Source organism: Gymnoscopelus braueri (assembly GCF_963280865.1).
Source record: "Gymnoscopelus braueri genome assembly, chromosome: 22".
NCBI classification, from domain to species: Eukaryota; Metazoa; Chordata; class Actinopteri; order Myctophiformes; family Myctophidae; genus Gymnoscopelus; species Gymnoscopelus braueri.
The window spans coordinates 40,170,644-40,242,732 of NC_137624.1; the positions used below are offsets into that span (position 1 = coordinate 40,170,644).

General features: G+C 40.0%; 2 protein-coding genes across 2 annotated transcripts; both read left to right on the forward strand.

The window, feature by feature from the left end:
• Window positions 1-8,439: 8,439 nt before the first annotated feature.
• On the forward strand, window positions 8,440-37,092 carry thbs4b (thrombospondin 4b). Its single transcript, XM_080419623.1, has 22 exons — window positions 8,440-9,014; window positions 15,319-15,516; window positions 17,654-17,907; window positions 18,315-18,414; window positions 19,968-20,050; window positions 20,183-20,234; window positions 21,004-21,155; window positions 21,382-21,519; window positions 22,084-22,161; window positions 22,270-22,422; window positions 22,765-22,869; window positions 23,128-23,235; window positions 24,621-24,780; window positions 27,476-27,594; window positions 28,278-28,330; window positions 29,072-29,265; window positions 30,383-30,561; window positions 31,222-31,270; window positions 31,680-31,876; window positions 33,285-33,457; window positions 34,821-34,960; window positions 35,862-37,092. Exons 1-22 carry the CDS (start codon window positions 8,936-8,938, stop codon window positions 35,918-35,920), a joined length of 2,823 nt encoding a protein of 940 aa, XP_080275749.1. The 5' UTR covers window positions 8,440-8,935; the 3' UTR covers window positions 35,921-37,092.
• A 2,886-nt stretch (window positions 37,093-39,978) lies between these two features.
• Window positions 39,979-52,251, forward strand: LOC308078501 (urea transporter 1-like). The gene is made up of 10 exons (XM_080419689.1): window positions 39,979-40,020; window positions 40,557-40,715; window positions 41,561-41,753; window positions 42,316-42,444; window positions 43,890-44,019; window positions 45,579-45,644; window positions 46,095-46,242; window positions 48,681-48,815; window positions 49,780-49,829; window positions 50,289-52,251. The coding sequence occupies exons 2-10, from the start codon at window positions 40,604-40,606 to the stop codon at window positions 50,556-50,558; spliced, it is 1,233 nt and encodes a 410-aa protein (XP_080275815.1). The 5' UTR covers window positions 39,979-40,020; window positions 40,557-40,603; the 3' UTR covers window positions 50,559-52,251.
• The last annotated feature ends 19,838 nt before the right edge of the window (window positions 52,252-72,089 follow it).

The window sequence follows — 72,089 nt, forward strand, 5'->3', positions numbered from 1 at the left end:
ATGTGGCTTTTTTTACTGGTTTAATAAAAGGTTAAATAAGGTGGAAAAACATGATGGAAAGCAATTGTTTTGGGGGAGCAACACACTTGCTGGATGATTACATGAAAAAAACGTACACTTCATGCTGTTTGACTTGTTCAGAGTTGGCAGAGAGCCTGAGTCATTCAGGATGTGTAACATCCATACATAAAGAGTTCAGTGGTGGAAGAAGTACTCAGATATTTTACTTAAGTAAAAAGTAGCAATACCACAATGAAAAAAAATACTCTGTTACAGCAAAGTAAAAGGCCTGTGTTCAAAATGTTACTTGAGTAAAAGTACAAAAGTATTGGCATGAAAATATACTTAAAGTACCAAAAGTAAAAGTACTAGAATGTTTGAAAATAGCAGATCTAACAAGCTCACAACGCGTCGCACCGCGACGCGTTGTGAGCTTGTAGATCGGCTATTTTCAAAATAGCCTATGTATAAAATAGGGCTGAAGTGGTTAATGTATGTTTCATAAAATCATAATTTATATCTGAAAAGTAACTAGTAGCTGAAGTTTTCAAATAATTGTAGTGGAGTAAAAGTACAATATTTGCCTCGGAGATGTAGTGGAGTGGAAGTAAAAGTACTGAAAATTGGAAATACTCCAGTAACGTTAAAAAATACCTCAAGATTGTACATAAGTACAGTACTTGAGTAAATGTACTTAGTTACTTTACACCACTGGTATATAATAACAGAGAGTGAGATGCTCTGCTGGACTGGGCTGACGTTTTGATAGATGCTGGCGATAGGGTTGTTTAATTTAAATATCCCTGACCGACTCGCATGTGTAATTTACGTTAAATGGTACAGACCAAGGCATTACACCCCAGAGTCTTGCATTACACAGAATTTAACCACATGAACCCTGGCGTCCATATTTTTGGGCAATTTTCCAGTTTCTTTTTTCATTTTTTCAAAAATGGCAAAAATTGCTGCTCAACAGTCTCACAACATGGCATTGCAACTCATTGAGAGCTTGTTGATCTGCTGTTTTTTGCTATTTGCCGAACAACAGAGTCTTTAGTGGACAAAGTCGCCTAGAACTGGGATTAACGGTAAACAATCTGTATCAATTTTTACAGCGTGGTTCTGCAAGAGGCTAGCCGTCTGTGAGAGGGTCTGTGTGTGTGTGTGTCTGAGTGTCTGGTATCTTGTCTGTCAGCTAATATAGGAAACTGCTGGGCTGATGATCAAACTGTTCTATGCATGCTGCTAGCAGGCCACAGAAGTAGCTAACATTGTTTTATCGTTTTTTTCAAATGTTTAATTACATTTTATAATGGAAGTCAATGGGTCTCTGATTGTGCTGAACCAAATTTGGAGTCACATGTCATATAGATATGTCATAGACCAGCGGTTCTCAACCAGTGGCTATATTATAGCTATAGAAGTCTTGAGAGGGTAAAATGAAACCAAATGGACCCTTACGGGTCCATTTGGTTTCATTTTACGCTCTCAAGAGTTAGATTGTATTGTAAAAATCGTATCCAACGACAACAAAATATTCTAAGTTTTGGGTCTGAGAGGCTAAATCTCAAATGGTGGTTCTGTGGCTCAAATGCCAAATAAATAATGGACCTTGATATGAAAAGGGTTGAAAACCACTGACATAGACAAATGACATCATACAGTAGATGACTTATATGTCACAGGCTGGTCACGTGGAGTTCAAGATCCACACTGGAGCCACGCCGTTTCTATTTGGCTCCCAAGATCCACACGATTTCCTAGTTTAAGCAGTTAGTTGTGTCTAAAGAGACAAACTCTTGGATGGATTACCTTTATCTTATGAATATGTGTTGTTATTCTTTAACCTAAGTACTTGGGAGTGGAAGTTACAATGTGTAGTGATTTGTGCTGGGATCGATCTCGCTCTTACCTCTCGGCAACCCAGTCTCTCGACCCGCTGTTCCAGTGGAGCTGAGCTGTTATACGGTGTTGTTCGGGGTCGCTACACCGCCTCCTCGGTTCGCTGGAGCGCGTTCACACTTCACGCTCCACGCTCCACGGCCTCGATCGTGGCAGGCTGATACGAGGAATGAGAATGGCAACTGGTGTTAAAAAAAAGACTGAAACGTATACTTATACATGATGTACACATTAACTGATATGAATCTAAACGGGAAACAACATATGAGAACATGTAGCACAAAACACATATAATCAATCAATTTGTATATGCTGTACCACATGATAGTTCACTCAAAAAAAAAAATCTGTTATCGATTAGTGGATACTTTTTTAGTTTTTGTCGCATTCCTAAGCCAATAATTTGATGACCAGCGGCAGTGATTCCGGTAGGAGATACAAAGGAGACTCTTTGCGTCTCCTACCGGAACCGCTGCCGGTCATCAAATTATTGCCATAGGAATGCGACAAAAACCAAAAAATATCCATGAATTCATGTCTCCATGGGGTGACAAATCGATAGAAAAAAAGTCATTTAGGGTTGAACTATCCCTTTAAACAGCCCTGATAAGTAATTCTTGTAGTTTATCTAAATGTTTTATGTTGTTGCATCACTTGGCATCACTTTGAATCAACATGAAGTTGACGTTCTTTCTTGTTTTTTGTTTTGTTTTGTTTTGTTTTGTTCATTTTAAAATCTGCAAAGCTTTCAGGCTATAATTTCCAAGGACTTCTTCCAAAGCGCCCAGACATTCTTATTCCTTTGTGATTTTCTTTTTAAAAATCAGTATTGCAAACTCATCTTCCATTTTTGCTGCAAGGGTAATTATAGCAATAATATACGCTTTAGTCTCTGAACGCAACAAACAGCGCAGAAAAGAATAATCCTTAAAAATCAGTACAGTTAAACCTGAGATCCAGGCTCCTGGCTAATAACAAGGAGCCAGTTTCATAAGACAGTTTGGGGTTTGGCAGGGTTGGAAAATGTACTCAAATCTTTTACCTAAGTAAAAGTATCAATACTGCAATGTAGAAGTACTCTGTTACGAGTAAAAGTCTGGTGTTCAAAATTTACTTGCGTGAAAGTACAAAAGTATAGGCATCAAAATAAAGTATCAAAAGTCAAAGTACTGAAATGGTTGAAAATAGTCTAGGTATAAAATAGGACTAAAGTGGTAAATGTATGTTTTATAATGTCATAATTTATATCTCCAATGTAACTAGTAACTAAAGTTTTCAAATAATTGTAGTGGAGTAAAAGTACAATATTTGTAAGGTACAAATACCAAAAAATTGGACTTATAAGTACAGTACTTGAGTAAATGTACTTAGTTACTTTACACCACTGTGGGGTTTTGGTCTCATTCATTCAAAAAGTTGAACGTCTGATCTCATCAAACCACACCGTGACATGACGCAACCTCAAGGTCTCTGCAGAGCACACTGATGTGGTCTGTTCTACGGGTTGTTGGACTCCTGGCCCCCGCCCGCCAGAGAGGTCTATGGGGGCTTTTTCTCTGATCCAGAACCCCTGCTCTATGCCTGTAAAGTATCATTCTGTTAACCTCAAGTTTAATCGCAGCACAGGCTCAACGCTGTGAGGCTTTTCTGGACGAGGTCCATATCAGAGCCTCTACTAAAGAAAAAAGAGAGAGTTCTGCTGCAGCAGCATTCACTCTGTCTGCCCACATGAAACAGCTGTACCTGTGGTAGAGATATGGAAACCATGAGTCATGTGTGTGGTTGTTTGTTTCTATAGATACCGCCCGGTGTTTATATTCATTTAACCCATTAAGACCGGGAGCGCATCTCTGTGTAACCACTTTAACCATTATTTTATACTTTGGCTATTCAAAAATAGCAGATATACAAGCTTGCAGCGTGGCACATATAGTGCCACACTACGAGCTTGTAGATCTGCTATTTTAGAAAAATCTTGAAAATTTGTGCAATTCTTTGAATATATATATTTTTAAAGGGAATATTTTTTAACTAAAGTCTTTGCTTCTGGGGGGGGTCCCTGGAACCACATATATTTTAAGATGGGGGTCCGCGGCCAAATACATATCATTTCGGGGGTCCTTGACATGAAAAGGTTTGAGAACCACTGATTATAGCAGCATAGGTTTTTTTTTTATGTTAGGATTTAGAAGACATTTGTAGAATCCCCCCAGAAGCAAAGATTTGAGTTAAAAATGTTCTCTTTAAAATATATATATTCAAAGATTTGCAAAAAATGATCACGATTTTTCAAAAAATAGCAGATCTACAAGCTCATAGCGCGGCACTCGGTGCCGCGCTATGAGCTTGTATATCTGCTATTTTTGAATAGCCAAAGAAATCTCAAAATGACACAGATTATTTCCCGGTTTCAATAGGTTAAGCAGCTACTTCACATCCTGCAGCTATTTAGACTGAAGTTTAATATTGAATGGGTGAACGTTTCTCTGACCCCAGCAGCCACACAGTGGGTCTATATTACACAACCCTGCATTACTGAGCCCAGTCAGTAGATAGGAATAGGATAGGATAGGATAAGACTTTATTAATCCACCAATAAAGGGGGGTTTCAGGGGTGTCACTGCAGCACAGAATAAAAGAAGAGTAAAACTAAAGTTAAAAGTGCATAGTAGACAATAAATGTAGTATAGGCATGAGTAGGCAATAAATATAGTAAACCAATAAAACTATAACCATATAATACTGTACTAAACCATAATGCAGACACAAAGAAAACCCTGGCTACACACTCGCTCGCTCGCTCGCTCGCAAGTGCACACACACACACACACACACACACACACACACACACACACACACACACACACACACACACACACACAATACAAACAGCACCCCAAGGAGTACTTTGCGGACTCCCAGACATACACATAAAGCATACTCAGTGGCAAGTAAACTTACCCTGTTTGTTTTTCTGTTTGTTAAGCAGGCCATGATGGGCCGGGGGGGCTGAATGATAATATTTCAAGTAGCCTGGCATGGCCAGACTAATATCTACTACGCAGTGATATTAGTCTGGTCGTGCCAGGCCAATCTCTGAGTGGAACCTGCATTTCCGAGGGGCAAATTAAAAAAAAATGCCTCTGGTGATTGATTTTTGAATATTGATTGATTGATTGAAAATTGTATTAAGCAAAAAAAATTAAAACAGCACAGTTACATTTAAAATACTTTGTCTAACAGGTCCGTTCATAAAAGTCCTTGCGGACTTGTTTCCAATGAGGGCCTTGGTATTCAATTCATAGACATATATAGTGGCTGTGATAAACCTGCCCGGCGCCCCATATTTGCATACTAGGCTCTGATTGGTCCCTCACAACTTCGGAGGGAGAGAAATTGAGAGGGGCCAGACCTAATCTGCCGAGGGCAATTCTTTTTTTTTGCAACGGCAGATTTGTCTGGGAATGAAGCATAGCGTTAGTTCATGCAGGACACGGAAGTCTTGCACGCCAAAGCTGTAACTAGCTGTCAGTCAGCTGATGTGAACATCAGATTTCTATTCCCCATTCACAGCACTGCTGGTCATTACGTCACACACTCATTATCCAATCACAGCTCACGCGTTAGAAAAGAGGTTCCTTTAAATACGGTTCGAATTCTCTAGGTCTTTCTTGGTTGCTGAACCAATGCATTCTGCTAGCTCCTCCTCCACCCCAGCCTCCATCTTTTGATTAGAGTCTGCATGGCATCAATCTGGGAACCCAAAGCCAAATGAGAATGAAAAACAGCGCCCTCTGCTGTTTGTACTATCTCATCTTGGCTCTGGGCTAATGACAACGTGGCACCCGTGCGCAAAGGAAACCAGGGTTTTGGTCTGCCTTCAGCTTTCACTTCCGGTGGTGCCACTATTTTTTCATTCCCACTAACAATATTTCTACACGGAACACTAACACCACTTCTCCCAGAGAACATGGATCGTTTTGGTTATAAGCCCACTTGTTTCTATGATGAAAGAGTAAGTTAAAATGTGAATATCTTTCCGTGGTTTTGTCTGCTCCGCGGACGCTATTGTTAAATTAGTTTGGGTTTGTTTCGAGGGGGAAAGATCGACGGACACGTGAATCCCGCCCACTACATTTTATTGGGTAAAGCGCGGCCTGCTTCCTGATCTGAAGGCACGCCCACTTGTAGCCCAGTGCGTACATGTTATGACGAGCCTTCACAACAGATTCCAACGCAGAGCAGAATCTGTTCTTGAGAGATTAGCATGGCATAGGCTCAAATACTTGTGACTATCATTTATATCTGCTAATTCACACTAATATGTCAATGTACTGCTTATTGTTGACATTGTATCCCTATGGGGAGATTTGCTTAAGCATTCCCTGAATATATGCTTAGCAGGCTGCTTCGACAAAATTCAGTGAATATTCTCCCAAGAGCGGAGCTTTAACGCCAAGCTTAGCTATTCCATTTGTGGCAATAAATGGTTAAATCTACTTTGACGTGAGTGTTTCTGATTGAACCGCAGGCTAATATTTCAGAAGCCCTGCCTTCTTGTTCAATTGGTGGCCTGAACTCCTGTGAAGGATCATTCGGTTCAGTGTCTGAAACATGTGTCCAAATGGAAAGAAAAAGGCCCTGCACAGCCCCGGTCATTAACCACTTTAGACCTTGTATACTTTGTCTTAAATGACGGTGTCGCTTGAAAAATGGCGAAACATTTCTGGACCGTTTACCTTTATAAATGCAAGGGGCGCCAGGTTGAAAGTTGTTAACACGGAGGGGGAGGGAAAAACAAACACTATTTAGACCCGAGCTCTTCATTATTATGACAAATGGGGCGAGCAGTGTAGGTAGCGTGGTGCCAGACATGCTGACGACCTCCTCCTCGGGCCCGTCTGAAGCTCACGCACGCCGGTAAACACAAGCTTGTTAACCCATTAAGACCGGGAAAGAATCATTTGTGTCATTTTTTTGATTTCTTTGGGCTATTCAAAAATAGCAGATCTACAAGCTCATAGCGCGGCACCGAGTGCCGCGCTATGAGCTTGTAGATCTGCTATTTTTGTGAAAAATCATGAACATGTGCAAATCTTTGAATATATATATATTTTTTTTTAAAGCGAACATTTGTAACTCAAATCTTTGCTTCTGGGGGATTCTACAAATGTCTTCTAAATCCTATAACATTTTTTTGAAAAAAACATATGCTGCTATAACCAGTGGATGTCAAGGACTCCCCAAAATTATATGTATTCGGCCGCGGACCCCCCCCCATCTCAAAATATGTTGTTCCAGGGACCCCCCAGAAGCAAAGATTTTAGTTTAAAATGTTCCCTTTAAAAAAATACATATATATTCAAATATTTGCACACATTTTTCACGATCTTTCAAAAACAGCAACTCTACAAGCTCATATCATAGCGCGGCACTCTGAGCTTGTAGATCTGGTATTTTTTGAATAGCCCAAAGCATAAAGTAATGGTTAAAGTGGTTACACACAGATGCGTTCCCGGTTTTAACAGGTTAAGGCTCAGGGTTCCAGTCATTTCCTGCGCCGTTGCCCGGAGGAGGATGAAGGGGAAGCAAATGGATGCACGTGAGAAAGAGAGAGAGAGGTGTTACGTCTGAACCAACTGGGGAAGCAGAGAGTCAAAGAATCTCAGTGTGTTTGCAGTCAGAAGGTGTTTGTGTGGAAGAAGCTCATAAAACCAGAGGTTCTGCAGCGCCAGCCAGAGAGGTGGCTTTATTACGCCGTCTCCACACGTTTCTGAAGTCTCCAGAGTCCTGAAGGGACCTAAAAAGCCTGAGCACGAAAACATTTAACCCACTAAGACCGGGAACGCATCTGTGTCACTTTAAGAGCTTGAGCTTAAGCTTGTATAGATCTGCTATTTTTTTTAATAGCCAAAGATATTTGAAAATGACGTTAGATGCGTTCCCGCCGGTCTTAATGAGACCGGAACGCTTCTGTGTCACTTGAAATAAAAAAAATAGCAGATCTACAAGCTTGTGAGCTTGTAGATCTGCTATTTTTTTAAACGCAAATCGTGAAAATGTGTGAAAATCTTTGAATATATGTATATATACATTTTAACTCAAATCTTTGCTTCTGGGGGTCCCTGGAACAACATATTTTGAGATGGGGGGGTCCGTGGTCAATACATATCATCTTGGGGGTGATCTTTGACATGAAAAAAGTTTGAGAACCACTGATATTATAGCAACATATTTTTTTTTTAAAGGATTTAGAAGATATTTGTAGAATCCCCCAGAAGCAAAGATTTGAGTTCAAAATGTTTGCTTTAAAAAAACATATACCTCCAAAGATTAGCAAAAAAAACTATGTTTTTCAACAAAATAAATAGCAGATCTACAAGCTCTTAGCGCGGCACTCGGTGCCGCGCTACGAGCTTGTAAATCTGCTATTTTTGAATAGCCCAAGTATAAGATCATGGTTAAAGTGGTTAAAAATCTAAAATGACACAGATGCTCTCCCGTTCTTAATGGCTTAAGCGTCCTGTGTATAATAAAACATTGTGTTTTCTAGTGGCTAAAAGAATGTTTTCTAGATAGATTACACTGGAGAAGCCACACACATGCAGTGCATTTATTTAGAAGCCTGAGGGAGCTCACTAGGAGGATTTTTAAAGTGACTCCCACTTTGCAGGTTTTTTTCAGCAGGTCACTCCTTCTCTGCATGGGGCCTGTCTGAGGAACGCTTAAAAGCATCTGAGGAGTGTGTGCTCCTCCCTCAGAGCCTCTCCTCATTCACACACACACACACACATACAGTAGGCATGCATACAAATGCAGACACAAAGGACGGTCAGTAGGCTGGGCTGGCTGCTATTTAGGCTCACTGTGAAAGCCTAGTAGAGACAAACCTCACGCTATACATAATACTTATTAGATACAAACATATAGGCTACAAAGAAACTATATACAACTGGTCTCCGGGATTAGAAATCCAGTCACAGCTCAGATCAGAAAGTCCTGCTGATCTGGGATCAGTTTGGAAGATCTAAAAATGGGATTGTGGACATTGCTGATCGTGGCCTCGCAGCTGGTCTTGAATCTTTGGGGACGTGTGGACGCACAGGCTCAAGGTGAGTGATGTGACTTTAATGAGAGTTTATCGGAGTTAACCTAATGTGTTATTGAACGTTCATAGTGTGTTTAGCATTAAGCAAGTAAGTAATTAATAAAGCACATTAAATGACAAAGCCTCGTCAATGTTGGCGCGGCAAAACTTAAAGCCAGAAATGACTTGGGATGGGAAGTGAAAAGTGACAGTTTAAAAGGCCTCTTTTACTTTGGCCCGCGTTAAGATTGATTAAAGCATTTTATCTGACGCATAAAATGTGATTTTATCCTCCACTCCCATTATCTGTCAAATAAAGACTTCATTGTTGTGCCTTTGGGCATTCTAAAAAGCACACTCTGAGCTGCTGAATAATGGATCCAGCAGACCAACCGCTGTATAATGGAATAGACCGCATCCCGACCCAAAGTCCACACAGGAGGAGACAGCGTGCCATGTGATACTCAAAGCAGAAATAATGTTTTGATAGACATGATATCCTGTGGCGGTCAGGAGGAAATTTAGAGGACATGGCTACTGACGAGAATGTTATGTAATGGTTGGATACAGGTGACGGATGATGATAGCGTGTGTGTGTGTGTGTCTGTGTGTGTGTGTGTGTGTGTGTGTGTGTGTGTGTGTGTCATATCAAAACCACTTAAGGAGTACTTCATCCAAATAATGACTTATTTTCTATCAATTTACACAAACCCATGAAGCCTTGAATTCATGGAGATTTTTTAGGTTTTGTCTCATTCCTCAGAGAATAATTTGATGACCGGCGGAAAGATGCTAATGTATTCTGTAGGAGACTCAAAGGAGTCTCTTTGAGTCTCCGCCGGTCATCAAATTATTGTCTCCGGAATGCGACAAAAACTAAAGAATCTCCATGAATTCAAGGCTTCATGGGGTGTGTAATTGATAGAAAATAAGTCATTGTTTGGGTGAACTACTCCTTTAAGACTATTTTATACTTTGCTATTTGAAAATAGAACTTTCAAGAAAGAAGTGTGTAAGAAAGACACAGAGAGAGAGAGAGAGAGAGAGAGAGAGAGAGAGAGAGAGAGAGAGAGAGAGAGAGAGAGAGAGAGAGAGAGGAGGGAGAGAGAGACAGGGAGAAGAGAGAGAGGAGAGAGGGGGAGAGAGACAGGGAGAGAGAGAGAGAGAGAGAGAGAGAGAGAGAGAGAGAGAGAGAGAGAGAGAGAGAGTGGGGGAGGGAGAGGGGGGAGGGAGAGAGAGATTGCAAAACAATGGGAAAGGGAGACAATTTCAGTAACTACATCACAGCATGCTCCTCAAACCAAAACCAGATCTCCATGCCAGGTGACATGAGCTCACAGGGGGTTAAGCATGGTCTGGCATGGATTTAAAACACACTCCAAACTATCTGCACACACATGGGAGTAATCACTCTAATCAATGTCTCCAGTACGGCATGAACTTGAGGGAAACATACACACTTCTAAACATGCTATGTGATGTATGTATGTATGCATGGCACACATGTTAAATTGCTCTCTCTCTCTCTCTTGCACACACAGACATGTGCCTTTGAAAACGGCACATTGTCTGCATATGTGCTGAATTTCCTTTACTGCCATCAAAAGGAAGCGACACTGTAATAAAAATTAAGTTACAATAATATTTCCTGAAGTCTCAGGCGTCATGTCTGAACCTCTGAAGTCTACATACTTGCAGTGGTGGCCAGTAACCAAGTACATTTACTTGAATACTGCACTTAAGTTCATTTTTACATGCATGTAGTTGGATACTATATTTCAAAGACATATATTGTACTTTTGGCCTGCACTACATTTCTAGGAAGGGAAAAGTACATTATATTAACCACTTCTTAGCCCTATTTCAAATGTAGTGAAAATATCAGATCTACAAGCTCACTACGCGTTGTGATGTGAGTCATGTGACACACTATGAGCTTGCAGATCTGCTATTTTCACAATTTTTTGTTTTGTTTGGGGAAAATGTCTCAATTTAAATACAGAAATAAGGAAAACTTATTTTTTAAAGCAAGTACAACAATACTTTCACTCAAGTACAAATTTGACAGAAACGTACACTTGTAATTGAGTAATATTTGACCAGGAGTATCTATACTTTGACTGAAGCACTGTGGTTATGAGTACTCTGTCTACCTGTGCAAACTTTGTGAAAAGGGGAGAAATGAAGGACATTCCCCACTAACTAACAGCAAGAGGAGGCTTAGCTTTTATTTAAGGAAGAAGAAATGTCTTAATGGGATTCAGTTGGAGTAATTTTATGTACCTTGTAGTCTGAGGTTAACTGGGGGGTGAAATGAGAGGGTTTTCTGAGGGGTCCCACGGGTAAGAAACCTTGACCCTCACAATGGCCTCTGTCCAAAAGACAGATGACGTGTGTGTGTGTGTGTGTGTGTGTGTGTGTGTGTGTGTGTGTGTGTGTGTGTGTGTGTGTGTGTGTGTGTGTGTGTGCGTGTGCGTGTGTGTGCGTGTGCATGCATAGTTTCTTTAAAAAAATACTGATGGCAACCTTTAAACTCAAGCAGCCACAATTTATGGGCCAAGTCTAGTTGAGCAGTGGTGGAAGTACAAGTACTGGGATCAAAATATACTTAAAGTACCAAAAGCATAAGTACTCATTATACAGAATGTCCCATTTCAAGTTCTTAATGTATAAAAATCTTTTGAAAATAGCCGATCTACGAGCTCACAATGCGTCGCATAGATCTGCTATTTTCAAATAGCCAAAATATATATAGTACATATGTATAATGTATGTTTAGTAATAATAATCTAAATCTACAAAGTAACTAGTACGTTTTCAAATAATTGTAGTGGAGTAAAAGTATAATATTTGCCTCTGAGATGTAGTGGAGTAGAAGTAAAAGTACTTTAAAATACTCCAGTAAAGTAAAAGTACTTAAGTACGGTACTTGAGTACATGTACTTAGTTACTTTACACCACTGTCGTTGAGTCAGGCAGAGATAGGATAATAGTTTGTATGCGTCTCATCCAGTGAGATGGGTAGACAGTGTAGTGTTGAATGCTAGACTGGCATCACCAGACAGACAGACAGACAGACAGACAGACAGACACACACAGAGGGAATGAAACATGAGCTTGCAGATTCGCTCTGTTCCCAGGCTGTCTGAAAAGCCTTTCAGTAATCAGGACAGTCATGCTATTAAGGAAAGGTGAGGTCGAGCAGAGAAGATACAGCCCAAAGAATGGCTGGTTCTGTGGTACAGTCTGTGGTTAACTTAACATGCCCTTTTAAACGACTTGTCTTGCTTCCTAATGTGCTGCAGTATGCCCAGTGGTGGAAAAGGTACTACGTTTTTTAGTAAGTAAAAGTATCAATACTGCAATGTAGAAGTACTCTGTTACAAGTAAAAGTCCGGAATTCAAAATGTACTTGAGTAAAAGTACAACAGTATTGGAATCAAATTGTCCTTAAAGTATCAAAAGTAAAAGTACTCATTATGCAGAATGTCCCATTTCACAAAGTTTTTTGAAAATAGCAGATCTACAAGCTCACAATGCGAGCTTAGATCTGCTATTTTCAAATGGCTGAAATGTATAGGGCTGAAGTGGTTTTGTAATAATAATAAAAAATCTACAAAGTAACTAAAGTTTTCAAATAATTGTAGTGGCGTAAAAGTACAATATGTGCCTCTGAGATGTAGTGGAGTAGAAGTAAAAGTACAGAAAATGGGAAATGCTCCAGTAAAGTAAAAAAAATACCTCAAAATGGTATACTTAAGTTCAGTACTTGAGTACATGTACTTAGTTACTTTACAACACTGGCTGGAATGAAGAGGGGAACATTGGGGGCCGAAGGTATAAATAGAAAGAAAGAAAGAAAGAAGAAAAGAAAGTGAAAAGAAGAGAAAAGAACAGAAAAGAGCTCATGTGGGGATCAAGCTTTGTAGTCTTGGCTGAGAAAAGGCAATTTCTGGGAGCATTTGGGAGCAATTTGGTGGCTCACGACAGCAGCCCGTCGGACCGCTGTGAGGACACTTGTGTATTCACGTTGTGTTCTGATGCTGGAGCAGAAATTCACAGCACATCCTCCTGTGGCTCAGCCCAGTTCCTGACTCACTTTATTAAAAGACATTTCTAACCAAGTCAAGAAGGTCTCTCTTGCATTTAATCCCTGCCAAATACAGTACATTAATCCCTGTATTACAGTAAGTGACAAAATTCCATCACAATGGCATTTCTATAATAGCCTACGAGTACAATTTGAACAATGCATTTACTGAGAGAAACTCCGCTAAGTCAAGCTTTGAAAAACCTATAATGACACAATACAACAGTGGTGAACAAAGTACTGAACCCCTAGTACTTGAGTCAAAGTATAGATACTCCTGGTCGTAAGTTACTGTACTGTAAGTACTGTAAGTACAGGAGAACTTTTAGAAATACTTAAAGTACAAATTACAAAGTAATATTTAATTATTTAATATCAAAGCATTGCTGTATTGGCATTTTCCCCCAAAAATCGAAGATTTTCCAGTAATGTTCAGAAAACATCAATAATAGTGAATATAGCTGCTCTACAAGTTCACATCGCGTAACATCGCGACGCGTGGAGAGCTTTTAGATCGGCTATTTTCACTATACAGCATTGAAGACATTTTGTAGAATTGGCCTCAGGTCTTAATGGGTTAATTCATAATGGGAATACTTGTCCCCTTGCTAGAAAGGTAGTGGAGTCAAAAGTGCAATATTTGTCTTTGAAAGTAAATGTACTTGGTTACTGTCCACCCACTGCAATATAATAGTCACAGTTCTGTCTTGCCAAGGACAAGCTTATGTCTTTGAGACAGACAGACAGACAGACAGATAGAGTTTGGCTCAGACTCACAGAGTAAGCTTGTGTTGACTGATTATAACTGTATCTCACTGGAGCAACAAGCTCTCCCGCTCAATTATCATCATCTGTCTGTCTACTCAGCCTATGTTTACTCTCAACTCCGTGATGTGAATACACATCATGGGCTGTCTGGACAGAAACCTCATATCTCAGTGAAGTGGTGCTCCAACTTTTCCATGTCCAAGGACCACCAAAATGATATGTATTTGGCCACGGACCCCCATCTCAAAATATATTGTTCCAGGGACCCCCAGAAGCACAGAGTAAAACATGTTCGCTTTAAATATACATATATATTCAAAGACATAAAAAAATAGCAGATCTACAAGCTCATAGCGCGACAGTTTTTTTAACAGTTTTTGGACTTTCCTCCCAACAGCATCATTCATCATCCATTACTTATGTGCTTTAAAAATAATAATGATTGTTTTTGATAGTTTTGTTTAGACTGCATGCTAGGTTCTTGTTTTATGTTCCTGTGATCCTATAGTTTACTGAGGCACCACACTGTCTCCCTGATCCCTGCTTGTTGTCGCTCTGGATAAGAGAGCCTGCTAAAGGCCTAAATTATAATTACTGTAAAATTATAATAAAATTGTAATTATAACTTGGTGTAAAGCTACCATTTTGTCTTCCCATTTGTCTCTTCTTAACCCATTCAACACGGGAATGCGTCTGTGTCATTTTAGATCTATCAAAAACATATCAATAACCCATTATTTTATACTTTGGGCTATTCAAAAATAGCAGATATACAAGCAACAATATAGAATGCCACGCTATGAGCTTGTAGAGCTGCTATTTTTAGAAAAATCATGAAAATGTGTGCACATCTTTGAATGTATATATATTTTTAAAGCAAACATTTGTAACTCAAATCTTTGCTATAAGATAAGTTTAAAAATAATATATATATTTTTTATAGTTTTGTTAGACCAGGGGTCTTCAACGTTTTCAGGCCAAGGACCCCCTAGCTGAGAAAGAGATGAAGCAGGGACCACCTCTGTATTGTATAAAATTGTGTTTCAGATCAACTTTTGCTGCTCTTTTTTCCCTCTAAAGAGTTATAGGTGTAGAGTCTACACCTATAACTCTTTGCCAAAAATAGCCGATCTACAAGCTCACAACGCCTCGCGCTGCGAGGCGTTGTGAGCTTGTAGATCTGCTATTTTTGGCGAAAGTTCGCCTCAAAAAAGGGATGCTAGGGTTCAAGTGGTTAATGTAAAAAAAAAAAATCATATCACACAAAGATTTGGCGGACCCCCTGTTGAAGACCCCTGGTTTAGACTGATGCTAGGTTCTTGTTTTATGTTCCTGTGATCCTACAGTTTACTGAGGCACCACACTGTCTTCTCTGCATTTGATGTATGTTTACCTTGCTTGTTATCACTCTGGATAAGAGCTTCTGCTAAATGCCTAAATTATAATCCCCCCCCCCCCCGTCTCCCTGCAGTGTATGATCTGCTCACCTCGCCCGACTGCCTGCCAGACCTCCTCCAGGGGGGCCTGATCGAGCAGGGCGTGAACGAGGCGTTCATCCTGGCCACCTTCAAGCTGCAGCCCAAGACGGGCACCACGGTGTTCGGCCTGTACAACCCCCGGGACAACAGCAAGTACTTTGAGTTCACCGTGCTGGGCAAGCTCAACAGAGGTAAATGGAGGAGGAGGAGGGGAGAGAGAGAGAGAGAGAGAGAGAGAGAGAGAGAGAGAGAGAGAGAGAGAGAGAGAGAGAGAGAGAGAGAGAAGCGTGTATAATCTGGTTAGAGACAGTGCTGCATGGCAGTAAATGTATTCCGCTATGCTTCTAACTGAGGAGGAAATTTTGAGGATGTCACTGTGGTTCCAGTGGGAATCAAGATGTTTGAATTTCAAGGAGCCCCCATAACTCTGAGAGTGCACAAATGGATTTGTACCAGTGTGTGTAAAGTAACTAAGTACATTTAACTAAGTACTGAAGGCCTACTTAAGTACACTTTTGAGGAATCTTTTACTTTACTGGAGTATTTCCCACTTTCCATAATACTTTTACTTCTAGTCCACTACATCTCAGAGGCAAATATTGTACTTTTACTCCACTACAATTATTTGTCAGCTTTAGTTACTAGTTGCTTTGTAGATTTAGATTATTATTACAAAACATACATTAACCACTTCAGCTCTCTATATATTTCGTCCATTTGAAAATAGCTGATCTACAAGCTCACAATGTGTCGCATCGCGACGCATTGTGAGCTTGTAGATCTGCTATTTTCAAAAGATTTTTATAAATTTGAAAACCTGTGAAGCAGGATATTCTGCATAACCCCACTTTTGAGAACCACTTCTGTAGTAGTGTGTATTCCTCAGCATAGATCTGTGTTATTTATTTCCTTCTCAGTAACACCGTCACAGATCAATATTTCCTCCTCTCACCTGCATGTGCATTATTCATTTAATCAATTCTTCTTCTCATTTAAATGCACCCTTCCCCCATCCCGTCTTCATCTTGTCACCTTTCCCCCCAAACTGTCAACCTCTCTGTGTCACCTCCATTAGACCCCCCCCCCCCACACCTTTCTCACCACTCCCCCTCATCTTTGCTACATTCCGTGTTAATTCAATTCAAAGGAGCTTTGTGTTGGCAGGAGAAAGCACATGTTTACAAGCGAGTGTCAAATAAAAACAATACAAATTGGGGAAATTATGTGCAATTAAAAGGGAATAAAGAATCGCACAAACGGAGCTGTGTCACGTTGCAATTTAGGGGGGGGGGGGGATGGCATAAAAATGCCAATTTGCTGGCGAGAGTATCTTGACGACCATGCAGTCTTATGCCGAGGTTTCAATGTAATTTAGACAGCATGTTATTTAGACAGATGCCAGGTTCATTTGTTGACCTGGAATCCTATAGTTTTTTGGTATTGTCCTGTTTAGACTGATGCTTGGTTCCTGGTTTACCTCAAGGAAGTTATTTTAAAAGGAAGAGTCGCCGACGTAATTTTCTCTATCATGCAATTCCAGCTGGCAGATTCGTCGCACTAGGTGGCAGACTCACACCGGAAGTCGGTGAAATAACATTGTCGTCTATGAGAGCCGGCTGGACAGCTTATGAACAAACCGCATTTCTGAACGATTGATACCCTTTACAAAATACTCGGCTCAGGAAAATAAAAGACACATCACACATTGTTTTCTGCTGTGTTGCTTTTCGATGTGTACACCGTATAATTCTATAGAGGTATCTAAAGAGCACAAAGTATGTTTCTGAACGGCCAAAGTGTCATAAGACTGTACACCATCTCCTGTCTGACAGCCAAATCTGGCGATACCCTCGAGACAGAAACGATATCTGCCACTGTTTAGATGCCTCAATAAAAGTATGTACTGTGCACATTGAAAAGCTCTGCTTTTGTATTCCTGAACCAATTATATGACAAAGGTCGTAATCGTCCAGAAAATAATTTTGTTTGTTCCTGGTCCAGCCGGTTCCATCCACTGCAATGTATTTCATCAAACTTCCGGTGCGAGGTTTGCCACCAATGAGTCACATAAGAGTTATAATATATCTAGAGGGCTGACTGCACGACTCTTCCTTTCAAAACCTTCCTTGGTTTACCTGTGATCCTATAGCTGAGGTACTACACTGTCTCTATGCAGATGATGTATGTGATTACCTTGCTTATTGTAAGTCGCTCTGGATAAAGAGTGTCTGCTAAATGCCTATAAATTGTAATTGTAGCTTGGCATAAAGCTACCATTTGTCATCCCATTTGTGTCTTAATCACTTCCCTCCCTATCTTTCCCATTAGCCGTGTTGCGCTACCTGCGCAGTGACAGGAGGATGAGCTCGGTGACGTTCAACAACCTGGCGCTGGCCGACGGCCAGCGCCACCGGCTGCTGTTCCACCTGAGGGGCCTGCAGCAGAACCCGGGCCCCGGCGGCGTGGAGCTGCACCTGGACTGCAGGCTGGTGGAGACGGTCCGAGACCTGCCCGCCGTGTTCCAGGGTCTGCCGGCGGGCTACGGCATGGTGGAGCTCAAAGCCATGCAGAAGAAGGAGCAGGTAGACAAATAATAACGTTTCCCCCGAATAAATCCCGACAGGGTTGTGTGACGATTAATCCATTAAAGGGATAGTTCACCCCAAAAAAATCACGTCACAACAGCGGACCGGTGGGCAGCGGTTCCCGTAGGAGACACAAAGGAGACTCTTTGTGTCTCCTTTGTGTCATCAAATTATTGTCTTAGGAATGTGACAAAAACAAAACAATATCCATGTATTCAAGTCTCCGTGGGGTAACTAATCCATAGAAAATAATTCATTTTGGGGGTGAACTATCCCTTTAAGACCGGGAACAAATGAAAGTTTGCCATTTAAAGTTGTCTAGTTTGTACCACATCATCTCTTTCATGCTGCTGTTTTGTACACACACACATATTACTCAACCTGAGCATGTTTGATTCAAACAGGAAAGTTTAGAGGAGCTCAAGCTGGTGGTTGGAGACTCCTTTGAAAACATCGCAAGTTTACAAGACTGTCACCAACAAAGAGACTCTGTGCAAACTTTGGGTAAGTAATTCTCTCTTTGTAAATGACCATCTGTATGTCCTAATGTGCATCGACAACATATTACCATCAAAACCTCTGGACAGAAAACAACAGTCAGAGTTTTAACACTGCGACATGGCACCAGGCTCAGTAAACAGCTTCAGTTAAATACAATACAATGTTCCTTTCTCTAAGGTTATGATCTGGCAGCCCAAATCAGATTTTTGACATAATCCAGATTGGAATCAGATTGGTTTTGATCAAGTCTGAACAGAAAAAAACAAAAACATTTGCAAATCAGGTTTGAAATACGATTAAAATCTGATTTCAAAAGATGTGTCTCAGTCAACACTGAAGCCTGGTTTATAATTTGTTGTACGACTGTGTTTACTCGTCAAAAATATCTACAAGATAGCTGAATCAGATCTATGTTGCGATGCAACGCATTGTGAGCTTGTATATTAGTTCATTTCGACGAGGGACACATACGACAGAGTATAAGTTGTATAAGTTGTTGGACTTTTAAGACCTTTTTAATTACAAAAACAAAATGTATACTGAAAAAAAATAACTGCACCGGTCAAACATAGGCCAAATTGTCAAATATTATGGGAAAGAGGCAAATATTTATCTGTGGAACCGAGTCAAACAAAATGTAATGCCTCAAACTCCTACAATGCCAAGTGCTTGTCAGGGTGGGGGGTCCCCAATTCAAACATGATTATTTTGGAGGGTTCGTGGCCTGAAAAGGTTGAGAACCACTGAGTCATAAGCATTACTCATGCCTAAATGTCGTCGCCACAACAAACAATACAGGTCAAGTCCAAAGCCGAGGAGGAAAGGAACAGCACAAACACACCAACACGCTCCAATAGATTTTAATTACAGCGTTTTGAACCCCAGGCTCGTCGTTAGGTCAAACGGATGAGTAGCCTATAGGCTCCAAATGTTGTCATTAAAACGTATTGGAGCATGTTGGTGTTTGTGTTCTTCTTCCTGATCCTATAACCCAGCACCAGTGGTGGAAAGTAACTAAGTACATTTACTTAAGTACCGTGCTCAAGTAAAATTTTGAGGTATTTGTACTTCACTGGAGTATTTCCAGTTTCCAATACTTTTACTTCTACTCCACTACATCTCAGAGGCAAATATTGTACTTTTAGCCCACTACAATTGTTTGAAAACTTTAACTGCTAGTTACTTTGCAGATATAAATTGTTATATTATAAAACATGCATTAACCACTTCAGCCCTATTTTATAACAAGGCTATTTGAAAATAGCCGATCTGCAAGCTCACAACGCGTCGCATCGCGACGCGTTGTGAGCTTGTAGATCTGCTAATTTCAAACATTTTAGTACCTCTACTTTCAAGTATATTTAAGTATACTTTAAGTATATTTTGATACTTTTACTCAAGTCAACATTTTGAACACAGGCCTTTTACTTGTAACAGAGTATTTCTACATTGCAGTATTGATACTTTTACTTGAGTAAAACATTTGAGTACTTTTTCCACCCCTGCCCAGCAGCACCCTGACAAGTGATGTGCTTATTCTATCACCTTTTCTCCAGGAGTCAACACGAAGCAGCTGTCTAACCAAATGCTGGAGCTAACCAAAGTGATAAATGAGTTGAAAGATGTCCTCATTCAACAGGTAACATGTCTGCTACTATAATGACCCCAATGTGGGCCCTTAAACCTTGACCTCTTAACCCTTTGAAGTCCCTGACACCCTGTCTGACACCATAAACATATTTATATTGCCCCCCCCCCTCCCCCCTTCCAGGTTAAAGAGACGTCCTTTCTCAGGAACACCATTTCCGAGTGCCAAGCCTGTGGTAAGATAAACTCTATTCATGTTAATGTTAGCCAGTGGTTAATAAGGCTGCAATATGTACCTTCAATGTCCTATCCGGGAATTTGAATCCTGGTCCTACACAGAAAGCCTGTTTGGGCAGAGGATAAATTGCGTTTTGAGCTTCATACAAATACCTCTTGATAACCAGTATATAAGTTATATACTTTATTTCTCGTTGTGATATTGTGTTAACCTATTTGGTGAAAATAAAAATGTATTCACAAAAATGATGGCAGCTTTCATCTAATACAGTAACAATATTGTTGTACAGGGCTGTGGTTTGAAAACGTTTTGTGCCCAAGGCACACTAATAGGCAAGTCAAAGTCTCAAGGTACGCCTATATACTCATGCTGTAGGTGTATACCTTGAGATGAGACTATTTTTGAACATTTGTAGGAAAAAAATAAATGAACTATTTAAAATGACACATTTTCACATATGACATGCCCAAAATAGAGATGCCAGGTTGAACGCGGTTAAAACATGTTGAGATGAGACTATTTATTTTAAATTGTAGGAAATAAATTGATAAACTATTTATTTACATACATACATTTCATGCCCAAAATAGAGATGCCAGGTTAAAAGTGGTTAAAATATATATTGTTGGGGAATAGAATTTTTCTCTGTGTTGGGAAATGAGTTTGCACAATAGTAAATTAAAAGACAATTCCTATTTCTGTATAGTTGCATATATATTGAGTGGTCCAAGGTTCAAATGGATTGTCCCTGTTGTTTCCTTGTTCAGGACTTGGTGGCACGGAGGTGGAGAAACCAAAGTGTATGGCGGGTGTGTGTTTCCGTGAAGACATGTGCATCGAGACAGCGGACGGAGTGGAGTGTGGACCCTGTCCTGATGGATACACAGGAGACGGCTTCAGCTGCGACGATGTGGATGAGGTACGTCTGTGCGCGCACGTGTGCGTGTGTATGCTTTTGTGTGTGGCACGTATCAATAACCCCCTCATTTACAACTTAAGCCCTATCTTATACTGTACTTAAAGGTGTAGTTCACCCCCGAAACGACTTTTTTTCTATCGACTAGTCACCCCATGGAGACTTGAATTCATGGATATTTTTTTGATGTTTTATTAACTTTTCTTTAACGTGTCCTCTGTCTCTGCAGTGTCAGTTTGACCCCTGCTTCCCTGGCGTGACGTGTGTCAACATGGCCCCAGGGTACCGCTGTCAGGCCTGTCCACTGGGCTACACCGGGTTAGAGATAGAGGGGGTGGGAGTTCTGTTTGCTCAGACCAACAAACAAGTGAGTCTATAATATGTCAATATGACCCATTCAATCCGGGAACGCATCTATCTGTGTCACTTTAGATTTCTTTGGCTATTCAAAAATAGCAGATATACAAGCTCATAGCGCGGCACCGAGTGCCGCGCTATGAGCTTGTAGATCTGCTATTTTTGAAAGTGACACATATTATGCGTTCCTGGATTTTACGGGTTAAGGGTCGTCCACACCAAGAATGATAAGTATGAAGTTAACATAACGAGTGAGGATGCTAAGAGCATCCACACTTATGAACAATAACGTTCTGTAAACATGTTGAATTGTGATATCATGTTGACCGTGGAGCCCTGTAAATCTGGATGCATTTTTGATAGGCTGTCAAGTGTTTCTGTCTCTGATTTATAAAACAAATGTTTAAGTCAATTCATAGTTATTGTTATAGTGATCATTCTTGGGGTGGATGGCCCTTTATACTGTAGTTCCAGAGAGACCGTGAAACATTAAGAAAATACATGGCATTTACTGGTGGGGGTGGTAAAAATTCAGATGAAAATATATTAAGTATGTCGCTCTGTCTTCATTTAGATGTGCGATGACGTGGATGAATGCAAAGCACCCAACAATGGAGGCTGTACGGCAAACTCTCAATGCCACAACTCAATGGTGAGACAAATACATCACCCAACCGGCTCACAACTGCTCAATACTTACTATAACTATATATTATTTTTTTACGTATATAACGTTATGCATTTCCTCTGGTCCCTGTAGGGCTCGTATCAGTGTGGTACGTGTAAGACAGGCTTCACAGGAGATCAGGCCAAGGGTTGTAAACCACAGATCAGCTGTGGAAACAGTCTGACCAACCCCTGTGACCCCAACGCACAGTGTACTATGGAGAGAGATGGATCCATCACATGCCAGGTACACACACACACACACACACACAGGAATAATTATACATTACACCATATTGTTATTATGGTTGTTCATATCTAACCTTTATATTCTACCATCACTTATATTACACATTATGATATGAGAAGATTTCGTAGGGGACAAGATGTCTCTTCTAGGCTTGATAGCCATTGTTTTTGTACAGCCTGTCTTGTTATGGTTTGTCCTTGGAGCAGCTAGAGTATAACTATGATCCCTGAGCTCGTTGGACACACACATGCGCCCACACCCACCCCCACACCCCCACACACACACACACACACACACACACACACACACACGCCTGACACGTTTCTGGTATGTTGACAGTGTGGGATCGGCTGGGCTGGTAACGGCTACCTGTGTGGGAAGGACACGGACATCGATGGGTACCCCGATGACAGACTCAAATGCAAGGATACCTACTGTAAAAAGGTAATGACGCGGTATACTTCTTAAATCCTTGAGTGAGCGTCCATTTAACTCTGCGAGTGCATTTGGTTCCATTGGTACACTCGTAAAGTTACGGGGTCCATTTTGGTCCATTCGAACACTCTCAGAGGTACAAATGTTACATGGAGTTGCACATGTATAAATTGTGTCTGTGCCAGATATATAATCGACCTCTCTTGTACTTTCGAGTCCGTTTAGCTGTATTGATGGGACTAATGTTGACACATGTTCTGTTGACAGGATAACTGCATGTATGTCCCCAACTCTGGCCAAGAGGACGCCGACAAGGACGGCATGGGAGACACCTGTGACGAGGACGCTGATGGAGACGGCATTCTAAATGAGCAGGTCGGTTAGTGTGCACAAACACGTGTATACGCCGTACGCACACTGATGCATACATACATCATGTATGTCTGTATGATGTATGCATGCATGTAGTATGTATGTAATGTGTGTATCATGCATTGCAAACATAGCTTGCAGGCGGCCGTAGTTGAGTGGGTAGAGACTGAGGCCGTCTGGGAAAACGTCACTGGTTCCAGTCTTTGCTCGTCTGTCTATGTGTCCAAGTATCCCTGAGCAAGACACTTAACCCATTCAATCCGGGAACGCATCTCTGTCATTTTAGATTTCTTTGGCTATTACAGTAGATCTGCTATTTTTGAAAAATCGTGAAAATGTGTGCAAATCTTTAAATATATATTTTTTTAAAGCATTTGTAAACATTTGTGAAATATTTTGTTCAAGAGACCCCCAGAAGCAAAGGTTTGTTACAAATGTTCGCTTTAAAAAAATATATACTCAAAGATTTGCACGAATGTTCACGATTTTTCTAAAATAGCAGATCTACAAGCTCATAGCGCAGCACTCGGCGCCGTGCTATGAGCTTGTAGATCTGCCATTTTTGAATAGGCAAAGAAATCTAAAATTGACATAGATGCGTCTCCGGATTGAATGGGTTAAAAACCACAAATACTGTTTATATTTCGTCATGTGAATAGCAAAAACAGCACATCTACAAGCTAACAATGCATATAGTCAGGGGATATTAGCAGAAAGATTTCCAATCTTGGAATAAATTCCTTACCAAAAAAAATCTTCACCAATGTGTTTGTAAAGGTGTCTAGTAACACATTTCACAAAGACTGAAATTCATTTCCCCTAGGAGAATTTTTGACAGCTGCTGAAAGTTGGGGTACCCACCATTTCCCTGCATTTCCATGCAGGGCAAAAAAATCCAATTTTAATTCTGTTTTAAGTAGCATGTGAGGGGTCAAACTAAGGTGTTTTTATGATTCTGAATCCATTGCAAGCATTTGTTTTGCACCAAAACCACTCCTTGGGCTAAAAACGGCCATAGCCATCCTGGTCCAGGTATACTTTTTGTGTAAAAAGCCCATTGAGATTGGGCTGTTTTTAGCCGCAGGGAAATGGTGGGTACCCCAACTTTCAGCAGCTGTCAAAAATTCTCCTAGGGAAACTGAATTTCAGTCTTTGTGAGATGTGTTACTAGATACCTTTACAAACACATTGGTGAAGATTTTTTTTGGTAAGGAATTTATTCCAAGATTGGAAATCTTTCTGCTAATATCCCCTGACTAATAGCATTGTGACACATAGTGAGCTTGTCTGATCAGTTTGGCTTGAAAGGATTGATGATTATTTTATATATCTATTAAATCGATTAGTTCCATTAACTTGCTGCTCTGATCACCTTGTTGGATCAACAGGACAACTGCTGGCTGAGGCCCAACGTGGACCAGAGGAACAGTGACAAGGACAGCCACGGCGACGCCTGTGACAACTGCCGCACGGTGGAGAACCCCGACCAGAGGGACACCGACGGCGACGGCAAAGGAGACGCGTGTGACGACGACATGGACGGAGACGGTACGAGAGAAAGAGATCTAACACCTACTGTAACACCAACTGACACTCATCCAGGGGGCGTAGGGCTACTTTTAGAAGTGGGGGGGAGCGCATTTGTACGGCTTTTTTTCCACCTCTACACCAAATCTCTTCACCAAAAATAACAGATCTACAAGCAATGTTGCCAGATTCTGTGAGAGAAACAAGCAACCATGTCTAGGAAAACCAGCCCAAAAGAAGCGACTATGGACCACATGAGCACTTTAAACATGTACATCAGCTATTTGAAAATAGCAGATCTACAAGCTCACAACGCGTCGCATCGCGACGCGTTGTGAGCTTGTAGATCGGCTATTTTCAAATAAAATCTTGCGGGGAAATTATGATAAGCAGATCTGGCAACCCTGTCTACAAGAGCTTGTAGATCTGCTATTTTTGGCTAATACCCCCCCACCTCCAGAATGTGTCAAATAGGGCTGTCACGATTACAAATTTAAGTTGACGATTAATTGTGACTCAAATAATTGCGATTTACGACTTAATTGTGCGTTTGGTCACTGAACGTGGCATATGAACATATGAACATTTTTAAACATGGAAACGATTATGGCGATTATGCAAAAATAATTGCGAATATCTCAAATAATTGCGATTAGACGATTATGCAATAATTGTGACAGGCCTAGTGTCAATTATTCTACTACAGTAGAAAAATCCTATTTTTAGAAAGTGGGGGAGCATAGCTATCCCCACGGCTACGCTCCCCTTTACTCCCCCACCACTACAACCCCCCCCCCCCCAAACACACACTCATCTTCATATTATGTAACAAGAGAGATACACACGTTGCTATGATGACTTATTTATTAAGCCCGATTCATAGTTTAGTCATACGGCAGTTTCTCACGCTGAAAACAGCCGATGTACAAGCTCACAAGTCGTGGCATCATGACACGTTAGTGAGCGTATAGATCTGCTATCTTCGCCGAGCGGCGAGCGTCACTCGGAAGTATAACTTAAGCACGATGCTGCCCTTTCACTCGCATTTCCAATTCTGTTCTAACATTATTTATACCGGCACAGATTATCTCTGACCTTTTGAAGTAAAGTGGATTGCAGTCAAGCTTTTGAGGTGAAAAAAAAAAACTAAATTCTGTTACACCATTACTATTATGGTTTTGATGTTTGACCAAATTGCCTTAGAGAACTGAATTACAAACAGCCAGTCACGTGATAGACCAGAACAAGCATTTATGTTTAGATGTTTAGACTTTTTTACAGCAGTTTCACTGTAATAAGGTATTTTATTGGTGCTGTTCTGTACAGCCAGCTGCTGTACAGACAGCTGTACAGACAGCTGCTGCTCGACCTTTATGCAAGTGCAGTTCTGCTTCAATCTGCTGCTGTCTCTGTCTGAGATTCATGAGGAGTAACAGCTCAACTGACATCCACTGAAATGACAACAGTGCCCCCAAGTGGTGGAAAGTGTGAACATGACCTTACTGTCAGTGTAACTCAATATTGACATCAGTTTGTGTTTGTGCAGTGGTGTAAAGTAACTAACTACATTTACTCAAGTACTGTACTTAAGTACAATTTTGAGGTACTTTTACTTTACTGGAGTATTTCTAATTGTCTATACTTTTACTTCTACTCCACTACATCTCAGAGGCAAATATTGTACTTATACTCCACTACAATTATTTGAAAACCTTAGTTACTTGTTACTTTGCAGATATCAATTGTTACATTATAGAACATACATTAACCACTTTAGCTCTATTTTATACCTTGGCTATTTGAAAATAGCCGATCTACAAGCTCGCATCGCGACGCGTTGTGAGCTTGTATATCTGCTATTTTCAAACATTTTAGTACTCTTACATTTGGTACTTTAAGTACATTTTAATACCAATACTTTTGTACTTTTACTCAAGTAAATTTTGAATTTGGGACTTTTAGTTGTAACAGAGTACTTCTACATTGCAGTATTGATACTTTTACTTAAGTAAAACATTTGAGTACTTTTTCCACCACTGTATTCGTGTGCATGAATCATGCATTAAGTAGAATACAACAGAACAGAGAAGAAATGTGCTTACAGCAAGGAAATTACTCAACTGTAGCAAACCGCAATTCCTGTCTACTATAACGAGAACAAAAATAATTAAGCATCCGAGTCTTGTGGTTTGTGGTAAATTTCAGGTCTGATGGTTCTCAGTAATACAACACTATCCAAATTAATAAAATAGCGTACAATATCTCCAACACACATATTAGGTAATGTGCTTAAAATGCTACTTTGCCACAGAATTGTTATATACAGTAGATACATATAGGCTATACTTATATGTATCCCAAAAGGAAATTTGTCCCAGTTGCAATATTGTAGGACAGTAAGGAGACAGACACACACACACACACACACACACACACACACACACACACACACACACACACACACACACACACACACACACACACACACACACACACACACACACACACACACACACACACACACACACACACACACACACACACACACACACACACACACACACACACACACACACACACACACGTGTGTAGCTAGCTAGCAACCTCTAAATAGGTTAATCAAAGCGTCTTTTAGAACAACTTTGCTCAGAGCCTAGTACTATATGCATACATAAACACCAACCAACCAACTGTTTTTTTGCTGACTGCTCACCAGGTCTGAAGAACTTCCTGGACAACTGTCAGCGTGTGAAGAACAGGGACCAGTTGGACCGGGACGGAGACGGAGTGGGCGATGCCTGTGACAGCTGCCCCGACATCCCCAACCCAAACCAGGTCAGAGCCAACACAACACAACACAGTCCTGTTGATTTTGACAGCAAATTTTGATTCAGTTTTAGTCATAGTCTTTTGAATCAAATTCCATTTCGTATTTGGTCATATTTTAGTCATCTGAAATGTTTTACTGTTGGTCTAGTTTTAGTCGACTAAATCTACAGTTGATTTAGTCGACTAAAATGTATTTTGGCGGTGCCTTGATGGCGTCGTGATGACTGATTTTACACTTGGTTGCATGATGAAAATAGCCGATCTACAAGCTCACAACGCGTCGCAGTGAGCTTTTAAATCTGCTATTTTCAGAGCTCAACACCCGAGTGCAACCAAGCATAAAATGTATTTTAGTTCTACTGGATCTCTTCTCCACTAGATCCCTCACTAACATTTTAGTCTAGTTTTTATTTGTTGACGAAAATTGTCAATATATTTAGTCTTAGTTTTAAGTCATCATAGCTTAGTTTTTATTTAGTTTGTATTTTGTTTTTATTTAGTTTTCGTCAGTGAAAAAAGGTAGTCGACCAACATTTATAGTCATAGTTTTAGTCGACGAAATCAACAACACAACACAGTCCTCAGTGTTTCATCGCAAACTCAGAGGGTGTTCAACAGTGGTGGAAAAAGTACTCAATTTTCTTACTTTAAGTATAAGTATCAATACCATATCTGCTCTCTGTTCTCAGTCTGACATCGATCACGACCTGGTGGGAGATTCCTGTGACACCAACCAAGACAGGTAACATGCTGACCTCTGACCTCTACAGTTTGAGCTTACAGTGCCCGGGTTGTTGCTCAAACTTAAACATGCACGATGATGATAACAACGTACATCCATACAGTGTCTTATGTGGCTTTGACATCTAAAGGGGTGTGTGTGTGTGTGTGTGTGTGTGTGTGTGTGTGTGTGTGTGTGTGTGTGTGTGTGTGTGTGTGTGTGTGTGTGTGTGTGTGTCTCTCTATCTCGCAAACCACTAGGCCAACCTAGCTGCAAATATATCATGTGCACGCTGCAAATATCTTGTGCACGCTGCCAGTAGGCAAAGGATGTCAAATATTCACGACATACTGTATGTTTTATACGTTTTTGAAATATGTAACATTTAAAAACTTTAATTTTATACTGGTAGGGGCAAATAACTCCATAGTTGGAAGGCAATATGACATCACAGCAATATGCCATCAGTGTCACTATGACATCTACATTATATTCTAGATCTTGTTTTAAATGTAATTACCAATGTGTATTTTAATAAAAATGATACTGCTGTATATACTGTCAGTCCAGTACAAATACGTCAATTCACGAATATCTTTAACCACAATTATTTCCGGAATCATTTATGAAAATAGCCGACCTACAAGCTCACACGTTGTGAACTTGTAGGTCGGCTATTCCTGAATTTTAACTGGTTAACGGTCAGCTCTTGTGATTGTGTCATCATTGACTGACCTGACTTTTACTGTCATTCCTCTGCAGCGATGGTGACGGTCATCAGGACACCAAGGATAACTGCCCCCTGGTGATCAATAGCTCCCAGCTGGACTCCGACAAGGACGGCATGGGCGACGAGTGTGATGACGACGATGACAACGACGGCATTCCCGACTTCCTGCCACCGGGACCAGACAACTGCAGACTGGTACCTAACCCTGACCAGACCGATGACAACAGTGAGTAGCTTAAAGAGAGGAGGAAAAAAAGTGTTGCACACCTTGGCTCCGTATGCAGTGATTTTTTTTATTGATTGAGGTTTCGTCCTGCCGACCACAGAATCAACAAATGTCAGTGTGTAACAAACACTGGTCTCTGTATACAGTTTTACCACATAAAATCAATCATTCAAACATTCAGCTAAAGGTAATAATGTTGCTTTTAGTTGTGTTTATGTTTCATTTAGGCACTGCCAGCATGAAGTTAACTTTACACAGGAGCTGTCCATGCTGGCATGTGGCACAGTGCCAGCTATTTTACTATCGGGCGGAATCTGCCAATGCTTTTTAATGAGAATCGCGTGGTTTGATGGTCTTGCACGTCTTTCCACGAGTCACGCACACCTTGCGTTTATGCGCTCTATATGCTGGTACATGCCATACCATACTGTTGCAAAAAAACTGTCAACCACGCACCACATTTTATCAGTTTATCAGCGGGCAACCATATTTTGGTGTGACCGCGTGCTCTAATGAGTACTTTAACTTTTTTTGAACTTTTGGTACTTTAACCCATTAAGACCTGGAACTGTGTCATTTTTAGATTTGAGCTAAAAAGCATTATTTTACCCTTTGGGCTATTCAAAAATAGCAGATATACAAGCTCATAGCGCGGCACCGAGTGCCGCGCTACGAGCTTGTAGATCTGCTATTTTTGAAAATTTGTGAAAATGTGTGCAAATCTTTGAATATATATATATTTTAAAGTGAACATTTTTAACTCAAATCTTTGCTTCTGGGGGGTCCCTGGAACAAAATATTTTGAGACGGGGGTCCGCGGCCAAATACGTATCATTTTGGGGGTTCTTGACATGAAAAAGTTTGAGCACCACTTATATAGAAACATAGGTTTTTCAGAATACTGTTGGGATTTAGGAGACATGTAGAATCGGCTTCAGGTCTTAATGGGTTAAGTATATTTTGATGGCAAAGCTTTTGTACTTTTTCAATACAGGCCTTTTACTTGTAACATGTACATTGTAGTATTGCTACTTTTACTTACGTAAAAAAATCTGGGTACCTACTGGGTACCTACCTCTACCATTGCTGTTGGTCTGACGGTGCTGTGTCCCTGCAGACGACGGGGTGGGAGATATCTGCGAGTCAGACTTTGACCAGGACAAGGTGATCGACAGGATCGACAACTGTCCCGAGAACGCCGAGGTCACGCTGACCGACTTCAGAGCCTATCAGACGGTGGTGCTGGACCCCGAGGGCGACGCCCAGATCGACCCCAACTGGGTGGTCCTCAACCAGGTCAGATCTACACAAAGATTCACTTGATTTAATTCACTTTGAATGTTGGACATACATGTAAACACACACACATTCATGTTATAGTTGTCTTCCTTCATTAACAGTGCCAATTGAAAAATATTTTGTTATTTATTCCTAAAATAAAACCATAATATAAGGCAGGGGTCTTCAGCATTTTTCAGCCCAAGGACCCCCTAGCTGAGAGAGAGATGAAGCAGGGACCCCCCCCCCCCCCCCCTACATATTATATAAAACTGTGTTGCAGATTTAACCTTTTCATAGATTTCATAGATAGTTGGATTCACGCTTATGTGTATTTTCAGATAGTTAACCTTATAAACCCTCAATATTTAGTCAACTTGACCACTGGCTCTGTACTTGGTCAGCTATTTCTTCCCTATACACAAACTCTCCGAAAATAGCCGATCTACAAGCTCAAAACGCCTCGCAGTGCAAGGCGTTGTGAGCTTGTAGATCGGCAATTTCCCGCTAATGTTCCCCGTCACACAAACATTTGGCGGACCCGTGTAGTAATTCTGAGGAACCCATGTAAGATTTGATGCATATCAGCAGGATTCACTGTTTGTATACTATGTATCCAACCTAGAACCTGAAGATGACTTGTATTTAACAGTGAAAACATCCGTTTTCCTCTCATAGGGAATGGAGATCGTTCAGACCATGAACAGCGACCCAGGACTTGCTGTTGGTAAGACCATCATCAACTTGAACGTCAATGTGTTTGTCACATAGTTTACAAGTGTAAAAGAGCGTGTGAAATGATTTGTTGTATACCCACAAACTGCAGTTATTATATAAATAAGTGCATACTGAAAAAAGAAAGAGGCTACAAGCTCACAACGTGTCGATGTAGATCGGCTAGTTGCGCTATTTGAAAATGTTTTTAAAAATGGTAAAAAAATGGCAAACTAGTTTAGGGATAATGGGTAAGGTACCGGCGAAAATATATAGGGCCCAGAGGATACCTCTGGGCCTTATATACCTCAGTGTCTTGTGCAAGTAAAGACAGTTGAATATCAATCACTCAGATAAATAGCTTGTGCCCAACGCATTGGAACATAATAGGATGCTGAAGACGTTTGTCTTCCTTACCATAGGTTACACTGCTTTCAGCGGAGTGGACTTTGAAGGAACCTTCCACGTGAACACGGTGACGGACGACGACTACGCGGGCTTCATCTTCGGGTACCAGGACTCCTCCTCCTTCTACGTGGTGATGTGGAAGCAGACGGAGCAGACCTACTGGCAGGCCACGCCCTTCAGAGCCGTGGCCGAGCCCGGCATCCAGCTCAAGGTGAGGGTCCAACTCATCTCCTGATTGAGATTTAACCCTTTAAGACCTGAGGCCGCTCCTACAAAATGTCTCTTAAATCCTAACTGTTTTTTGAAAAAAACGATGTTGCTATGTCAGTGGTGCTCAAACTTTTTCATGTCAAGGACCCCAAAATGTATATGTATTTGGCTGCGGACCCCCATCTCAAAATATTTTGTTCCAGGGACCCCCAGAAGCAAATATTTGAGTTACAAATGTTTGCTTTAAAAAATATATATATTCAAAGATTTGCACACATTTTCACGATTTCTCAAAAATAGCAGATCTACAAGCTCATAGCGCGGCACTCGGTGCCGTGCTATGAGCTTGTATATCTGCTATTTTTGAATAGCCAAAGTGTAAAATAATGCTTTTTAGCTCAAATGAAAAAGTGACACGTTCTAGGTCTTAAAGTCTCCTTGACATCACGCCACTTTATTAAACATTTTAAGCCCTGTATAGTTTGCCGGATGGCAAATAGCGAAAGTTGCAGATCTACAAGCTCACAACGTGACGTGATCCGACAAGGATCTTTGGCCATCCATCTTCAACCGCTTATCCGGAGTCGGGTTGTGGGGGCAACAGTTTCAACAGAGAGCTCCAGACTTTACTTTCCTGAGCAACATTATAGCCTTGGCCAATTTTTTGCAATTTTTGAAAATTGGGATTTAGAAGGAAATTTGAAAGTTTTGAAAATGTGTGCATGGTGACTCCAGGCTGAAAGTGGTTAATAAATGGTAAATAAATATATAATATATTAATACACACCTCCTACGTAGCATCTCTGGTCTTTTCATATTATATGCAGTGGTGGAAAAAGTACTCAAATTCTGTACTTAAGTAAAAGTACCAATACTGCAATATAAAAATACTCTGTTACAAGTAAAAATCCAAAATTAAAAATTTACTTGAGTAAAAGTACAAAAGTATTGGCATCAAAATGTACTTAAAGTACCAAAACTAAAAGTACAAAATATTTGAAAATAGCCGATCTACAAGCTCACAACGCGTCGCGATGCGACGCGTTGTGAGCTTGTAGATCTGCTATTTTCAAATAGCCTATGTATAAAATAGGGCTAAAGTGGTTAATGTATGTTTCATTATATCATAGTTTATATCTGAAAAGTAACTAGTAACTAAAGTTTTCAAATAATTGTAGTGGAGTAAAAGTACAATATTTGCCTCTGAGATGTAGTGGAGTAGAAGTAAAAGTATTGGAAATTGGAAATACTCAAGTAAAGTACAAATACCTCAAAATTGTACTTAAGTACAGTACTTGAGTAAATGTACTTAGTTACTTTCCACCAATGTTATACTAGCCTGGCATTGGCCAGATTATATACATCATTTTCCTCATAATATGTTCTTACCGCCCCCTCACATTGTCCAGGCTGTGAAGTCCCGCTCCGGTCCAGGGGAACACCTGAGGAACTCTCTGTGGCACACCGGAGACACCACGGACCAGGTGCGTCTGCTGTGGAAGGACCCCAGAAACGTGGGCTGGAAGGACAAGGTGTCCTACCGCTGGTACCTGCAGCACCGCCCACAGGTTGGATACATCAGGTGAGAGGATTCACATGTTAAGAGTTATAGTTATTCATCACATGATCCTTTCTATAGTCTCAACTAGCCAGCCTGATGATACGTCTGGGGGGAATCTAGATCCACTGTATGGACTATAGAACACTATTTCCCAAACAGTGGGTCGGGACGCATTTGTGGCCAAAAAGTGTATTTTAGACGTGAGGTGGGGGGCTCCAAGTGTACCCACTAAGTAGAATAGGCTTTCAACTCCATAAAACAGTCTTTGTTTTGGGGAGTAGCAAAAGTGTATTTTTTATTTATTTACTAAAGACGAGAGCCTGTGCAGCCTGTGCTACAGTGGGTGTGAGGGGAAAGGATCGAAAGTACCATAGCGTTAAGGAGAACTCCGTCTAACACTATGGGCCAGAGCTATAACAAACCTAAAAGCACTGGCAAACACATGGTCAGTGTAGTTTGAGGCTGTCAAGGAGAAAGATATCAGTTATAGGTGACAGACAGCTTTATAGATCACAGCCTGGTCAGGAGCCAATCACCAGCATCAGACACCACCCACCCCACTCACACACCAGCTGGTACTCAATCAGCACCACTCAATCACCCATCCACCAATGAGGGAAAAAGACATACACACAGGAAAATACATATATGACTCTAGGGTCATCATAACACCCATTTAGACATGAGGCAAGTTCTAACAACGCCTTCTAAATCCTATTTTTCTGAAAGAAAAAAAATCTAATTTGTATAAAGAAATAATAATAATTTTATTGTTGCCATATATATATAGATATAGTACTACTACTCTAGCCATTTAGACCTGTTGTAACCTATACGCCTTTTAATCCGGGACAGCGTCTGTGTCACATTAGTTATATATAATTAATGTATGTGTGTGTATATATATATATATATATATATATATATATATATATATATATATATATATATATATATATATAAATATATATATATATATATATATATATATATATATATATATATATATATATATATATATATATATATATATATATATATATATATATATATAAATATATATATATATCCCATTAAGACCTGAGGCGATTCTTTAAAAAAATCTAAATCCTAACAGTTTTTTGAAAAAATAAAATATATTTTTTCACGATTTTTCAAAAATAGCAGATCTACAAGCTCATAGCGCGGCACTCGGTGCCGCGCTATGAGCTTGTAGATCTGCTATTTTTGAATAGCCTAAAGTGACACAGATGCGTTCCAGGTCTTAATGGGATATATATATATTTATATATATATAGATATATATATATATATATATACTTAGTTATATACTTACGTTTTATAGTTACTTTACACCACTGACTGTTGTTGTTTTTTTGTTCAGGGCCCGATTCTATGAGGGAACTGAGTTGGTAGCAGACTCGGGCGTGACCATCGACACCACCATGAGAGGAGGACGACTCGGAGTGTTCTGTTTCTCACAGGAAAACATCATCTGGTCCAACTTGAAGTACCGCTGCAACGGTACGGCCTGTCTTTATGAATGGAGAGGGAGAAATTGCATTGGTTAATTCATACGAGGCATTTGCACGGATTATAGGGATAGTTCACTACCCAAAGGACTTTTTTTCTATCGATTAGTCACCCCACGGAGACTATTTTTGGGCGGTTAAACCGCCCCTATAAGTGAGGTTTGGATATTTGTACAACAAATCCTGCGCTGTGATTGGCCAAAAATGTACCCCGCCTAACCCTGCACCGTGATTGGCCAATCACAGTCTATTCAGGACTGTGATTGGCCAGTGTCACATGACACATGTGCATAGCCCTATATAAGAAACCATAACTTTAAAAAAACAATAAATTTGTTTTTTTTAGACCAAAAAAGTTTTTTGGTTTTTTTTGGTTTTTTTTAGACCAAAAAAGTTTTTTTTTATATTTAAAAAAAACAATACATTTGTTTTTTTTTAAGTTATGGTTTCTTCCATCATAAAGAGTGTTTCAATAAATGTATTTTTTTTTTTTTACATGATTGGTTGACTCCATTCAGTATTGTGATTAGCTAGCAAGACACCGCCCACTTCACACAGGGTGTGATTTTTTAGTTTTTGTCGCATAAGGCCAATAATTTCATGACCGGCAGCGGTTACGGTAGGAGACACAAAGAGTCTCCTTTGTATCTCCTACCGGAACCGCTGCCTACTGGTCCGCTGGTCATAAAATTATTGACTTAGGAAGTTAGGATCCAAATATCCATTAATTCAAGTCTCCATGGGAAATGTAGTGGAGTAGAAATATAAAGTATAAACAAATGGAAATACTCAGGTAAAGTACCTCAAGATTGTTCCTGTGTAGTACTTGAGTAAATGTACTTATAGTTACTTTCCACCGCTGCTCCTGACCCCTGACCTCTTGTGCTCCATAGATACCATCCCTGAGGACTTCCAGGAGTTCAGCACCCAGCACGGAGTCGACTCCCTCTAATCTGTGTGTGTGTGTGTGCGTGCGTGTGCGTGTGCGTGTGTGTGTGTGTGTGTGTGTGTGTGTGTGTGTGCGTGTGTGAAATTGTGGATTTGAGTTCATCAGACTGTGTGTTCATCAACATTTTCATGGCAACGACCCCCAAATTATATTTGGCCGTGGACCCCAATTTGTGACATTTTGTGAGATTGTAGATCGGCTATTTTCGAATAGCCAAAAATAATTAAATGGGACTGTTCCTCATTGTGTTGGGACCCCCTGGAACCCCCTCAATGACCCCCGGGGGTCCCTGGACCCCACTTGTTTTATATAGTGTGTGTATTTGAACATAATCTTTGTACTGTAAGTTTTCTATGTGTATAGTATGGCAGTTATGAGTAGTCTTACTACCTGACTGACCTAAAATCCACTTTGTTTTATAACCAACTTTTTTCTCCATTGGAGATGTGATAGAATACAATTGTTTAGAAATAAATAAGGTAAATTATATGAAATATTAACATTACATAACATACTGAAGTAGAACAATTTGGTGTTTTCACACAATGCCATAAATGCATATATTGTTTAACATGGTTGACCCCGGAAATCACAAAATGCCCATCTTACCTTTTTCTTTATTCTTTGATAAAATTGTGCATAACTATCTACAGGTTCTGGTGAAAATAAAGGAGACACCCATTGTAAAGAGTCCCCTTAGTGGTGGAGTAGGCTACTGCAATGTGTTAATACACTCAAAACCAAGACATTTTCACACCCAGGTCGTGTCAAGTTTTATTTGAACTAGAACCTGTTTATTTAATGTCAGCGATTAAGCTTCTTTTTTTCTATCAGCATGGCTTGTTTTTATACTTTCTTTAAAGAACTTGAGCGCACAAGGTGTTGTGTAATTCCTTAGGGGACGATCACCTGAGGCACAGACGCTTCAGAAACGTCTTGACTAAACAGGGGCTGTGATCACAGAAAGCTTTTTTTTTGCCTGCCGCTACCGCTGTAGGTTACTTGACTCGAGCTCCTGCCTTTTGCTGAAAAGTTGAGAATATTTAAACTTTTATGCATGTCTAAAAACTGTTAGGAAGATGTGACGTGACGTGCAGCGCGAGAGAGGAGCGCGTGCAAGGTGTGCCATACCATAGTTGGCAACGTGTTTCTAGCCACGCGCCCCAGTGTGATCGCCCCCCCCCTCCTTACTGTGCCTTTTCCCTCCAAACATAAGATGCATCATTACCTTTGCTCTATCACAAGCTTTATGTTCATTAACTTATGTTCATTAAATGCTGTGACATGATATTGATCATATTCACGCATCAGCTATCTTGCTATCATGTCCATAGTCAGGAGGTGGTTGATGCCCCGAGGGCCCGCTCCTGAGTATGACAACAAGACCAAAATGGCCTAGTTAACGTCCTATTTTAAATCATGTCACATGAGTTTCGCAGAACAATGGAGAAAATAGCAAATCTACAAGCTCTACAACGCAACACTTGTATGCTATTTTCGCTATTTCTGAAAAAGTTTGAATGTCTCTAAATAACATGCCCAACATGTTTGAAAGTGCTTAAGTCTGTCTGTGGGTTTTATAAATATTTAACAAATGAAAAGTATTAAGAGCTTGTGATGGTTTTGATCGGCGACATACAAGGCCTCCACCCTACAGAGACAATGTGATCAATAACTTCTCATGTGATCCTATAAACAGATTGTTTATGTTTGATGATGTCACATGTCTCAGTCTACATGTAGGGATTTGAATAAATCTAATTCATTATTTCTTGGGAATGTGACCTTGTCAACTAATGGATGTCAAATAAAATCTTACAATCAACATCAACGTTTGTTGTACAGTAACACCACCAGTCAGAATAAAGTTCACTCTTGTATTTGTTCAGCTGTTTGACTGAAGGGGACACGGGTCATTGTTTGAGCACAGCTTAAACTCAGCTCATATAATTCTGAATATTATATAAAAAAAATTTTTTTTGCATATTTGATTTGCAATAATTCAAATAACAATTCTTGATGAAAGAAAAAAGAGAAAGATCCATTGAGTAACTCAATTCTAAAAACAAATATGACACAAATCTTTGACTGAGAACAATAAACCAATTAAACACGTAGGCTACATACAGTCCATACATACAGTACTGTACTAACTAGCCTACTGTAACTACATGAAAATTACCAATCAATATGAAATTACTATTTTCTTTATATTTTTTATGGTATGAGAGGCATGGCTAACTACAGCACTCAATGAATAAAGACCATTCAATTGGGCGCTGAATGGCCTGAGCAATGGATATTATATTAATCAGGAAATCCTCAATAATCCTCAGTAACGCTGGGCTGGTTTACAACAATCCTCTTTTCTGATCCCTCATTAGCTTGTAGTGTACAAGACATGCTTTCATACAAATGCTCAGAGTTCATTAACCACTTAAACCCTAACGTCCCCATTCTGGGGGTGAAAATTGCAGATCTACAAGCTTGTAGATGTGTTATTTTTTTGCCAAATATATTTAGTGTAGAGCGAAAAGTAACAGCAGGGGGCCTAGTGCTGAGCACTAGGGAATCTGGTCGACTAATAGGGGTTTAAAGGAGAGGGGCAAGGATTATAGGTGATTACCAGTCTTAAGAGGTTTCTATTACTCCTACAAGTGGAGGGGATAAGTTCATAGAATGTCATGCTTTGGTTGATTTTAAATATGTATGGTAGCAATTAATGGTGATGATAGCTGATGGGTTTGAATTTGTGGAAAGGTCCATAATGCAGCCTTACACTGACTTGATATGTCCAAAGGTATTTTATTTTTATTTATTTTTTCAATTTATTTACATTTTAAGTTCATCTCCAAGGGAAAAATAGCAGATTCCTGCTAATCCCCAAGAATAATGTGCAATTCCCATGATGGCAATGACCCATGATTCGGTGTACAATGAAGTAGACTATATAAGCGTTAAGTGGTTAAGGAATGACTTCATGTACTGTACAGTGGGCTGGTCCTTATGGGTTGCTTTGTTATTATGACACTTATTACAACTAAACTACTTGTGAATTTGACACAAAATCATATTATTTTCATTATCTTAGAAGCTTCCCATAGAACGGATTAATAATCAATCAGATTCTATGATTAGAACGACATCCTTAGCAACATGAACAGAGGCAGAAACAACAGACTGCAGAATGCCTTTTCTGACCATTCTCTACGGAGTGTTCAACAAAGCCTAGTCTTCTAATCAGACAATATTGTTGCATTGCATTACATTATGTAACGTTCCCTGATGATGCACATGCAGTCTTTCATCAAAGGCTCAACAGATTATTTGCATTTGTGACCCTGGAGTTTCTACAGTATTTGACAGAATGTAATTAATATTTAATGCATGAATTCATAATTCCCACTTCATCCTTCAACCACTTTTTGAACAACTGTCTTCTGTTTATAGCAGTGGTGGGGAAAAAAAGTAAAGTATCAATACTGCAATATAGAAATACTCTGTTACAAGTAAATGTCCGGAATTCAAAATGTACTTGAGTAAAAGTACAAAAGTATTGGCATCATCAACATATACTTAAAGTACCAAAAGTAAAACTACTCATTTTGCAGAATGTCCCATTTCAAGTTTTCAAATAAATATATTTTGAAAATTGCAGATCTACAAGCTCACAATGCGTCGCATCCACCGCTGCCTGAATATCATAGAGTCAAGATGCCATTGCATTTGCACAGGCCTGGTATCTGCTGTTTAGGGTACAGCTTGCTCCTGTGACACAAGCAGTTCCTCTCTTATCTTTGTAATACATAACTAGGCTCTCTCCCTGATTTCCCCAGAGAACCATACTGTAGCACCACCCAGAATGTGTAATGTACCTCATGAACTCATGCATTAAACTTCTATCTTATGACGTACGTATAAAGTGTCCCTGACTCTGTTTCCCTCAACAATTAGGGAGGGAAGTAGTGAATTGTTTCTTTATAAACCCATGTGACAGAGGGGGAGGAGGGTGGATTGGAAGTGGATTGAAGCCTGTTCCGAAATATTGCCAAGGACTATTCATGGACTGAGGGAAACATTCTTTCCTGGGTCACGTTTCAAAGGTACAGTACGGTTGTTTTAAACATATTATTACATACTGTCAATGAAATGCATTACCAAATAATTAATCAGAGACAATTGGTGGAAAGTTACATACAGTACATATACTGTATAGCACCTTGTTTGTTGTCATGCTTATGTGTATTGGTATTTAATGCTTCAAGTTTAAAATAAAGATGTGGGTGCAGTAACATTGTGCTATATTAAAAGGTAGGGTTAGTGTTTACTTTGGTTAAAATAAGTGTTAAATAGCTCTATATTCTGATAGTACTCATTGCTATAGAGTGTTTGTTCAGTAAAAGGAGTCTCCATGTCTCTCCAGCTCTTTATTAAACAGAAAATGTATTTTCAGTGCTCTCTCCTGATTGGCTTAAAATCTTAAAATGTGTCACCTACCTGAAAATGTACTTTATTCTGTTTACTAAAGAGCTGGAGAGACCCCTGTGACCAAACAAACGCTCTGTAGCAATGTAGCACTTAAGACTATAGTCTAAAGTGTATACAATTTTAAACTATGTGATCTATCTTTGTTTTGCAGACCAGAGCAGCCATCCATGAATAAAGAGCCTGTATTGACATGAGAACATGGAACGTATCACACAGCCTTCACATAAGGAACCTCAAGTTCGCTCAGGTCTCTGCAGAGCCATGTGCTTCTGTACTGGAGACATGCATGAGTATGGACAATGGATGCAACGTAAGTGATCATCTATTTATTCCACTGTTTAACTACAGTGTGTTCAATTCACAAATATGTCTCCTATAGGACTGGTATTTAACCACTTAATTTAGATTCAAATAACAAAAGTTTTGTTTTAGTTCAGATTATTCAGAATTTTTATTTCAAATACTACTCCAATATTATTGCAGATTTTGATTTAACCACTTACAACCTGGTGTCCCTACGGCCATGTCATTATAAGAGGGAATTGTAAAGAAAAGAGAAAAAGAAAAAAAAGGGGGGGAATAATTGTCAAACAAATTCAGAATTTTCAAAGATAGTGTATAAGAGTATTAAAAAAGTGATTATTTTTAAATCTTATAGTCATTTCACCTACAGTGACAATAAACCTTCATAAGTTAACTATCATTGACACAGATATGTATTTATCCATTTAACCCATTAAGACCGGGAACGCATCTGTCATTTTAGATGTCATCATTGGCTATTCAAAAATAGCAGCTCATACTGAGCTTATAGATCTGCTATTTTCGAAAAATCATGAACATTTTTTGCAAATCTTTGAATATGTATATTTTTAAAGCAATCTTCTTCATCATCTTTGGCCGCGGACCCCCAATATTTTGTTCCCCCGAGAATATATATTCAAATATTTGCCCAAATGTTAAAGATTTTTCAAAAATAGCAAATCTACAAGTTCATAGCGCGGCACTCTTGCTTGCGCTATGAGCTTGTAGATCTACTATTTTTGAATAGCCAAAGTATAAAATATGGATAAAGTGGTTACACGGATGCGTTCCCGGTTGGAATTGGGTTATTGATAAGCTGACACCAGCACATGGTGCATCATTCCTCTCCAGGACAGTCTGTGGTGCTCCAGCTCGTGGACTGTGTGTTTCGGGGCGTGGCTCAGGTCATGTTCGTCAACAACCCTGTCAGTGGGTTCCTCATCACAGTGGGCCTGTTTCTGCAGAACCCCTGGTGGGGTCTGAACGGCCTGCTGGGGACCCTGGTCTCTACCATGTCTGCTGTAGTGCTGCTAGGACACGACAGGTAACCGTCGTGTCGTGTTTTACTTCTACTCCACTACATCTCAGAGGCAAATATTGTACTTTTACTCCACTACAATTATTTGAAAACTTTAGTTACTAGTTACTTTGTAGATTTTGATTATTATTACAAAACATGCATTACCCACTTCAGCCCTATATACATTTTGGCCATTTGAAAATAGCCAATCTACAAGCTCACAATGCGTCACATCGCGACGCATTGTGAGCTTGTAGATCTGCTATTTTCAAAAGTTTTTTATGCATTTTATACATTTGAAAACTTTGTGAAATGAGACATTCTGCATAATGAGTACTTTCTACTTTTGGTACTTTAAGTACATTTTGATACCAATACTTTTGTACTATTACTCAAGTACATTTTGAATTCCGGACTTTTACTTGTAACAGAGTATTTCTACATTGCAGTATTGATAATTTTACTTAAGTACAAATTTGAGTACTTTTTCCACCACTGCATCTTTTTCCACCACTGCATCTACAATGAGCATTAGTGAGGAGTCGGACCATCTAACATACTGACTATTTCTGTTGTATCGACTCAGGGGGGCCATACAGGCTGGTCTATACGGCTACAATGGAACCCTGGTTGGAATGCTGATGGCCGTTTTCTCTGCCAAGGGAGATTGGTACTGGTGGCTTTTACTGCCCAATATGTTCATGTCCATGTTATGGTAAGTATACTGTACGCTCTTCAGGTGTTCATCAGCTATCTGTTATTGTGTGTTGAGTGATGATATGCAAAAAAAGAAGAAGAAAATCGTCCAGTCAACAGATCAAGGTCAAGGTTCACTTTGTCCCGGAGTATAAGAAAAAAAAAAATTATACAGAATATAATATTCAGAGTTACTACAGGGGGTCCTCCAAATCTTTGTGTGTAATAGGAGGGGGGTTCTGAGGGGAATGAGAAACATATAGCCAACAAATAGCAGATCTACAAGCACACAACGAGGCGTTGTGTGCTTGTAGATCGGCAATTTTTTTATTTTTGTAGAGGGAAATAAGATCTTATTTAATTTAATCTGCAACACAATTCTACACAATATGGGTGGGGGGTCCCTGCTTCATCTCTCTCACAGCTAAGGGGTCCTTGGGCTGAAAAACTTTGAACACCCCTGATATACAGGATATAAAACTTCTTAAATCATATTTTATACTTAACCATACGACGGTGCCGAGTGTAGCAGCTATTTTATTTTGCTATTTCTTCTGTCATTTTTGGAAATTCTTTGCCTATAGAGCATCGCAGTTCCCGCCCACTTCCTGGTTTTTCCTGGTGCCGGAAGGAAAAACTCAATGCATTTTTCCCATTGACATTTCCAAAAATATTTATATCAATTAATTTAAGCCTAGAATCAAGCCATCCAGGGTCCTGGTGAATCATGACCATAAAACGTTTTTTTCTGTGATTTTTTTTATTTTATATTTAATTATATGATATACTATATTTAATAAATACCCTTTGTTTTGCCGTTTAAAAAACAAAATCAAACGTTTTATGGTCATGATTCACCAGGACCCTGGATGGCTTGATTCTAGGCTTAAATTAATTGATATAAATATTTTTGGAAATGTCAATGGGAAAAATGCATTGAGTATTTTGCGGTGGAACCCGGAAGGGGCGGGAACTGCGATGCTCTATATGCCCAACAGGGACGCCAGGTTGAAAGTGGACTCAGAAGAGTTAAAGGAGTAGTTCACCACAAAAAAAAATACTTATTTTCTGTCTATTACACACCCCATGAAGCCTTGAATTCATGGAGATTATTATTATTTTTTTTTAATGACACGCCTACTGAGTCTCCTACTGACCGAGTTGACCCGGTCATCAAATGAATGGCTTAGGAATGTGACAAAAAGGCTTCATGGGGCGTGTAATTAATAGAAAAGAAGTAATTTCTTTGGGTGAACTACTCCTTTAAGGCTGAGAGTAAACAATAATGTGTGTAGATACACATCTACATCTTTGTTCTCAATACAGCTTGATCCCCCACCACGACACAGACAAACAAACACAGTCCAGTCTCTTAATTTCATTGCAACAAAGCACAATGGTTTGTTTTCCCACACCAATCACTAATCCATATCCTGTTTCCTGTGTTTGTGTGTGTTTTTGCAGTCCGGTGGTCTCCAGCGCCTTGTCCTCAATCAGCAGCAAATGGGACGTCCCGGTGTTCACCCTGCCCTTCAACATTCTGCTGTGTCTTCATCTAGCGGCCACAGGACACGACCATCCCTACTTTCCCGGGGTAATAGCTGTTATTATAGTCATATATATACGCATGCTCGCTCACTCACAAACGCACGACGTGCATGCATGTATACATTCCAGTGGTGGGAAAAGTACTCGCATGTTTTACTTAAGTAAAAGTGTCAATACTGCAATGAAGAAATACTCTGTTACCACATTGAGTGCCAGGGGTTTTTTAAAACAGGGTACAGTCAGTGCCTGGATTTTGAACCATTTTTGAACCTTTTTCAAGTAGTCACAAAATATTTTCAGTGATCACCGTCCTCACGGTGATCCCCTCATTACACACATAGAGGTCTCGTACAATCGGGGGGGGGAAATTCAAAACATTCGGTAATCCGTTCCATAGTTGCAGCCAGTTGAAAATAGTCAAAAATAGTCAAAAATACATAGTAAAAAAAAAAAGTACACAGGAGCCGAGATACAGGCTTTTGAAGTCATAAGTTAACCAGGAAGTGGATTAAAGTCTAAATCTTCGAAAAATGATATCTCCTGGTGCTGTGAAGGAAAATAAAATAAAAATAAAATAAACTCGTTTGGATCATGAAAAACGGTCCGGACCGTTTTTGGCACTCAATGTGTTACAAGTAAAAGTTAGGTATTCAAAATTTACTTGAGTAAAAGTTCAAAAGTATTGGTATCAAAATGTACTTAAAGTACCAAAAGTAGAAAGTACTCATTATGCAGAGTGTCCCATTTCAAGTTTTCAAATGTATAAACATCTTTTGAAAATAGCAGATCTACAAGCTCACAATGCGTCGCGATGCGACGCATTGTGAGCTTGTAGATCGGCTATTTTCAAATGGCCGAAAGATATACAGGGCTGAAGTGGTTAATGTATGTTTTGTGATAATAATCTAAATCTGCAGAGTAACTAGTAGGCCTAACTAAGGCTGTCAAATAATTGCAGTGGAGTAAACGTACAATATTTGCCTCTGAGATGTTGGGGAGTAGAAGTAAAAGTGTTGCAAATGGGAAATACTGCAGTAAAGTAAAAATTCCTCAAAAGTGTACTTAAGTACAGTACTTAAGTAAATGTTCTTAGTTACGTTACACCACTGATGCATACATGGTTCTGTATATGGCATTGCGTGAACACACAAAATGAAATGCTTCCACTATGTTATGTATATGTTGAAGAATATTGAATTCAATTTAGATTTTTTCCCCTTTTTTTAATACCATCTCCAATGAAGTCTTGAAAAGTTTGTTAAAAACCAATGTGATTATGTCAGTCAGGTAGTAACATTACTCTTAAATGCCATCAGGGCCTGGGCGGTTCTTCGAATCCCGATCCCGACGACCTTTTCTGTATTTCACTCCCCATCTCTCTCCCCATTCCTGTCAGTCTACTGTCCTATCTATAAAGACATAAAAGGCCCCCAAAAAATTATTAAAAAAAATAAATGCCATCAGATACACAGACAAAATTACAGTAAACAGATTGTGTTCAAATATGAACACAAATTCAAATATGAACACAAATCCACACTTGCACATGCACACGCACGCACGTACGCACATGCACTTAACTCATACAGTATGTGATTTTTCCAGCCTTTCATCACAAAGTCGCCCCCGCAGCTTCACAACAGCACCATGGAACGACTTGATGTCTCTCAGGTATGTGTGACAGAAATGCCATCAGTCCATCTCAATTAACCCCGAGATAACATCTCTCACTTCAAATAAAGACAAAGACTTCTATAATACCAAAGAGGTTTGACAAAGAGGGGCAAAAGGAGTGGACCAAGTACACGAGCCAGGAGAGTGGTTAAAATAAGTTATGGATTGCAAGCTTTAAACACTGGGAAATGTATTGAATTGAATTAACCCATTAAGACCGGGAAAGCATCTGTCATTTTAGATTCTAACCACTTTAACTATTATTTTATACTTTAGCTATTTTTGAAAAATCATGAAAAATTTTGCAAATATTTGAATATATATATTTTTTGTAACATTTGTAACTCAAATCTTTGCTTCTGGGGGTCCCTGGAACGAAATATTTTGAGATGGGGGTCCGCATACATACAATACATATAATTTTGGGGGTCCTTTGTGCGTTTGCAGCTGTTCCTGGCAGTGCCAGTAGGGGTCAGTCAGGTGTACGGATGTGACAACCCCTGGTCTGCAGGTGTGTTTCTCCTGGCTCTACTGATCTCCTCACCAACCATCTGCCTTCATGCCCTGCTGGGCTCTGCTGTTGGAGTATTATCTGGTAACAAACAATCCTCATGTGGTTTTGCTTCATTCATACTCCAAATATGTCTAATACGTCTGCAAAGCTGTGATAGCAGGTTCATTTATACCATCCAGGGTAAGATGCACTATCATGGCTTAACACTTAACACTATTGCATACTTTGATTATATTTTTGATTTTTTTTTTTTAACATCTCCCTTATATGCTCAAAATAGGTATGCAGGGTTGAAATTGGTCAAATTGTGAATGTCAGGTCTTCCTTTTGTGGGGGATTTTCTGTAAATCCCAAAAGGACTTTTTTTCTATCAGTTAGTCACCCCATGGAGACTTGAATCCATATTTGTTTTGTTTTTGTCGCATTCCTATGCCAATAATTTGATGACCGGAAGTGGTCCTCAAATTTCCACCCCTGACTGCATTATGGCTGTATAGCAGACGTTTCTAGAAGGAGGAACATTCAGTAGTACGGAGTTGTAGTGTGAGCTTGTGTTACATCATGTTAGTGTGTATAAATAAAAAGGGTTCAGAGTCACGAGTAGATATACAAGTGTGATAATTGTAGGCTCCAGCTATAGGACATAATAACAGGTTCACACACCAACTCTCTGCTACTGACTCACAGAACGTGTTCCTCCTTCTGGAAACTTCTAAACACATTTCAAAAAAATGCTTTCTAATACCCTTTATATAAACACTTAAATCATATGCAAGGTTAAAGAGATAGTTCACCCCTTTTTTCTATCGATTAGTCACCCCATGGAGACTTGAATTCATGGATATTGTTTTTGTTTTTGTCGCATTCCTAAGACAATAAAAAGATGTGATGACCGGCAGTGGTTCCGGTAGGAGACAAAAAAGAGTCTCCTTTGTGTCTCCTACCGGAGCCGCTGCCCACTGGTTCGCTGGTCATCAAATTATTGGTTTATGAATGAGACAAAAACAAAACAATATCCATGAATTCAAGTCTCCATGGGGTGACTAATCAATAGAAAAAAAGTCATTTGGGGGGTGAACTATCCCTTTAACAATGAACAGTATTTCATACTTTGTTGAATGACAGTATTGTGTTATTTTTTTAAAATGTTGAAATCGTTTTTTTTAACATCTCCGTTATATGCTCAAAATAGGAATGCAAGGTTGAAATTGGTCAAATAGAGCACCGAAGTCCTGACGTGACTCGTTCATCCCCAGGTTTGCGGAAGTAATTTCTCTATGGAGAATAACATTGGGTCATCTTAGAATCGTCTCATATAAGAATTGTGGTCCAAAAATAAACACCGCGTGTCGGCGTTATTGTCAGGGAGGAGGTTCTGTATCGTTTATGATAGTCAGTCACTTATATTTGATACAGTCTGTTTCTGGCGAAAATGTAACTAATTCGGCGGAAGTAACATTAGCGTTTTCTCACCGTCAGTTGATGCTTCATATCCATAAGAGTCAACACGCCGGGGTCATTTGTTTATTTTTGGAACACAGTTCTTATTTGACGCGATATTAAATACGTCTATGGGATTCAGAACGGGGGTGGAAAACTGCGAACCAGGTAGACAAACAAAGGATGTGTAAATGACGTCAGACTTCGGCGGTCTATTGTAAATGAACCATTGAATTTTCAATCTTTCAATCTTTAAAGGAGAATTCCGGACATTTTAAGTGTTATCTTTGATGTGTCGTTACTCACCTACCGACGTAAAGTTCCTGAGAGGCTACCGCTAACGCCGAACGATTTAACACTGGTTGCTTGTTTCTTTCCAGAACCTGGCAACTTGGTGTTGCCAGGTAGAGAAACAAGCAACCAGTGTTAAATCGTTCGGCGTTAACGGTAGCCTCTCAGGAACTTTCAGCGCATGTTTGACTATCATGAGACTCTACAATGAGTATAGTAGAGAAAAAAATAACTTTGCATCGGTTATAATAGACGAATTTCCCTAAGCCACGCGCTCCCATTATGACAACGGAGGGGGTTGAAAAAATGACGACAGGGGAATCTCTGGAAAAAAACAACGCCACTTTTTACGTCGGTAGGTGAGTAACGACACATCAAAGATAACACTTAAAATGTCCGGAATTCTCCTTTAAGCCTCTTACATTCTATTTGCACAGTATTTGAGCATTCTGAATGCATGAGGGTGTTTTGTCCTGTTGGACAACTATTTCATAGAGAATCCTACATGCTCATATTCTCTGTGTAGGTCTGGCTTTAGCTGCCTCGCATGGGGACATTTACTCAGGGCTGTGGGGATATAACAGTCCTGTCTGTGCTCATATTCTCTGTGTAGGTCTGGCTCTAGCAGCCTCTCATGGAGACATCTACTCAGGGCTGTGGGGATATAACAGTCCTGTCTGTGCTCATATGCTGTGTTTTAGGTCTGGCTCTAGCAGCCTCTCATGGAGACATCTACTCAGGGATGTGGGGATATAACAGTCCTGTCTGTGCTCATATTCTCTGTGTAGGTCTGGCTCTAGCAGCCTCTCATGGAGACATCTACTCAGGGCTGTGGGGATATAACAGCGCTCTGTCCTGTGCTGCCATCGGAGGGATGTTTTATGCTTTGACTTGGCAGGCCCACCTACTGGCTCTAACCTGTGGTAAGACTAAAGAATAATAAATATTATATTAAAAGAACATTTTACCATTGTTCAACATTATCTTCATATATGGACCTCTCTAATGCTCACTAATAGGACAGAGTCATTTCTATCTATTGTATATGCTCTGTGTCTCACTTGCAAAATATTGGGTGAACTACTCCTTTAAGGCTGAGAATCTAGAACCGGAACCAGTTCTAGAACCAGAGTTCTTTTGGTGGAAAAGGGACCACTGTAGACTGTGGATGGTTCAAAAATGTGCCTTTGACATTATCAGTGGTCATTTCAAAAAACGTTCTTTTTGGTTTATAGAGCACCGAAGTCTGACGTAATTTACGCATCCTACCTGGTTTGCGTCCCCCCCCCCCTTCTGAATTCCTATAGACGTGTTTAATATCGCGTCAAATAAGAACTGTGTTCCAAAAATAAACAAATGATCCCGGCGGTTTGACTCTTATGCATATGAAGCATCAACTGACGGTGAGAAAACGATAATGTTACTTCCGCCAAATTAGTTAAATTTTCGCCAGAAACAAACTGTATCAAATATAAGTGACTGACTATCATAAACGATACAGAACCTCCTCCCTGACAATATCGCCGAGACAGTTTGTTTATTTTTGGACCACAATTCTTATATGAGACGATTCTAAGATGACCCGATGTTATTCTCCATAGAGAAATGACTTTACGAACCAGGGGATGAACGAGTGACGTCAGGACTTCTGTACTCTATGGATGCAAGAACAAAGGCTTCTACAGCATTTTATTGTGCCAATTTTCCAGGAAAATAAAGTTTCAGTTAGCTTAGAATCCCTGCCGATGATGTCATTTGTAGGCATGTTTCTAAATTGTTCAGTAATTGTGTAATATTATAATGAGTATTGGTTGAACTGTTCCTTTAACTTGTGTACAAGCTCATGGTTTTTATTTTATTAACAAAAACAAATGTGATTCTTTACAGCGTTTTTCTGTGCTTATATGACTGCAGCTATTTCAAATCTCATGGCCACCGTAAGTTTAAAAAAAAAAAGGTTTGCTCTCATTATGCAGAATGTCTCATTTCACAACGTTTTCAAATGTATAAAATGTATACAAATCATTTGAAAATAGCAGATCTACAAGCTCACAATGAGTCGCATTGCGACGCATTGTGAGCTTGTTGATTGGCTATTTTCAAAAGGCCGAAATGTATATAAGTGGTTTTGTAATAATAATCAAAATCTACAAAGTAACTATAGTAACTAAAGTTTTCAAATAAATGCAGTCGAGTAAAAGTACAATATTTGCCTCTGAGATGTAGTGAAGTAGAAGTAAAAGTACTGAAAATTGGAAATGCTCAAGTACTGTACTGAAGTACAATTTTGAGGTATTTGTACTTTACTTAAGTAAATGTACTTAGTTACTTTCCACCACTGCTGCTCACATACCCCCCACAATGCCTCAGTCAGCACGTTCCTCCTCTTCTTCCAGGTGGGGTTACCAGCATGCACCTGGCCTTTCTGCCTGTCAACCCTCATCTTCCTCCTCCTCTCCACTGAAACGCCGGCCCTCTGCAGACTGCCTCTGTCAGTGGTCTCCTACCCTGAGAAGAACCTGAGGCACTACAGAGAACTGAGAGACTCTGAGAGGTCTAAACAAGGTCCTCCTCAGCAGATCTACTGCAGTGGTTCTCAAAGTGTCGAGGTCCCAGCAGGGGTCCTTGTTGAAGGGACTCCAGAGGTCCCCAGCAAAATGTGTTAATATAGCATCAAAAAAACAATAGAGGATGGAGACCACTAAACAATGCAAAAAAACAGCTTCAATGCCTTTCAGACAGCGACTCTCGTAGATGTATTTAATCGATTCTGACATTTTCAATTTTAGCGACCACCCCCCCAGTTTCCACTGGATTGTCAGCTCCAAAGCCCGTAGTTCTCCAGACATGTACAAATGCAAAATATAAGGTGCTTACCCTTGTGCCCCAAATGTTCACTCGCCCTACGGGTTAGTTGTGCAATGTAATAGTCCATATGTTTCAATAAATAAGTGTTTTAATCCCGTCTGTCTTTTCCCCGCTCGTTTACTTCCTGTTTACATTGAGCGTAATTCCGGAAGCGCTACGTCACTACCGCCCATTGGGAATTTCCAACAGAATCGGCCACAGACGGGATTAAAACACTTCTTTATTGAAAAATATGGACTAATGCATTGCACAACTACACCGTGGTGTTACTTAACATTAGGGGCACGCGGGTAAGCACCTTATATTCTGCATTTGTACATGTTTGGAGAAATACGGGCTTTGGAGGTGACAATGCAGTGGAATCTGGAGGGGGTGGTCGTTAAAACTCGTAGATTGAAAATGTCAGAATCGATCAAATACATGAGTCTTAATCTACGGCTAAGGAGAATGAAGATCAAACACCACATGTGCAAGTAGCAGTTGAGTTGGGCAGTTGTGTCTGTTTGCAATACATCCCAGCAATTTCATTTTGCATTGTGTAAACATTAATATGTGTTTCTTTGTTATTGAATTCTCCTTTACAGTATTACAGTGCATTTCCATGACCCAGAATAATGATGTGGACAGCAGAGGGCAGTATTGCTAAGGGAAGATAATAGTGCTGCCTTTGGTTGTATTGTAGCCCTAAATTCAACCATAACCACTATATAACTATTTAATTGACCGGAGTCCCCCAGGGGTCCATACTAGGCCCCTGTATTTTTTTCTCCCTCCACACCAAATCTCACAGCGTGTCACAATTGTCGCTGAATGTTCCCAGAAAAGGGCTCCTACGATTAATGTGGTTAAAAAGGATTCCAAACACATATTTTGAATTATGTGCTATCATATGTATATATATATATATCATCTTTAATTTTATGAGGAAACCCTGCTTATTGTTTCATTTTATGCATGCTACCAATGCTAGCAATAGCTTGGATTAACAAGCTTTTAACCTTTTTTTTTTAAATTGATTGTAAAATGACTATACCACTGTCTTTAAGGGGAGAGATCCAGAACCACATACATTCAGTTTAGCTATTCTAACTTAGAATCCCTATACAGGATTTCCATCAAAGGAGAAGAGGTTTTTGTATAACAACAAGTAACATTGTTATTTAACAACACGTCAAAACAAGGCTGACACAGTAGTATCTGTACCAGATATAAAATGACAATGACACTTAGGGTAACTAAGTATAAGGGACAGCTGGTTGTCCAGGCTGACACTGGACAATGCTAAGTTAAACACATGCCAGGCTAAAAAATGTACACAGTGGTCTAAAGTAACTAAAATACCTAACATTTTGAGGTATTTTTGTGGAGTATTTCCAATTTTCGATACTTGTACTTCTACCCCACTACATCTCTGAGGAAAATATTGTACTTTTACTTTTACTACAATTATTTGAAAACCAAAACTTACTAGTTACTTTTTAGATTTAGATTCTTAATACTAAACATACATTAACCTCTTAACGCTCTATATATATATATTTCGGCTATTTGAAAATAGCTGATCTACAAGCTCACAATGCGTCACAACGCGTTGTGAGCTTGTAGATCTGATATTTTCAAAAGATTTTTATACATTTTGAAAACTTGAAATGGGACATTCTGCATAATGAGTACATTTACTTTTGGTACTTTAAGTATATTTTGATACTTTTGTACTTTACTAAAGTAAATTCTGAATACCAGACTTATACTCGAGTGTTTCTACATTGTGGTATTGTTACTTTTACTCTGGTAAAAAATGGAGTACTTCTTCCACCACTGTGGGTTAGACACTGTACTCTATGTGTACGCATGCATGTGCGTGCATGTGCGTGCATGTGCGTGTGTGTGTTTTAACATGGAACATTGTGACAGCCACAGTGACACAGTGACATTCACAGTCACACTCGTCATGCCATCATGTGTGGGAGGCTGGAAGACGATTACTAATGCAACACAAGGCGAGAAGGAGCTTGCTAATTAAATGTGGAAGATAAATGGTTGTTTTATTTGGTGAATGGCTTTTTATGTTCCTCATATGATTCTATAGAGAACCTTTTTGTTTTGTGAAGGTTTTTCGAGGAGCCAGAAATGGTTCCTCAAAGAAGCATTTTTTGTATTGTTCTTTGAGGAACCCTCCAACCACTTAAACCCTATAGCATTGGTTCTCAAAGTGGGGCCCGGGGACCCCCAGGGGTCCTTGAGGGAGTTCCAGGGGGTCCCCAGCTAAATGATGGATAGTTAGGAACCAAATGGACACTTATGGGTCTGTAACTCAGAGAGTGTACAAATGGAACCAAATGGACTCTATGGTCCATTTGGTTCCATTTGTACACTCTCAGAGTTAAATTAACATAGATTTTACAGTATAAATTGGGGTCCCAGAAATAGAAATGCCATTAAATGGTGGTCCGTAGCTTAATGCATGTCAAACTTGGGGTCCTTGAAACTCAAATGGTGGAGAATCACTGCTAGAGCCGTAAAAATCTTCTCTCATGGGGGTCCCTAGCATATCCTTTGAAATGGGGGTCCGCGGGCTAATAAGTGTCAATTTGGGGGTCCCTGTTATGAAAAAGTTTGAGAACCACTGCCCCACAGCATCTCCATTTGGAACATGTCTTACTAGGTGAACATTGGCCCGAAAATAGATCCACAGGCTCGCGTGTGAAGAGATTTGGTTTAGAGGGAAAAGGAGCAGGCCGAGTATAGAGCCCTGGTAGACACCTATATATGAGGTCACAGTTATGCTGTGCCTGTTTTTACTGCAGCCACCACTGACTGCAGTATGGCTGTACAACAGACGTTTCTAGAAGGAGGAACATGTTCTGTGAGTCAGTAGTACAGAGTTGTAGTGTGAGCCTTGTTACATCATGTTAGTGTTTATAAATAAAAAGAGTTCAGAGTCACGAGTAGATATACAAGTGTGATAATTGTAGGCTTCAGCGAGGACACAATAACAGGTTCACACACCAACTCTCTGCTACTGACTCACAGAACGTGTTCCTCCTTCTGGAAACTTCTAAACACATTTCTATAAAATGCTCTCTATACCCGTTATATAAACACTTAAATCATATGAAGCTTACTTCCACATGATCTGATTTCATGACAGAGTAAAGGCGGTGGGGGTCTTAAGGGGTCCTTGGCCTGCTGTAGTAGATAAAAGGTGAACTTTTCACTTCCCACAGCCTGGGTTGGTTAACAGGACAGTGTGACCTTTAGGTGTGACCTTTAGGACCCTGGAGAGGTGTTGTCATGTGGCATGATGAAAGATGATGTCAGTGTCACATCCACTGTGACTCACCTGACACCTCAACAGTGTTGCCATATTCTGCGAGAGAAATAAGCAACCAGGGCTATATGAAAACAAGCCCTAAAGAAGCCAGCGACTATAGGCCACATTAATCCTATATGTGCATCCTGTTTCTAAAACGTTGTCGATATTTAGTATGAGTTATTGGTTGATACATTGATTCTTGTACCACACCTCCTCAAGTCCATCTGTGATTATTACCAAGATGTTTTACTGTACCAATTCTTAATAATTAAATATTGAAATATTACAGAATCCCAATCAATTATAATGTAAACATTACAAATGTAATAACAAATTCTAAACAACTTGTTATCAGGTAACAACTACATATTCTTGTAACTCATGTCTTGCATTACCAACGCTGGCCAAATCAATCAACTACATGGCAGAAAACACAAGCATCACACATCCCACTATATCCACTACATGCCTAGCCTCGATCTCCAGGCTTTTATTGTTTAGTGTTGCTAAAAAATAAAAGCCTGGCCCAGCGCGTCGGTGTACTCGGTATGAGGAAGTGTTTCACTTCCCAACCAACCAGAGTGCAGTGGGCGTCGCTCGTAATGTTGTGTTAACGGGGCGGGGGTTGACGGACAGATCGGTGAACCAATGGGATCAGCCGCAATCTCTCGCCGGCTCTTTACACCCGCCCCTCTATACACGAAATCAGGAGCGTTGGGGCAGTCTACTACATGCCTGACCTCGGAAAAAAACGCCTCCCACAGACATACAGGGACTGACCTGTTTCACACTGTTGCCAGTCTATACTTGACATCTATGTCCTACCTTCTTGTTACTTATCTCATCATCAGGTGGTTTCTCAGTAAATTCACACCTTTCTTCTGACTGGAAACAAACATTCGTCACTGCATGTGCTTCTGAAATGGGAAACTCCACACAAACCACAGTAAATGCAACTTCGCGCCACAGAGGGCAGATCTCCGCCAGGCCTAATCAGGTCTGTGTAATGTTGCTTATCCACAGCATAGTATATCAGCTCTAGCCTGCTTTTGTGATTTAGGCCCAAACTAATTAGCAGCATGTGACATTGGCAGGGGTGATGTGTGCCACTGCATCAGCTCAAAACACATGTATGGTGTTGGACGCAAGCGTGTGTGGTAAAAATTACCGGGGTAAGGGCGCTCAGGTGGCGCAGTAGTGGTAAGGTCCACCACGGAGGTTGTGGGTTCGAAACCACCGTGGTGCAACCGGTTTTGTCGGGCATCTATGTGAACACAATTGGTCCGTGTTTGGGGGAGGGAAGCCAGGCGGGGAGGGTGATATTGGTCATTGCATGTACTCCTATGGGCTGGGGCGGCACCTGTCAGCCAATGTCATTTTGACTATGCATGCACCTCATGGTAACCTAAGTATTCAATCAATCAATCAATCAATCAATCAAAAAAAGTTGTGATCAGCATCAGTTAGACCCCCTGCTGAAAATATTTTGTGCCAAGGACCACCAAGGACCCCCATACAAGACTTGTTGCTAGAATGTTTCAAAACATATTCAAGAATCTTGGAAAATAGCAGATCTGCTATTTTCAAATAGCCGATGTGTACAGTATATAGGGGTTAAAGTGGTTTAACTGATTTTTATGCTATATTAACACATTTTGCTCAAGGACCCCTGGGGGTCCCCAGACCCCACTTTGAGAACCACTGAATTAGATGATCAGCCAAGTACACACAAGACAACATAAGACAAGACAAGACAAGACAAGACAAGACAAGACAAGACAATATAATATAATATAATATAATATAATATAATATAATATAATATAATATAATATAATATAATATAAATATAAGACATACACACAGGATGAATTCATCTCAGTACAGCATGATGCTCTGTTGTAGTAAACAACCTTCACACACAACAAACACATTGAAATAAAACACATTACAAATCAGTGTTGTCAGGCAGAAACCTTGCATCTCCATATTTCAACATTGTTTTTTTTCGCATAAAACAAGTGAATATAGCTGATTTACAAGCTCACATGTTGCATCGTTGCGCGCTTGTAGAGCTGCTATTTTTGCAATAAAATATATACTTTGAAAGTGAACGTGTTTAAATCTGTCTGTTGGTTTTATAAATATTTAACCAATGCCGACCACTTCAGTTTGTAGATCGGCTATTTTCTCTACTTTTGTGCAACACTCTTGTATGATAAAGTAGGCCATTCATTTACAAAAGATCAAATAAAATACAGCCGATCTACAAGTTTAACATGTTTATTATAAAACATAACTTCAACTTTCAATAACAACTATGGTTAATGTAGATATATTTTTATTAAAATGGATACATGTCCAGTTGTAAAAGGGTAAATATAATACTAATGATATACTAATACTGCTACTAATAATAACTTGTAATATATTAAAAGTATTGTCGTAAATCTGTAAGCATACACACACATTATACATACATATATACAGTATATACACCTCATAATTTTCATCACATCAAGTCAGAGACACACACAAACACATGCTCAAAGCACATGCAGAACAGGCACACAGGGCCTACAACCTCATGTTGGACCCCGGACTACATAACCAGTTCACAGATCCCCTCTTACACACATGCGCGCGCACACACACACGCACCATCTCACACATACACGCACTCTCATGTACTCTCATGCACGGGAACCAGTCAGAACCGACAAGAATCCAGGCCTTACTGTTGGGCCATACACACACACACCCACCCCCCCACACACACACACACACACACACACACACACACACACACACACACACACACACACACACACACACACACACACACACACACACACACAAATTTTGATTTAACCCTGTAGCACTTTGGGATATCCAAAAACGTAAACAACAATAAAAGGTATTATTAATATTATTATTATCATCCAGAATATCCACACTACAAAACAATAGAATAATTGTATCCCAAAAAGGTGGTCTCCAGGTTGGGGGTCATCTTGGACCTCAGCTGTGATGTCAGGGTGTGTGTCCACATCATCATACACCTCCTGTGGATCCTCTACCTCATAGATCACTGCACCTGTACACACACACACACACACACACACACACACACACACACACACACACACACACACACACACACACACACACACACACACACACACACACACACACACACACACACACACACACACACACACACACACACACACACACACACACACACACACACACACACACACTTATTATTATTATCTTTCTATTTTCTTTATAATTGATTGGTGAGCAACCAGCCTTTAATCTATTCATATGTTGGATGATAAGATAAGATAAGATGCCAATTTTCTGATCATTTTGATCGTTTACTTTACACTACAGTATATTACAGTATTTTGTCGTTTGAAGCGGTAGGATTGTGTGGATAAACTGAAGTGTGTGGATAAACTGAAGTGTTTTTACGTGAGTTTACTTGTGCTTCTGTTTCTTGTCATGTTGAAAGCAGGATGCAGGTCAGAGACTCTGAACGATGCAGGAAGTACTTCCTCCTTGTCTCATGATGTCATCCATGAGGAGGAAGTGACCGTGGTCCTCAACCCACAACCTCACCACACCAACACTCAACATGCAGGAAAGTTGGAGCCACTGTTACACCTTTATGAAAGTACACACGAACGACGCGCCGACCCCCCCCCCCATATGGCCATATATGGGTATTCCCATATATGGCCATATACTGATAACTTCAGGGATATCCATACTGTATATGGGCATAAAAGGGACACAGGCAGACAGACAGATACAGATATCTCCGTATATGGGCACAGATGGACGGTTACAACGGGTATAATGGGTATTCCATAAAATGGTGGGGCATGCATCGTTCCCCAGTCTAGTATTTCTACTGATATGATTGAAACAACACAATACCGGCATTGTCTAAAGTCACAAAAAAAGAAGAAAGAAATGGAATTATTGTAAATATTATTTACACTTGTCGTGTGTGTGGGGTGGAGGGCTTGACCTCGGTCTGTCAGCTTTAGACAAGACACATCCACTAACTGCAGCACCACATTGCTTCACAACACCAACTGTAACCTATGGTGATCACAGGCCTGCCCAATGGCTGAGCATTATGCAAATGTGAATCACGCTTGAATGGGCGCAAGACACTGCGTGTCCATCGCACGGCCTCACATTTCACATGAACTTTATTGGTGCCAGTGGGCCTTTTGTCTGCTTTAATTGAATTAACTTCTGAGAAATGGACCTTGTTAGAGAGAGAGAGAGAGAGAGAGAGAGAGAGAGAGAGAGAGAGAGAGAGAGAGAGAGAGAGAGAGAGAGAGAGAGAGAGAGAGAGAGAGAGAGAGAGAGAGAGAGAGAGAGAGAGAGAGAGAATGGACATTACCCTCCCATCACTTAGCCACAGGAGATTTTAATTGTGTTGACATTGGAATCACTTTTAAATCTTGGTGTAGAAGAGAGGGGCTGTCGCTGCTTCTCCCTCACAAAACTTTTATAACTCAGAAGCACATTCCTTTTGTGAAATGTTTTGCATGGCAGCCTAACAAGGAACAGTCGCAATGTATAACACAATATAAGAAATATAACTTAAAAGGTTTCACAATACACCCTGCATCTGGGATCGCTCAGGGAGTAAAGCTACCCGGTCGCTGCGTGTACGAACCAATCAGCGGCTGCTAGGGGCGGGATCATCCAATCACCTGCCAAGTAGCTTGAAAAAATGAAACGCTGTCTTGCATCGAATCTGCTACTGGAGTCTCAGATGGAAGTAGGCTGTGAAACAAAATGTGTGTCGCAAGCTTCTTCCATTTGGCGGAGTCAGGTTACTTGAAAGCTACATCATTTCACATATTTTTCCACGGCTGGGAATATGGTTACTCATTTGATTCTGTTACTGTACCTGCCGTCATTGACTGCAGTGATGGCAGGAGAGGCCAGCATTCGATAGGTAACCAAATAAGGTAAATTATATTTTTTTATTGATAATAAAACAAAATGTAAACTGTATAATGTGTAATTAAGTACATTCAAGGTGGGGAAAGAAGACATTCCAATAGCCAGACCACTGAACAATATTTGTCCCATGTGAGACCTGTGACAACTCACACCATGCACACCATGTCTGGGACCGTCAATTATAAAGAAAATAGAAAGATAATAATAATAAGTGTGTGTGTGTGTGTGTGTGTGTGTGTGTGTGTGTGTGTGTGTGTGTGTGTGTGTGTGTGTGTGTGTGTGTGTGTGTGTGTGTGTGTGTGTGTGTGTGTGTGTGTGTGTGTGTGTGTGTGTGTGTGTGTGTGTGTGTGTGTGTGTGTGTGTGTGTGTGTGTGTACAGGTGCAGTGATCTATGAGGTAGAGGATCCACAGGAGGTGTATGATGATGTGGACACACACCCTGACATCACAGCTGAGGTCCAAGATGACCCCCAACCTGGAGACCACCTTTTTGGGATACAATTATTCTATTGTTTTGTAGTGTGGATATTCTGGATGATAATAATAATATTAATAATACCTTTTATTGTTGTTTACGTTTTTGGATATCCCAAAGTGCTACAGGGTTAAATCAAAATTTGTGTGTGTGTGTGTGTGTGTGTGTGTGTGTGTGTGTGTGTGTGTGTGTGTGTGTGGGGGAGGGGGGTGTTGGCAAGACTAAGGGGTTCATGAGCTCCGGCACCTAATCATTTACAAATTAAGCACTGGGTTTTATACAGTATTATACAGTGAGACAGAGTTAGATAATTAATGTGTATCACTGGCTGATGAGAATGTAAATATCACTCACCAAGTTGATGTAAGATTTTCATTTCATTTGCAGTGATGCCAATCTCCTCATATTCAACACCTTCATCCTCTTTGTCTTTTTGTGAAGAGTTTCTTACTGCATAACACAGAAAATTACTTTTCTTTACTGACATACATGCAATATTATTGTACTTGCCACAGCAGAGCATTATCATCATCATCATCATCATCATCAACATTATTATTATTACTACTACTACTACTACTACTACCAGGGGTCACCGCCATGCTGGCTTGTGGCGGACATTTTTGTCAAAATTCAATTTTTGACACGGACATACAAAATGAGTGGACAATAATATTACCAGAAACACATAGAGAACTATCCCTGAATGTTCAAAATGGTGTTCAAATGGAACCAAATGGACCCGTAAGGGTCCATTTGGTTCATATATATGGACATATTGATGACCCCTGACTACTACTATAGGATAAAATGTCTTCACAACGTGGCACCGTAACACCTATTACAGCGCCACCAGGAAGCCGCATTTTGCACAATTTTTTTTTTTTAATTACAGATTTTGTTCAAACACACATCATCACATCATCTCTATAGTCATGTGATCAAGACAGATCTGTCCGATTCTTCATATTCCATCAACATTGCTGGCCCACAATAACCTACCTGCGCTGGCGGAGACCTGTGCTCTGAGGAGCACTTTTTGTAGTTAGTTCTTAGTACTTGTTATTGGAATGTGCAATACACATACAATTGTCTTGCCTTGCCTTGCCTTGCCTTGCCTTGCCTTGCCTTGCCTTGCCTTGCCTTACATGAGTGCAATCAAGCAACAATGTGTCTTTATCAAGTATCAGTTTCTGTCTTTATAATTAGTATTAAAGTATTAAAACATGTTGTTCAGGGAATATGCATGATTGACATAACAGATTATTGACATGATGTTCAAGCCTCCTATTCACACAGTTCATATAAAAGAGAACATCCTATGCCTACAACCACGTTCATAGAATACATTAATATAACATTACTCACAGTTGCTGGCCTGGTCTGGAATCAAACCTGGGACAACCAGGGCCTCCGGCTCCGCAGGTGTGCTCTCTAATGATTCAGCTATGACCGCTAGAAATATACAGGATGTTACATAGATACCATGTTGTTTAGACAGATTCTAGGTTCATTGTTTACCATAGTTTCTTTGAGGCAATACACTGTTCTCTCAGCACTCTATATGACTATTTACCTTGTTTTTTTATTGACTACAGTTCCTAATACTTACTCTGATTTCACTCTTGTAATTTTCTCTGGATAATCTTAACACATTCCACGCCAGAGTTTAATATCATAATGTACTCACCAGTGCCAGCGATTTATTGTTGTTTTTTTGTTTTTTTCACGTCGCCACAGACCTCGCTAAATACTTTAAGATCGCGCGTTAAACTGTTTGTAGACACACAGGGTAGTGGAAGGAAATTAGAGTGTGTTTAGAATTAAAGTCTTAGAATTGAGTGTTGTTTAATTAGTGCTGTGTGACAGGATCTTTAGAAGAAGTAGATATCCTGTGAGTACACATACACTGCCTTAAACTCAGCTATTCTGATTATTTGAGCAATACACTAATAGTTAGATTTTTATACTGTGCGTATATTTGAATAATTTGTAGGTCTAATAGTGTTATGAGTTTTAGTATAACTGTGTTAATATGACTTTATATTAAAAGACTGTGTTTATCAAGCATGAGATGAGATCATAGTTTAAGAGGCCCTTTTTCTCTCTCTCTCTCTCACTCCCTTTTTCAGGGAGTGTTTCACTGAAAATACAAGCAAACTAGTTGTGCATCAAAATCAATATTAGTTCATAAAGATAGTAATGTTTTGTGGCCTAAACGATCGTATACTCTTATTGTGATATTAACTAGTAATGACTAAAAGCTTTAAATGGATATCAATGCCATCAAATTACACAGCAGAATTCAGTGTGTTAGTTCCTAGTAAATAGAAACTCAAAATGCCAGATGCCTTGGCTAACTTATTTTAGACAATAACCTCATAGAAGCTTATCAGCACCCAAAAATTAGGGAGGAGAGCAATCCAGATGCCTTCGACGGGATGCTTGGGAAAGCCAAGGCTACTGTCAAGCGTGAGAACAGCAGGAAGCCTGATCAACTTCGATGGATGGATCAACAGCGACACCTTCGGATAACAGACTTTTGCCCTGTGTGCTAGACTTTACTCTGTGCCAAGGGAAAGAAGTGTGTATCTCAGAGCTCTGAACTGAATTGTGGTATTGTATCATCTTGTTTATGATAATTCATTCTGATTGTTTAATAGGCTCAAAAATAATTGTCAACTTAGATTAAAGGGTAATAAAATTATTGGATTCAAACTATTGTAAATAACCTGTGTAGCGACTTTTATTCAAAGGATATTAACTCCTCACTTCACAGAACCACTGAACCATGCACCTGACTTATTTATGAAGTACTAGACCTTAGTTTTATGGTGTGACGGTTCAGCTTTTAATCTAACAGTAGCTGTGTGAGTGGCCCAGAGAAGACCGTTTCGATCGCCGACATTCCATTTTGCAGTAGTCGCGGTTTATGTTAAACAGCGATCAGCGAGGAGAAAAAAAAGTCAGAGATAATGGCGGATTAGGGGAAGATTTAGAGCGACGGCGGGTGGGAACGAAAATCTCCGGATACGGATATTTCCATATCCGGGTGTGCTACAATGAAATGTGTCACTGCGAGGGAGGCCTACAATGAAATGTGAACCTGCGACAAAAAAAAAAAAAAAAGACCACTTCGCGTAGAACTACGCGACTGGCACGCTGCGCAATTATTTAGGTTCGCGTAGAACTACGCGATTGGCACGCAATGTGTTAATATCTAGAGGACTAGTATGGTTTAGTTCTGAGGTTGAATCACATTGTGTCAACTATAATGAGATAACACGTCACAACCTCCTGACACTTGACTGTTGATGATCTTACAAAAAGCATTTTTTTCCGATATATTTTTGACCTTTTCTGCCTTTATCAGATACTACAGTAGTCTGACAGGAAATGGGGAGAGAGAGATAGGCAGCAAATGTCGTCGGGGTCGGGATTCGATTTTTTAAAATTAGTTACAGTAGGTAAGTAAGAGATCTTGCAGTCTCTGCTAAAAAAAAACAGCTATGGTCCTCCATTATTATATTACACTCCCTACCCTAGATAGGGGGTTGTAGTGAGACTGGGTTCGATAATGAATGTGTATCGTAATGTAAATATCACTCACCAAGTTGATGTAAGACTTTTATTTCATTTGCAGTGATGCCAATCTCCTCATATTCAACACCTTCATCCTCTTTGTCTTGTTGTGAAGGTTTTCTTACTACATAACACAGTTAACACTACTGATGAAATATATATTCACTATTACTTTTTATTATTATTACTATTATTATTAATAATATAATAATAATACTTATTATTATTACTATAAATAATATAATAATAATACTTATTATTATTATTATTATTACTGCTAATTATTATATACAATTTTTATTACGATTAAGATATTTTGGGATAAAAATGTCTTCACAATGTGGCACGCACACACACACACACACACACACACACACACACACACACACACACACACACACACACACACACACACACACACACACACACACACACACACACACACACACACACACACACACACACACACACACACACACAATGCGTGCCACATTGTGAAGACCTGGGCTGATCCTCTAATGTAGTAATTTCTGATCATGTCCTTCCTTGTCACTCCTAATGAGAATCATAGCATCCTTAATTCTGTCACCTCCAGCTGTGCCTCCTGTCTTTTCGTCAGTGCCACCGCTTCCAAGCCGTACAGCATGGCTGGTCTCACTACCGTCCTATACATCTTCTATTAGTAGGGGGTACTAAGTGAAAAATCGTTACGCGGCGGATAAAAGCATGAAATTTGATACAGATGTCCCTTGGGTCATCCTAAAACATCCTAGAAGGGGTGCCCAAAAAAATCTTAAACAGGAAGTGAGTTATGGACAAAATCCAAAATGGCCACCTAAACTGTTGACCGTTGACTCAAAAGACACCAAAATAATCTCCAAAAAGCATAAAATGTGGCACACATGTCCCTTGGGTCATCCTAAGACATCCTAGAAGGGGTGCCCCAAAAAATCTGAAACAGGAAGTGAGTTATTGACCAAATTGAAAATGGCCGCCTAGTGTTGTCGATTGACTCAAAAGACAACTAAAGAATCTCCAAAAAGTATAAAATGTGTCACACATGTCCCTTGGGTCATCCTAAGACATCCTAGAAGGGGTGCCCAAAAAAGTCTTCAACAGGAAGTGAGTTATTGACTAAATTGAAAATGGCCGCCTACAGTGCTGGCGATTGACTCAAAAAGCCTATAGAATCTCCAAAAGGCATACAATTTGGCACATATGTCCCTTGGGTCATCCTAACACATCCTAGAAGGGGTGCCCAAAATAATCTGAAACAGGAAGTGAGTTATTGACTAAATTGAAAATGGCCGCCTACAGTGTTGAAAGATGATGCAAGATACCTAAAGAATCTCATAAAAGCATGAAATGTGGTACAAATGTCCCTTGGGTGATCTGAACGCATCCTACAAGGGGTGCCCAAAAAGGTTTTAAACAGGAAGTGACCGCCTAAAGCAGTTGACACAAAAGAAAACATAAAGGGACGTCATAAAAGTGTATAATTTAATAATTATACACAGATTTAATAATCTGTCCTCCTGCTGCTTGACGAAGGCAGTCGCACCCTCTCCTCTCTCCTCCCATCCTATCCCAAAAACTTTCCAGCCTCTCTCCACTGCACGAGCGAACAGTCTCAGGATAAAAACATGGATTATATTATTAACTGGTCGTTAAACGCAATTGACAAAATTTTCTCAACCCGGCAATCTGGCCCAGATGAGCCAATTTGTCCAGACGGCACCTATCTGAGTGGATACATGGGTGATTCCGACTTCAAATGGAGGGTTCTGTGTTTTGAAGTGCTGCAAATTGAGGATGCGGAAGATATTTATATCTTCGCAGCAATGATAACAGGTTTCTTGCTAATTGGAGCGGGCATTACACTTGTGTATCGAAAAATTGCCAAGATGAGAGCTGCCCGGGACGGTGCGGAGGCGGGTAGAGCGCTGGCTACTCTGACGGGTATGGCCACTGAGCTAAGACGCGAGATGGACAACATCATCGAGTGGATCCCCAAACTGGACGCAAAGTTGGGCAACATCACTGAACTGAGGCACGAGGTGGACAACAACAACGAAAGGGTCCGTGGTTTGGACACGAAGCTAGACAAGATCATGGCACGTGCGGAGGTCGAAGCCAGAGGTGCCGCTGAGCGAGCCGGTGTTCTTCGCGCCGACATAACCGCACTGCAAGGCTATTTGACCATGATCAGAGCGGGCATGGACAGACTGGAAGGCCCACATTTGGATAAAGACTAGATAAATTGTCTAGTTTGGATTTTTTAGGATCGATTTGGACCCCCCCAAGCCAAAAAACCTGGACTTTTTCACCCAGCGAAATGCAGAGGAGTAGATGCCCACCCCCCCCCTCCCCCCCTGCCCAGAACCGTACCCATACCAAAAACCCACCCCCCCTCGACCAGCTCCCCCCTCATGGACACCTGGTGTTATGACTTTGGTTCGGAAGCCATTCAAGGACGTCTCACGCAGCCCTAATTCGCTGCTATCGCAAAACAACAACATGCGATAAGCTCTGCCATCAGCTAGAGACTGCTCTGAAATGGGTGAAAGCCCAAGGACATGTCACAGAGTTCCACATACACACACACACACACACACACACACACACACATGTCTGCACTACATGCCTTCGCAACCCCCCCCCCCCTGCTCCTATCTGTCCTGCTCCCTTCCCCAGTCCACCCCTGGTGTATTTTTTGCTCCTTGGACGTTCTGCTCCCTTCTGGGAGCAGAACGTGCGCGCAGTGTTTTTTTTGCCTGTGTACCCCATTCTATCCCACCCCCGCTCCCCGTCCAAAACTCTTCTTAAGAGGGATCGTTTAGCGCCATTGTGGTATATGGTTATGTTTGTTGTTCATGTTTCATTGAGAGGCAACGAAGTTGCCGCCTTGTATCATGTCATCGTTCGTGCCAGTCCACTGTTACGGCTGCTGTGGTGTTGTTTTTTATTAAGCTGCACTAAAATGAATTTCACCCACTTTTTTACTTTGTAAACCTGTGATGTGACAATAAAACTGATTCTGATTCTGATTCTGAATTTGGTACGTACATTGAGTGCTTCTTAATATATCCTAGAAGAGGTTATTTATTTGCTTGTTTATTAAACTTTTTAGGAAGGGACCATGTTGAAGAAATTCTAAATGGCTGTTTAAACAGTTGACCATGGCAGTCTGCATATTATGCAGACTCAATACGACAGGTTATGCAGTGCATAACCTGCCGTATTTTGTAGTCTACCTTCTGTTTTCATTTCTACATCACTTATTCATTTTACTTTCTGCATTATTTTTTTATTGTACTCTTTGAATCTTCTTTATTTATCTAACTCTCTGCATATTCTTATTTATTTTACTCTGCATCTTATCTTACTCTGCATATTCTTATTTTACTCTCTGCATCTTATTTATTTTGCACTCTACATCTTCTTGCTTGTTTTACACTCTATCTTCTCATGTATTTTCTTCTTGATCATTACTGTTTTTTTGTGATTAGTGTTTAGTAACTACATGTATTCATGTGTGCCATTTCGCAATTACCAGCACATTGGCATAATGCTCTGCAAGGTAACCCAGCATCCCGGCATCTACACTTTCTCGAACAGAAGGGCTCAGCTTTGCAGCCACACTTGAGTTCTCTACAAACTTACGCAGCCTCTGGCAAGAGGTCCATAAAGGTGTCCACGAATCAGCGACTTTAATCCATCCATATTTGTCAGGAGATGGTAGAGATTGCATAGCTTTCAGGCTTCTGGACCAAATGCCAGATTGGCTGCTCGATTTGAATATTGTAGCAGTGCAGCCCGTGTGGGAGGAGTGTTTTCCATTGAGAGACTATTAAAACTTTTTTTTGGCACCCCTTAGGATGCATTCAGATCACCCAAGGGACATTTGTACCAAATGTCATGCTTTTATATGAGATTATTTTTAACTTTTGCATCATCTGTCAACACTGTACACGGCCATTTTCAATTTAGTCAATAACTCACTTCCTGTTTCAGATAATTTCAGGCACCCCTTCTAGGATGTCTTAGGATGACCCAAGGGACATGTATGCCAAATTGTATGCTTTTATGAGATTCTTTAGTTGTCTTTTGAGTCAATCGACAACACTGTAGACGGTCATTTTCAATTTTGTCAATGACTCACTTCCTGTTTACGATTTTTCTGGGCACCCCTTCTGGGATGTCTTGGGATGACCCAAGGGACATGTATGCCAAATTGTATGCTTTTATGAGATTCTTTAGTTGTCTTTTGAGTCAATGGATAACACTGTAGGCGGCCATTTTCAATTTTGTCAATAACTCAGTTCCTGCTTAAGATTTTTTTGGGCACCCCTTCTAGGATGTCTTAGGATGACCAAAAGGACATGTGTGCCAAATTGTATGCTTTCATGAGATTCTTTAGTTGTCTTTTGAGTCAATCGACAACACTAGGCGGCCATTTTCAATTTAGTCCATAACTCACTTCCTGTTTCAGATTCCTTTGGGCACCCCTTCTAGGATGTCTTAGGATGACCCAAGGGACATATGTGCCAAATTTTATGCTTTTTGGAGATTCTTTTGTTGTCTTTTGAGTCAACGGTCAACAGTTTAGGTGGCCATTTTGAATTTTGTCCATAACTCACTTCCTGTTTAAGATTTTTTTGGGCACCCCTTCTAGGATGTTTTAGGATGACCCAAGGGACATCTGTATCAAATTTCATGCTTTTATCCGCCGCGTAACGATTTGGCCATTTTTTGTGCTTAGTACCCCCTACTATATCTCACTCTCGCTGGTTCCCTTCTGTCACAGATAACTCCTGACACTTTTCCTCCATCCGTTCCACCCTGCCTGCACTCTCTGCTTCACCTCTCTTCTGCACTCCCCATTACTTTGGATAGTTGACCGCAGGTATTTAACCTCCTTCACCTTTGTCTCTACTCTACTCTACTTGCATCCTCACTGTTCCACTGTCTGATAAAAAAAACTAACATTGAAAAACATTTTCATTTTAATGTATAACTACTAGAACCAACAGGTATGTGTCCAAATACTGGCCTCTTGTGACCAGGTAGTAGTAGTATTTTCTCTAGACCTACATGAGAACAATCAGGCTGTGTTTGTGTCAAATATCAGTTTCTTTCTTTCAAATGACTGGACAAATATTAAAACATGTAACTGTGAATTTACATGATTGACATAACAGATTATTGACATGATTCAAGGCTCCTATTCACAAGGTTCATATAAAAGAGAATATCCTATGAATACAACCACTTAAATAGAATACATGAATATAATGTTACTCACTATTAACAGTAGCAGGTGTTCTCACACACAGGCTGAGGAGAATCAGCAGCAGCACAATCACAAGGACTGCAACAATCCTAAGGATCTCCAGTGATCTAATCGCTTTGTCTTGTTGGTTGAATAAAGTAAATGAGAAATCATCATCATCATCAAAAATAGTCATCAGAATTGGTTCACTCACCAGCGTTTAGGTAAAATCACAACAACTTAACAACACATTTAGTTTAACATGATCAGTGAAAGTAGGTGTGGTACCTTCATATTCACAATAGATTTCAGCTGGTTTGACTTTCATACATGACTTCCGGTGGACACAGTCTCTGATGGTTAAATTATCGTTTGTGCAAACTAGAGTCATTTCCAGGTCCTAAAATCATAATCAAAACTTACTTTAGTGTTTGAGTGTTTTTCCTCACTGTTTTCAGTCAGGAATGTGATACAAAAACACATTTCATACAAAATAATGTACAGAAGAGACTGGAGTGACGAGATGTCTTATGATATCAATGAGACATAAAGGACAAAGCAAACAAAACAGTTGTTTACCTCCTCTGTGGATTTCACATCTGTCATAATGTTCTCCATGACTTCACCACAATCAAGCTTCTCGCACAGCAGGTTCTTAAAATCCTTTGTTACATTTAGGGGACACACACGCTCCCACTTATCTTGGTATAGGACAGTAAGTGTACCTCTGCACGTCTTTTTGGTTTTGAATCTGATGCCACCTGTAACAAGTGAAATGAAAAACCTCTGCTTTATTCCCTGTCATGTGGAAATGATATTGCATCCAAACTTTTGAAATGGATAAATATTAGTAGCATATATAATATGAATTAATTAGCATAAGGAGCAAGGGAAAACAACTAGGAAGCTTATTCAACCACTAAAATAAGAGAAAGAAAAAAGTAAAATTATCCATTGACAGTTTCAAATGAAAATAAAAATTGATCTGATCTCAATTCCAATCCATTGTCCATTATGTCTACAAACTTGGAAATAAGTTCATGGGTTAATCTAAAATGTAGTTCCAATAGAGGTCTTTAGCCACTTCAATGTCCAGAATGCCTGTTTTACAGTAATAATGTCATTGCAGTCTCAATAATACATCAGTAACAAATACTGAAGTAAAATATGGACTTCATTGTTAAATAGTCTGATATACAGTAGCTGCTATATAGAATACAAAATAATATACAGTAGCTACTATATAAACAAGACCAGGAGACCTGGTTCTGCCAGACCCAGACTTCACATGACGTGTCAGTCTGTGTCTATGCCCATGTATGGACAAAAGGGGGACAGACTTTTATGGCTGGGGCCTAAGGACAAAGTGACCAAAACCTGTTTTTTGTAGGGGAAAACAGGTACAAAACATGCCCATGTATGGACGAAAGGGGGACAGACTTTTATGGCTGGGGCCTAAGGACAAAGTGACTGACCATGCCCATGTATGGAGAAAACAGGTACAAAGCCTCATGTAAGCCAGACCCCCTGGGTCCGGCAAAGAGGTACAAAACATGCCCATGTATGGACGAAAGGGGGACAGACTTTTATGGCTGGGGCCTAAGGACAAAGTGCCCATGTATGGACGAAACAGGTACAAAGCCTCATGTAAGCCGACCCCTTGGGTCTGGAAAATACAAAATGACATACAGTAACTACTATATACAATACAAAGTATATAAAATAATTCACCTGTACAGTAGACAGACACCAGTCCTCCAGCACACCGGCCCCGGACCGTCTCACACTGCCCAAGACTGGACTCAGAGCCCTGGCAACGGACGTGGTAAACATCTGACCCAGTTCTTCCATGTTTTTTAAAGGGCAGAGCATTGCCACAGCCCTTCTCTCTGCAAACTATTTGTGAATGTTTGTCATCCCAGTGATCACCGCACACCCTGAAGCCATTGATCTTCACCTCACCATAGCATCCCCAATACCCTGATAGGCTAACCCGAGGGTTATCTGGGAAAACAGAAACAACAACAAATCAACAGAAACAAATAAATCCCTAATCCCACAACCACATAGATGTGATAGCTCTGAAAACACATGTTATGGGGTCATAGAGATGTCGTTCAAACCATTTACTTGAAATACGAGGCATACATCCACTGGGCCTGATGAGGCCTGAATATCCCTCATCCAATTATGATCAATGAAAAATAAACTGTCCGTTTCACCACTTGAACACAATCCTGTACGTTAATATAACTCTTAATGTGTACAAATGGACTGGTAAAATCCTAGGTGTCAATTTATTTTATTATTTATAATACAATGTATTACTCTGGCATTGGAGATGTATTAATAATAATTGCTATTCATTACTATAGCATTGGAGATAGATAGTAATAATAATAGTTATTACTCTGGCATTGGAGGTAGACCCCTTGGTTCCCGGAGGTTGTATTTTCACGTTCACAGTCCCAGATGGTCTTCAGGTTCTTCACATCACTACAGTTGAAGCTCTTCTCCCACAGATCAGAAGAACTATTTGATGCTGTATGGTTTTTATAACCGCCACGGTCCAGATCACGGCACAGTTTGTCTCCCTCTGTGTCTGTCCAGCCATGGCTAGAAACCATCCTGGAACCATTCTGACTGTAAACAAACACATGTCCCTCATAGTGACTTCCATGCTGTTTTGGATGTTGTAATCTGATCTTCTGCCAGTCTGAGATGAGAAGTAGAAGAGACACAGCATAGTTGAAAACCAAGAAATATGAATCATTGCCTCAGATTGTTGCTGTAAAATCATATTCTACCACAGTCCAATGTTCATAAATGGGCTGTTACTGTAACATGCAGAGTATATATACAACACTTATTTGTTTAAGTCAGTTGGAATCAGATGAAAGCATTTAAAACGTACCAGAACACTGGAGGCCACCAAGAGAACAATGTCCTTTGTCCTGTAAAGTAATGTTACAGTCTGCCACCTTGTGGCTGTTTGCAGGACAGCTCAGTCCTGACACGACTTCAGGTGGACTTAGCGGTAAAGGTCCAAAGAATTCAACAGGCTCGCCGGTCTCTCCACATTGCAGCTCTCTGCAGATGGTATTTTGGACATTGGTGTCATTCAGGGTTTCTTTACAGACAGGGTATCGTTGACCTCGATAGAGTATCTCCACATTTCCAGAACAATGATCTCTGGAATCCTTGAAATCGGGCTCGACACTGGCTGCATGAAAACAGTATAAAACTTCAAGTGAAACAGATTTTCTACACATGTACAGAGATAACATATTCACTAAAACCACTAAAACAATAAACATAATATAATATAATATACAATAAAGAATATATATTTTAATGAAATAAATATACTTTCACGATTACTGTTAATATTAGTATTTCTATTGGCCGTAGCTTATATAGTCAAGTACCGCTGAAATGACTATATTATAGACAATGTATTGATGATCACAAAATCTAATTGTTATGAAGAGGTACGATTGAACATAGTTTACAGTATAACCATAACCATTTTTGCGTCATTGTAATTTAATTATCTCATCTGTTTCATTTTAATAACAGATTTTTAATGTTTTGTGAAAAGCACTTTGAATTGCCTTGTGCTATAGCCTACAAATAAACTTGCCTTGCCTATAACAATCTACAAAAACAATTGTGTTCTAATTTTA

Excerpts from the sequence above, each read along its gene's own strand:
- thbs4b (XM_080419623.1), top strand. The coding sequence starts at position 8,936 with ATGGGATTGTGGACATTGCTGATCGTGGCCTCGCAGCTGGTCTTGAAT. Across the intron at positions 17,908-18,314 it reads CCATGCAGAAGAAGGAGCAG|GAAAGTTTAGAGGAGCTCAA; the intron begins GTAGACAAATAA and ends TGATTCAAACAG. Across the intron at positions 22,423-22,764 it reads ATGGATCCATCACATGCCAG|TGTGGGATCGGCTGGGCTGG; the intron begins GTACACACACAC and ends GTATGTTGACAG.
- LOC308078501 (XM_080419689.1), top strand. The coding sequence starts at position 40,604 with ATGGAACGTATCACACAGCCTTCACATAAGGAACCTCAAGTTCGCTCA. Across the intron at positions 42,445-43,889 it reads ATGTTCATGTCCATGTTATG|TCCGGTGGTCTCCAGCGCCT; the intron begins GTAAGTATACTG and ends GTGTTTTTGCAG. Across the intron at positions 44,020-45,578 it reads ACCATCCCTACTTTCCCGGG|CCTTTCATCACAAAGTCGCC; the intron begins GTAATAGCTGTT and ends TGATTTTTCCAG.